This window comes from Amphibalanus amphitrite, unplaced genomic scaffold (assembly GCF_019059575.1).
Source record: "Amphibalanus amphitrite isolate SeventyFive unplaced genomic scaffold, NRLGWU_Aamphi_draft 001165F_arrow, whole genome shotgun sequence".
In the NCBI taxonomy this organism is placed as follows: Eukaryota; Metazoa; Arthropoda; class Thecostraca; order Balanomorpha; family Balanidae; genus Amphibalanus; species Amphibalanus amphitrite.
This window is the reverse complement of record NW_024882659.1, coordinates 149,286-218,370: the sequence shown is the minus strand read 5'-3', so window position 1 is coordinate 218,370 and position 69,085 is coordinate 149,286. Positions and strand designations below refer to the sequence as shown.

At 46.9% G+C, this 69,085-nt stretch overlaps 1 protein-coding gene across 1 annotated transcript; it reads right to left on the bottom strand.

Annotated features, from left to right (window-relative positions):
• Positions 1-26,137: 26,137 nt before the first annotated feature.
• Positions 26,138-68,286, bottom strand: LOC122370752. The gene is made up of 2 exons (XM_043346644.1): positions 68,125-68,286; positions 26,138-28,906 (listed from the first exon to the last, which is right to left on the bottom strand). Exons 1-2 carry the CDS (start codon positions 68,136-68,138, stop codon positions 28,288-28,290), a joined length of 633 nt encoding a protein of 210 aa, XP_043202579.1. The 5' UTR covers positions 68,139-68,286; the 3' UTR covers positions 26,138-28,287.
• Between the last annotated feature and the right edge of the window lie 799 nt (positions 68,287-69,085).

The window sequence follows — 69,085 nt, the reverse complement described above, 5'->3', positions numbered from 1 at the left end:
GGGCCGGAGGCGTTTACAGCCCGATTAGAAAGGCGCACATTAGGGAGACAGTGCAGACGTAATGACCCGTTCAACGGCCACCGTACGACGCCATTCAGACCATGAGAAAAGCGTGGAGAACAGTCGCCGGTGGAGGAGGAAAAGGATACGCTCAACTGGCCCCTAACCCTTTCCTCGGGACACTGTGTAGTGTGTAACGCTTGATGGGCGGCGTATAAGGAACTCAAAAGTACGATGGTAGTTAGAGGAGAAATTAAAAGCTCTATCATGTGTGATTAAGACGTTTAAATCAGTAATTATGTGTCGTTTATATGCGATAGTTGTTGGCTATTGCCCATGTGGTATCTTTTATTGCGCTCTTTATTTTTTACAAGTGAATCATGCCATATTATTATAGCGTGCTTTTTATAGGACGAGAAACGATGCGTAACTGCATAAGAATTGGATGATCAAAAGAAGACCGAGATCTAGGCATTGGTGCAATTTTTTTTTTGTCTTGCACAGTCACAAGGAAACGATGTCAAGTCTTCAGTTTTTGGTTTTCAGTTAAATCATTTTTTTAAGCATGGTAAAGGTTTTCAATAAAATCATATTTTTTGAAGCATGGTATTGCCTGAGTCGAGTGAGTGGGCAGGTGCGTTGATGTATCGGCTTATGAAGCATAAAGAATATGTAGGTATATGCCCAGCAAGGCAGCCGTTTGAGGCAGATCGACATACCGCCACTACAGGAGGCCAGCCATCACTTCGTCCCGCCCTGGCTCTTAGCCCAACATGTTGACACAGCACTTTGAGCCCGCTCACAATGCCGCGCCTAACCGTCCGTAAACGCTGTAAAGTGTGATCGATTCCCGGCCAGACGTAAGCGGCGCACTGCGACAAACGGCGATTTCACGCGGCGCGCGCCATTGTGGCGCGAGAGAGACGAGCGCGGCGATCGTGGCGCGCTGGTGCGGCGAACTGTGGCGCCGCTCCGTTACCGGCATCGGTCTTTTCTATAATTTATGTACCGTAACTTTGTTCCACAATCCGCATGTAGGTACAATGTACAATGTACTTACATAGATATTTCCATTGGAGAAAAGCTGTTTATGAGAGATGCCTCAATTGAAACACATATCGATGGATCAATTGAGATAGAGCTCGTTGCTCCGTTTCCCTGGTATATTCAGATATAAGTAATCGTGCGGAACCTCGACGATTTTACCGCTTCTTCATGTCTTGCGACCCTCCAATTTAGCTAATTGCCGACTTCTTTTGAATTACACACTCGCACGAGCATTCCCAGTAGACCCAACAATGCGGGGCGATACGCGCACACCTCGAGTACACCTATTCCTGGGTCAGCGACCCCCACACACCCTCTGCAGACTGGTCTCTCTCCCCCACGTGCGTGTGTGCGTAACGCACCTGTGTTTGCATACTTCGGTCGTGGGCCGGGCGTGGCACGGTGAACGGCCACCCACCTTTGAGCCAAGAGTGCCCGGCCGTCTAGTCGGTATACTGGGGAGCGTGGTGCCGACAGGCTCTCTTCTGTGGATGAGTGAGAGAGAGAGAGAGAGAGAGAGAGAGAGAGAGAGAGAGAGAGAGAGAGAGAGAGAGAGAGAGGAGAGAGAGAGAGAGAGAGAGAGAGAGAGAGGGAGAGAGAGAGAGAGAGGATGAAGATGGTGGAGGAGAGAGGGTGGGAAGAAAAGAGAGTGGGGAGAGATTTAGAGAAAGGTTGAAAAAGGAGAGAAATGGTGAAGCTTAGAACACAATAAAGAATTAAGACGTTTCATGGATCTTGGCTCTACCTTCACCGAACGATACAATGCACCATTTCGGTGTTGATATCGAGAGAATTACAATGGCTAAGAGAAATTGATTTCGCATCTGATTTCGTGGCGCGTTCCCCAGGTCACCTTATATAGTTTCAGCTGTATATTACAATAAGTGCGGTCTTCAAGGGCAGCAATTTTGGTTTCGTGATTGTGCTATGTAAATGATTCAGGGCTCAAGCTAATTGTCTTTTAATGTCTACATTGCTGATGCTTGAACATCTCATGGAAGAAAGCGACCGTATATTATTGCATCTATTGTCAGGATGAAGTTGGCCATGCACCTGCACCATGAAAACATTTCCATCTTGAATACACAAATAAAAGGTGCTAGTTAGCACAAATAAAATGTTAAAGATTGCTAGATTTAACCTGTGGGCACAGTGATAAACATTAGAAACATTGATGCAAAAAAAAAACTTGTTTATGCCTAGCCATTGCATCTTTGTAGTTATTTACCTATTTTGTGGGCTGGTCAGTTGTTCTTGTATCTCGAGATTTTGATTGGATCGCGCTATTCCTTTATACCGAGAAGGTATTGACAGCGAGAAGGTATTGACAATTCAAGCATCAGCGTAGAAGGACCCTTATTATGCTGGTCAATTCAGTGAATGTCTTTCACATTCTGCACTGATGTGATAAGCAGTCGTGAGCCCCCAAGCTCATCACCCACAACACAACTTACGGCACGTATACATTGATGTGCGTGTGAAGCGCCGCTAAACTAATTTCAGTAATAACCCAATGCAGCACAACCCCGCGAACTCTCCTTGCAAATGGTTGCGTGCGCTGCGAGCCTTGCATGCTAGGCTTGAGTTCATCGGAATTCACGTGGGTCCTCCACCGTGGTGGCTGGCGGGGATCATGCTATCGAGTGAAGAGGGAACTCTTTGGAATGTGTGCCCATGACGTCATCTTCGTGGTATGTGTGTGTGTCGTCATACTGCCACGAAGAAACGACTGCTGAAGGGCACGTGTTACTCTTAGTAAAACTGCGTCATAGAAGTAGTCGGAAGGTGAAGCAAATATAATGGAAAATTCGATATATTCATGGTATTAACGATATGGGATTATGCAAACCTCGACTCACAACTTCTTACCAGACTTTTACAAGACACTGACTGGGAACAAATTCTGGACAACGACATAGACACAGCAACCGAACTGTTTATAGAGGCTTTATCAAGTGCTGCCGACGCATCGATTCCAAAAAAAGACAGTTAGAGACAAATTTCAAAAGCCATGGACGACAAACGACCTAAAAACACAAATAAGGAAACGCGACAGACTGTTCAGACGAGCCAAACAAACTCAGACTGCCTACGACTGGGACCGATGGAAATATCAACGAAACAAAGTGACATCGATGAACAAAAGGCTGAAGCGACAACACATCCAACACCAAGTGGAGAAACTTTTGACACTTAAGCACGACCCACGCAAGTACCACCAAACACTACGCACAATGACAGGACGAACACGCGACTACACTATTCCACCGCTAGAGGGACATAACGGAGACATATTAACTGACGACTTCGAAAAAGCGACGCTATTAAACAATCATTTCGCCAGTCAAGCGACGGTCGACTTAACCGGCACACACAGACATCCACTAAATCATGACTCAGACAGAACGCCGGTGCCCACTCTGGGTGAACTGATGACATCCGAGAGAGAGGTTCTCCAAATACTAAATTCACTCGATCCTAACAAATCAACGGGCCCCGATGAAATTCCAGTAAAACTTATCAAGTTAACCGCTCTCATCATTGCAGAACCATTGTCCAAACTTTTTAACATGTCACTAAGTCAGGGAATTTATCCATCGAAATTTAAAGAAGCAAACATAAAACCAATTTTCAAAAACAAGGGATCACCTTCTGACTACACTTGTTACCGTCCCATCAGTATACTTTCATCGTTATCTAAAGTCTTCGAAAAAATTGTCTTCAAGGGTATATATTCCCATTTACTGAATCATTCTCTTTTGACCGACAAGCAGAGTGGGTACCGGCGTAGCCACAGTACAGAACAACAGCTTTTATACCTGACTCACAACTTGTACAAATCACTGGACATGGGACGAGACTTTACTGCTATCTACCTCGACATTTCTAAATACTTTGACAAGATCTGGCATGACGGACTGTTGTACAAGAGTAAGCACGACTTCGGAATTACTGACTCACTTTTCGACTGGTTAAAATCATATCTTTGTGACAGGACACACCGAGTACGGATCAACAGCACATTCTCGGCCACTAAAACAATAAATGCGGGCTGCCCGCAGGGATCCGTACTCGGGCCTTTGCTGGCACTTATGTATCTCGACGGACTTTCAAGACGAATAAAGAATGACATTCTCTTTTTCGCTGACGACACATCTATCTACGCCTCGCACACGACAGCAGACATTGACGCCGTACAGCTATCACTACAACAAGACCTCAACGAAATCCACAAATATGGTCGAGAATGGGCAATTACATTCAACGCTACGAAGACCATCCAACAAACATTTTCACACAGACATCAGTACACACCACCAAAGCTCACTTTCGAGGGCGCAAACGTACCCATTCATGAAACTCATACTCACCTTGGCTTGACACTTTCTAAGGACCTACGCTTCCACCAACACGTCAATGCAATATGCAACAAGGTACACAAATCACTCAGTCCACTCTACTCCATTGCACGTTACATACCAAGGCCCATTCTCGACCAAATTTACAAGACGTATATAAGACCTTACTTTGACTACTGTGACACAATATATGACGGACACATAACAATACAAGACGCTGCCCGACTTGACACGCTACAAAACAGAGCAGGGAGACTTGTGACGGGGGCTATGTTCAGGACGTCAACCGAAAAACTTCTACAAGACTTGGGCTGGGACAAACTGACTGTAAGACGACAAATACACAAACTCACTTTATATCATACATTCACTAATCCAAGACACCAAACGCCAAATTATATCACGATGATCATGCCAGAAACACGTGCAGAAAACACCGGCAGAACACTACGCAACTCAAACACACACACCATGCCTCCCAACCGAACCACATCCTTCCAGAAGTCCTTTTTCCCCTCAACAGGCAAATCCTGGAACCAGCTTCCCGAATCCATCCGATCCCTTCCTCCTCGTTCCTTTCAACGAGAGATCTCGAGGCGACTGGGGGTGCCTGGGCCTTCTCCCTTTTACAAAATTGGCACTAAAATGGGCAATATTTTCCATTCTAGGCTACGAATGCAAATGTCACAACTAAATTCACATTTATTTCAAATACAAAGGCACGATACACCTGAATGTGCTTGTGGCTTTGAAGCAGAAAATATTCATCATTTCATTCTCGCGTGTCCCAACTATAATTTGCAGAGAGAGGAACTTTACCGGGACATGTTGCAAATTTTTGGCGAAAATTTTGGTCAAATCTATACTACTATTTGAACAGGATCCATCTGTTTGTCTGTCTGTCCGCACTTGGTCTCCCCAATATATTACAGTTCGCACCGTCTGCAATATATCCAGGCGCATCATCCTGGATGGGTAGTGGGTTCAATTCCACTCGCCTACAGGGCAGACGGTATATCGTAGGGGGTTGAAATTTGCACACCTTATAGGTGACAGACCGGGTCAGCGCCTTTTCTAGGTTCCGACTCGCTGGGGTGCACGGTTCGCGCGTGGGGCGAGCTGGAAGAACGCCAATGAAATTTTGATCGGTTCGTAGATCTTCATTGAGAGCCAGGGTCGACAAACTTTGGGGACTAAATGCATGCCGATCGGCGGCGAGTACCTCGCATTGGCGGATGGGCAAGTTTTAATTTGAATAAATAGTGGCGAGAGATTGTGTAGATTTTTGTTGAATGGCAACAGTTTGTGATACGAGTTTACAAATGCACCGCGTTTGCCGCAATGCGCCACAATTATCTCAGGGCGTCATTTTCGCCGCAACTCGCACAGTTTTGTCAAATATAGTCCGATATGGGTGTAATTTGGTGTCAAGATGCATGCTCAAACAACAGGTACAGATGCGCCGCATTTGCCGCAATGCGCCACATTTGCCACAAAGCGCCATTTCCGACAAAATCGAGTAAGGGCAATGGAATGGCACGAATTATTCTGTGACCTGACATGACCCAGCGGTGTTGGTAGGAGTAGGGGTAGGGGTAGTGGTAGGGGTAGTGGTAGGGGTAGTGTAGTGGTAAGGGTAGTGGTAGGGGTAGTGGTAGGGGTAGTGGTAGGGGTAGTGGTAGGGGTAGTGGTAGGGGTAGTGGTATGGGTAGTAGTAGTGGTAGGGGTAGATGTAGTGGTAGGGGTAGGGGTAGTGGTAGGGGTAGTGGTAGGGGTAGTGGTAGGGGTAGTGGTAGGGGTAGTGGTAGGGGACAGGAGTAGGGGTAGTGGTAGGGTAGGGGTAGTGGTAGGGGTAGTGGTAGGGGTAGTGGTAGGGGTAGTGGTAGGGGTAGTGGTAGGGGTAGGGGTAGTGGTGGAGACAAAAGCAGAACAGTGGCCCGGGCTGATCCCAGCGGACGAGAGGTGACCTATGTGACCTGGCCTGACCCAAAGTGACCGGGGCTGACCCCTTTGACCCGTCTTGACCCCGTATCACCCAAATTTCATCCAACAACGCCCTCAGAACAGTTCTTTTTTAAATTCTCTTCACATTTCCGTCCATATCTATGCTTCTAGACGACACATCCACATGAATCAAACACCATTCGAAAGCAAATTGGCTGGTGCCGCAATTTTTTTCCTACCACGCAGCAAAGCAAGTGGCGCAGCCGCTTGTCTATCTTACTATTTGAACAGGATCCATCTGTCTGTTTGTTTGTCCGCCACGTCGTGTAGTGGGTTCAATTTAGCCGGCCTACAGGGCAGACGGTATATCGTAGGGGGTTGAAATTTGCACACCTTATAGGTGACAGAACGGGTCAGTGCCTTTTCTAGGTTTCGGCTCGCTGGGGTGCACGGTTCGCGCGTGGGGCGCGCCGGAAGAACGCCAATGAAATTTTGATCGGTTCGTAGATCTTCATTGAGAGCCGGGGTCGACAAACTTTGTGGACTAAATGCATGCCGATCGGCGGCGAGTGCCTCGCATTGGCGGATCGGCAAGTTATTAATTTGAATGAAAAGTGGCGAGAGAACGTGTTGATTTTCGTTCAATGGAAACAGTTTGTGATACGAGTATACAAATGCACCGCGTTTGTCGCAATGCGTCACATTTGTCCCAAGGCTCCATCTTCGTCGCAAATCGCACAGTTTTGTCAAATATAGTCCGATATGGGTGCAATTTGGTGCCAAGATACATGCTCAAACAACAGGTACAGATGCGCCGCATTTGCCGCAATGCGCCACATTTGCCACAAAGCGCCATTTCCGACAAAATCGAGTAAGGGCAATGGAATGGCACGAATTATTCTGTGACCTGACATGACCCAGCGGTGTTGGTAGGAGTAGGGGTAGGGGTAGTGGTAGGGGTAGTGGTAGGGGTAGTGTAGTGGTAAGGGTAGTGGTAGGGGTAGTGGTAGGGGTAGTGGTAGGGGTAGTGGTATGGGTAGTAGTAGTGGTAGGGGTAGATGTAGTGGTAGGGGTAGGGGTAGTGGTAGGGGTAGTGGTAGGGGTAGTGGTAGGGGACAGGGGTAGGGGTAGGGGTAGTGGTAGGGTAGGGGTAGTGGTAGGGGTAGTGGTAGGGGTAGGGGTAGTGGTGGAGACAAAAGCAAAACAGTGGCCCGGGCTGATCCCAGCGGACGAGAGGTGACCTATGTGACCTGGCCTGACCCAAAGTGACCGGGGCTGACCCCTTTGACCCGTCTTGACCCCGTATCACCCAAATTTCATCCAACAACGCCCTCAGAACAGTTCTTTTTTAAATTCTCTTCACATTTCCGTCCATATCTATGCTTCTAGACGACACATCGACATGAATCAAACACCATTCGAAAGCAAATTGGCTGGTGCCGCAATTTTTCCTACCACGCAGCAAAGCAAGTGGCGCAGCCGCTTGTCTAACTTACTATTCAAACAGAATCCGTCTGTCTGTGAGTCTGTGTGTCCGCACATCGTGTAGTGGGTTCAATTAACCTCACCTACACGGCAGATGGTACGGCGTAGGGGGTTGAAATTTGTACACCTTCTAGGTGACGTCACGGGTCAGCGCCTTTTCTAGGTTTCGACTCGCTGGGGTGCACGGTTGGCACGTGGCGGGCGCCGGAAGAACGCCAATGAAATTTTGATCGGTTCGTAGATCTTCATTGAGAGCCGGGGTCGACAAACTTTGTGGACTAAATGCATGCCGATCGGTGGCGGGTGCCTCGCATTGGCAGATGGGCAGGTTATTAATTTGAATGAAAAGTGGCGAGAGAATGTGGTGATTTTCATTCAATGGGAACAGTTGATGTTACAAGTTTAAAAATGCACCGCGTTTGCCGCAAGGCGTCACATTGGTCACAGGGCGTCATTTTTGCCCCGAATCGCACAGTTTTGTCAAATATGGTCCGATGTGGGTGCAATTTGGTGCAAAGATGCATGCTCATCCACCGGGTTAAAATGCGCCGCGTTTGCCGCAATGCGCCGCTTTTGTCACAAGGCGCCATTTCCGACAAACTCGACTAAGGCTAATGGAATGGCACGAATAGGAGCAGGGCTAGAAGCACTTTTAAAGTCTGATTTAAAAAAAAGTTAAATGGATCCAATTATTATGTGAGCTGACATGACCCAGTGGTAGGTAGTGGTAGGGGTAGGGGTAGTGGTAGTGGTAGGGGTAGGGGTAGTAGTAGTATTAGGGGTAGGGGTAGGGGTAGGGTAGTGGTAGGGATAGTGGTAGGGGTAGTAGTAGGGGTAGTGGTAGAGGTAGGAGTATGGGTAGTAGTAGGGGTAGGGGTAGTGGTAGTGGTAGATGTAGTGTTAGGGGTAGGGGTAGGGTAGGGGTAGTGGTAGGGGTAGTGGTAGGGGTAGTGGTAGGGGTAAGGGTAGGGGTAGTGGTAGGGGTAGTGGTAGGGGTAGTGGTGGAGGCAAAAGTTAAACAGTGGCCCGGGCTGATCCCATCGGACGAGAGGTGACCTAGGTGACCTGGCCTAACCCAAAGTGACCGGGGCTGACCCCTTTGACCCGTCTTGACCCCGTATCACCCCACTTTCATCCAACGAAGCCCTCAGAACAGTTTTTTTATTCTCTTCACGTTTCCGTCCATATCTATGCTTCTAGACGACACATCGATTTGAATCGAACACCATTCGAAAGCAAATTGGCCGGTGCCGCAATTTTTTCCTACCACGCAGCAAAGCAAGTGGCGCAGCCGCTTGTCTATATTACTATTTGAGGAGGGCGTAGTTTCTGTCTATTACGAAGGTCGCGACATGGTGCTACGTAGCGCGGGTTACAGGTCACACCGTTGCACCTACCGCGCTGAAGTTTGCGCAACTCATAGAACAAGGATGGACAACGTGCCTTTGATGGGTCTCAGCTCGATCGGATCGATAGCGAGCGCGTGGCGCGTGCCCAAAAAGTGCAAATTCGCGTCATAGACTTTACATGTATTAATCGGCTGGCAAAAACGGGCGAAAACAGCCAAATTTGCCCGACACGGGTCCGGTCCCGGTGCAATATCTCGGTAACCGTGGGCCCGACCGGTACGGGGAAAACAGCATCGTGTAGAGAATCGAACGGGCTATCGAATGGTGTGCGGTGCAGGGGTTGGCACGCGCCACGTGCACCGGGGAGGACACTTTCTTTTGAAAAATGGACGTTTTGGACGGATTTTGGAATTTATATTAATTTCAGGTGATCGTCAGACGGAATGAGTTGAAACAGCGCCCATTAGCAATAAAAATGTACCGTCTCTCATGGGAAAATAGTGAAAAGCTAATTGATCAAAAACAATGTGGAAAAAATCGCTGAATTAAATGGTATTTGTCCAAAATGTGCCACTAAATAATTACATGGATTTTGCTGTTTAACCTGATACGTTTGACAATTGAAAATGCTATCATTGAAAAGAGCATTCAATTCTCTCCAAGATCCAATCATCACGTTTGCATGACAAGCAACAGTATTCTTAAAAATATAAATGTTTCAAACCTCTGCAAAACGATTTTTAGTGAAAATTATCTACGCCTCTAATTTGTCATAAAACTACGCGCCTAAATTATGAAGCACATTTGACAGATTCTGAAGTGGAAAGCATGCTTATCAGACACGGGCACCTCGATCCGATGGATATTTTTTTTTCCAAACCAAAACGTTTAGCCATCAAAAAACAATCGACCGAAATGGATAGATAACCCAACCGACACAAGAACAACCAAACACCCGCCGATCGTAAATACCCCCTTTTCGCGTTGCGGAGCACGCGGGTCACCCTAGTCTATATTACTATTTGAGGAGGGCGTAGTTTCTGTCTATTACGAAGGTCGCGACATGGTGCTACGTAGCGCGGGTTACAGATCACACCGTTGCACCTACCGCGCTGAAATTTGCGCAAGTTATAGAACAAGGATGGACAACGTGCCTTTGAGCGGTCTCGGCTCGATCGGATCGATAGCGAGCGCGTGGCGCGTGCCCAAAAAGTGCAAATTCGCGTCATAGACTTTACATGTATAAATCGGCTGGCAAAAACGGGCGAAAATGGCTAAATTTGCCCGACACGGGTCCGTTCCCCGTGCAATATCTCGGTAGCCGTGCGCCCGATCGGCACGGGGAAAACAGCATCGTGTAGAGAATCGAACGGGCAATCGAATAGTGTGCGGTGCAGGGGTGGCACGCGCCACGTGCAAGTGTGAGGGCAATTTCATTTCAAAAAGTGCCATTTTAAACGGATTTTGGAATTTATATTAATTTCAGGTGATCGTCAGACGGAATGAGTTGAAACAGCGCCTATTAGCAATAAAAATGTACCGCCTCTCATGGAAAAATTGTGGACAGCTAATTGATCAAAAACAATGTGGAAAAAATCGCTGAATTAAATGGTATTTGTCCATAATGTGCCACTAAATAATTACACGGGATTTGCTGCTTAACCTGATACGCTTGACAATTGAAAATGCTATCATTAGAAAGAGCATTCAATTCTCTCCAAGATCCAATCATCACGTTTGCATGACAAGCAACAGTATTCTTAAAAATATAGATGTTTCGAACCTCTGCAAAACGATTTTTAGCAAAAATTATCTACGCCTTTCATTTGTCATAAAACTACGCACCTAAATTATCAAACACATTTGACAGATTCTGAAGTGGAAAGCATGCTTATCAGACACGGGCACCTCGATGCGGTGGATATTTTTTCCAAACCAAAACGTTTAGCCGTCTAAAAAGCAATCGACCGAAATGGATAGATAACCCAACCGACACAAGAACAACCAAACACCCGCCGATCGAAAATACCGCTTTTCGCGTTGCGGAGCACGCGGGTCACCCTAGTGTCAACTACACGGTTATTACGTGTTCTTTTGCATGGCGACGATCTTGGCGGTGGGGACTGTCGTGCGGTGGCTCAGCATTTCCAAAATTTCTTGCTTCGTTCGCACAGATTTACCTATTAATTTACCTACCTCATTCAGTTTTGTGGGCGGCGTCCCCGGTGGGCTGAGTGACGTCAGCGCGGGTTGGGTCGGTGGCCTGTCGTGGCGGCGGCAGTGGTAGTTTTGTTTTAATACGCTACGTTACCTTCGTTACGTTGTATGTTTATGTTATATTCGACGTTGATCTGAAGGCTATGTTCATGTTGTTTTATGTTTATGATGTCTATCTGATTATGTTACAAGAGGTGGTGCCTAGAGTCAAGCACAATGTGCTTTTGCACCACTCTTATATTATTTTGCTTTATCTCTGTTATTCATGTTCATTTTCCGATCGTTTTACTTATAGGTTGTCGATGCGCAATAAACATTCTGGAATGGAATGGAAAATGGTATATGCTGCAGTGAGTTACATTGAGCTACAGTGGTGTTATCAATTTTTAAACAACTGCTCCTGAAGCCCTGCGAGTGGACATAGCGGATGAAGGCAGCTGCAATTGATGGCCGCCTAAATGTTTCAATGAAGTGTAAATATAACAAGTGTTTAACACAGCTAGACGCTAAGTAAACCGATGTAGAGCGCTCGTAAAATCCACGTGATATCAATATAGCCTGGAAACTAGTATACATGTTTCCCCATTTATTATGCACTGATATATTACTGCATCACGATGAAGATCGTTCTTTAGTAATCTTGCAAGTCCATCAGCCATTCCAATATGATTTACAACCATAGACACGCAATAAACAATTACCATCGCGCCTATCTCTACCTACCAGACACGGGCCTCTGAAGCCAGTTAGTTCATTCCTCCACTCTGAATCACCTCTCCTGCTGAGCTGTTTCCAGTGCAGTGCATATCTCCCCCACCGCGGCCCGCGCCTCCCGTTATGCCCTGCGGCGCCGCCCGGGGCGATTTTCGGTCACACCGTTGACCTATTGAATCCGTCGCCCCAGGAGGTCACGGCACGGCTCCTGGCTCACGACCAGAAGCTTCACGGTCTGACCTGCCGTGACCTGAGTGACCTGGCGTGATCTTTGTTAGGTGGAGTGAGCGGGAGCATAGGCGGCGGAACGGGGGGGGCACCGGGGCACCGTGCCCCCCCTTGAATTCTGCAAGGGGGGCACCAATAGCAAGGTGCCCCCCCTTAAATTTGATGTATTAGTACCAGGAGCAGATTCGGGAAAACTCCAAGGGAAGGGTCATGAATCGAAGTGGTGCCCCTACCTATACCCAAAATGAAAACCTCAACGGATTTCGGACACTTAATTTTGGTGGTGCCCTATTTTCAGTTTTCTATTTTCTTTATTTTTGGTTAGTCGTGTGATGACTGGTGCCTCTGCTAGGCCGCTGGTGCCCCTGGAAAGATTGTGGTACCTACCTACCCTGCCCCCTGACAAGCCCACGGTGGGCCCTGGGTGCCATGGGTCCTAACAGGCCCGTGGTGCCCCTGACAGGCCTGTGGTGTCCTTGCTAGGCCTGTGGTGTCCCTGGGCCTTGGCAGGTCTGTGGTGCCCCTGGCGAGCCTGTGGTGCCCCTGATAGAACGCAGGTGCCCTTAACAGGTTTGTGGTGCCCCTGACAATCCTAAAGTGCCAACGACAGGCTTGTGGTGCCCTTGACAGGCCCATGGTGCCCTTGCGAGGCCGGTGGTTCCCCTGCGAAGCCGATAGTACCCCTGGCAGGCCTCTGGTGCCCCTGGCAGGTCTGTGGTGCCCCTGGAAGACCTGTAGTGCTTTTGCTAGGCCGATGGTGCTCCTGACAGGCCTGTGGTGCCACTGACAGGCCCGTGGTGCCCCTGCTAGGCCTGTGGTACCCCTGGCGGGCCTGTGGTGCCCCTGTCGGCTGTCAGGCCTGTGGTGCTCCTGGCAGGCATGTGGTGACCCCAGGCCCAAAGTCATGACCCATGTGACCTCCCCCCTGGGATTCGCCACTGATTAGTACTGCAATGGCTTCTTGGTAATTTGATACATGTAGGATTAACCCTCGCCAGGCGAGGGCCTTTTCCATAACACGGACGGCGAGGGGGGGAGGGTTGGTACGACCCCCTCGCGATTGGCTCCTATGGCACTTAGAAACGACAAATTTACAGGGTAGGTGGGTCCATGGGAGATCTCGTCCCTAGGAAAGTTTGGTGACTCTAAGTCAATATTTAGGGGGTTTTGGGGGTATGAATGCAAAAATTTTGCTTAACCCGCGCCGTGCTGGTGGCCTGAACTTTCCGCCGAGTGCTGGGGGGGGGGCGTTTTCACGCCCCCCCGTCTAACTCGGCTCCTGGGCCACGTAGCGACACGCGGTAAGCGGCAATGGAAAGAGCGTCAAAAATAAGGACGAAAACACTTCGGTCATTTTTTGGGTCAGGTCAAAGGTCAGGTCACCAGAGGTCACCAAAGGTAAAATGTTGACTATTTCAACATTTTGGAAACTGCCAACGGCTATCTCGGGAACCGATAGAGCTACAGCGCCGCAGAAAAGCGCATTCGATAGCCCTTTTACAGACCTTTCTGAGTAATGTTCTCAGATTTGACCTCAGGTCAACGGTTTAGCCTCCAGAGGGCAAAAACTCCAAAAATAGCCGTTTTTACGAAAAACGTTTTTTCGTCAATAACTTTTGACTCATAAGCGCCATGACATTACTTTTGCCAGCATCGTGTTCCTCTCGTCGAGACGCGTCGAATGAACTATTTGTTGACCTTGAAAGGTCATTTTAAAAATTTGACCTCAGGTCAAGGTCATGACCTGACCGAAAAGGGTCATGTTGCATATCAGTCGATCCGTATCGTCGAGCTGAACACATCTGACGTGTTTTCACCGCTCTAGCACGTCTCTATCAAAAGTTATAGCCAAAAAACTGCTGGCGACCGTTCATGACCTGAGATGACCTCAGGGGCACACAGAGGGGTCACAGGTGCATTTTTCCTATTCAGTGTGTCATGTTTACCTATGAACCGATGTTTGAGAGCGTTTTGAACGATATTCGTCCAAAAGAGGCGCATTTCAATTTTCTCCCATTGACTTATAATGGAGGGGTCGCAAAATTGACCTGACCTTAGGTCACAGATATCAAAAATCCGAGATATACATTTTATACATACTGTTACTCATATCAATCGCTGAAAGTTTCAAAGTGATCGTTCAGTCGGTGTAGCTACAGCGAGCCTTTGAACTTTTTCTGAGGTAAGGTCACTTGACGTGACCTGGTGACCTGACCTTGAACGGCCTAGGTCTGAAATTTTCACAACATGTGCGGAAATGATGTAGGAACACGTGTACCAAAAACGGCGGCGCTGCGCGCCGCCGTTTTTGAGATATTCGCGAAAAACCTGAGGGGGGGGCGTAAAAACGCCCCCCCCCAGCACGGCGCGGGTTAAACATGTTAAAAAATTTTCGCTTATAACTTTTTACCTAGCAAAGATAGAGCAAAAATAAAAGCACCAGTGAACTCAGGACGTCAGTGCGCATCGAATGGTATACTTTGTTACCAATTTTAGTGAACTTTGGAATTCAGTTGCCGCTAAGCTAGTCCAATTTTCCCCTGACCTTGTACCGGTTTTTGTGACCTGGTGACCTGACCTGAAATGACTGGGACTTCAAATTTTCAGGAAAGGTGCGAAAATGTTGCCCCAGAAGGTATGCCAAATTTGGCGGAGCTACGCGCCGCCGTTTTTACGTTATTTGCGAAAAACTTTGGGGGGGTTGCATCAACCCCCCTCGTCGGGCGAGGGTTAATGAAATTTATCAAACGAGAATAAGAAAGAGACAAACACATAGGTACTTGAGGATCAGCTTCAAGTTAACCACACATACGGGAGTGTTCTGCCATTTTCGTTTAGTAAAAAAAAAATAGAAAAAAATCATCGTGTCAGGGCTGTGACGAAAAATAAGTGGCCTAAATCCGATGAGAAAACAGGATTTGGGGGTACCCTAGGTTTGGCTCCTTGAGCTGGTGCCCCCCCTTGTCTCAAATCGTTCCGCCGCCTATGAGCGGGAGTGATTTGATCTAAGGTGATAAGGCATGATACTGTGTGAGATGACCTGCAGCATAGATAGCATGAATCATGTTATCTATGCCTGCAGTAATCTATTCGTATTCTTGCTTGCCTTGCACTAACATTGATAACTAGGTTTCACCTCAACGAAAACTGAGCAGACTTGAAAGCGCGGCTATCGTTCATTTATTTGACAACTATAAATATGATACGATTATATTTTCATATGCACTTTGCATCCATCATCACTCTTCTCGTTTTCTTTGCCAGAATATGATGAAATTACGAACATTGCAGTTTGCACCATGTGACGCATTTCGTTACCATAGAAATCTACTTCTTTATGTACGCCTAAGTGATCAGCAGCCGCTGCCGTATATCGAGCTGCACGCTGCACACAACACACTAGACGAAATGACATTTGCAGCCTAATGGACATTGCTCTTCGTCGATCAAGGGCTCCTACCGCAAACAAGGGCCTCACAGCTAGCTGATTGTTCGCTGAAAGTGACAACTGACAACTGCACCTGGTTAGCCATTCCATCACCCCCCTCCGTTCCCTCCCATCTGCCTGCCTTATCAACCACCTGTCGTGGCGGCGGGATAACCCATGCAGAAGGTCGGCATGTGCAGGGACTGGCTCGGAGGTCAGTGTCCTGCCGTGGCGAGAGCAGACGATGCCTGAGGCAAGGACGGCCGGCGGCGGCGTCACAGATGGCTGGTGCCGGCGACCGTCCCCTCGGCGTCTGATATATGATAATTATGGACATGGAGTGTCACCACAGGTGCGAAGGAATGACGGGGAGCTGCAAGGGAGGGAAAGAGAGAAAGAGAGAGAGAGAGAGAGAGAGAGAGAGAGAGAGAGAGAGAGAGAGAGCGAGAGAGAGAGATGAGGATAGAGAGAGAGAGAGATGAGGATAGAGAGAGAGGGGGAGAGAGGGAGAGAGAGAGAGAGAGAGAGAGAGAGAGAGAGAGAGAGAGAGAGAGAGAGAGAGAGAGAGAGAGAGAGAGAGAGAGAGAGAGAGAGAGAGAGAGAGAGAGAGAGAGAGAGCTGTGGGAAGTTGAAAGAGATGAGAAGAAGGGAGAGATCTGGAGCGAAAGAAACGAACGATAAATTAAAAGAGGGTTTGTTGGTCATTTTTTTTTTCTAGAGGAATAGCAGGTCAAGACTAGCTTACTCATTCATGCTAGTGAAGGAGGCGTTCTAAACGAAAAGCATAGGCCCCACTCTTCACCCTTGGTGTATCCTTAGTCCTTACGCACGCGGATTGGTTTTGACACATATTGTGCTATGAGTATTACATCTCCGAACACACGCTCGGGTCATTGTCGTAGCCCGATTAGCGGGGTAGCTCGTTAGTGTGTGACTGCTGCTCTCACTGTTCCACGACGACCCAGCCCGCTCTCTCAGGGGTCCGCACTCGGGGAACGGTAAAAACTCCCGGGTATAGACGCGGGACCCACGGTCCGCTCCGAAACAGTAATTATCCTCGTGATGACTCAATATATGCTTCTGGGATCGGTCATATAAAGCCTAATGACCGTTTGGTCGTGGTATGCGAGCGAACAAAACCTCGTGCTATGATGGGTCAGTAAAAGGGTCGTTTATGGCGCGGGAAGGTTTTCGGGCGTGTAGGGCCTGCGAGAGAAGCGTGCGGCCCGTCCGATGGGATGGATAAACTCTTCCTCATGACGCAAAAAGACAATCGGTGTATTGGTGGCGCATCTCAGAGAGAAAGCCACGGCGTTTGTGTGTTTTGTTGCAGTCACAAACCGCTGATTGACGGAGATATTTAATTGACCTATTATCATAATGAGGTAGCCTATAACTGCCTAACGCTAAAAGCTTTATCATATCAATAATCAAATCGTGCATAGTGCACACAGAGGCCTGCTGTGGACGAAGGTAATGCTCACTGTTCTTTTTATTGCTGTTTTATTTAAACAAAACGCTTTTCGTATTTTTCTTCTCGACTGCTGGTGGTTGGTGGTGAACCGTCATCACTGAAGCTCAGTCGTCGGTAAAGTCATGGCCCCGTAGGAGAGAGCCAACGTCATACAGATAAATATCTGTTTTGATTTCCACCAGAATGCATTCATAATAGCGGTGTAGGTTACCCATCAGCTGCGATCTGGTAAAGAAATTTCAACACACGTCAGAGAAAGCAAAGTGATAGAAGGCACATCAAGCAAGAACGTGCGTGCCGCCGAGATCATTTAATGCTTCACCGACCCTCATTTTATGCATGAACTGTTCAAGTCATGCGACATCAACATAGGTCAGAAAAAGTAAGATTTATGGTAGAAAGCTAAACAGCTGTGACTTTTGAGAGTTGACAGTCTAGAGCAGGTACCTGTTAACCTGCTTCTATTCCTAATTAGCAGCCATGCTTGAATAGGACGACCCACTTTGATAATCTACAGTGCTCAAGATCCGTTGTCCATACATCAAGAGAAAAGTACTCTTCGTAATGAATTTATCTCGGTGAAGCTGACGCAAACGTCCACAAATACACCTTTGTTTGCGTGACAAATAACTATACACGTAGCATAAGTGATTGATGATACAAAATCAATTTCGCCAATTATCTTCGATAAATATGAGCAAATAAATTACCAGTAATACGACATACGAGGACCCGAGCAACACATTAATTAAAGTAAGCCGTGCATTGTGCATTGAAATATAGACGCGACGCGAAACTTTCTGAAAGGAGCATTGCCAATGCACACCAAATAAAGTTATTACAAATCCTAAAAGCAAGGCAATTGTAACAAAGCAGCGGTGACGATTAGAAAGGCTCAGTTCCCACAAGCTTAAAGGGACACTCCCACCTTAACATTAGTTTTGAGTTGAGATAGCCAAATTAGTGGCCATGGCCTGCAAATACCGGTTTGGGCACTCACAACATCGACAAATGCTTTAATTCGGAGATATGGAATTTCAAACTTGCAGTTTTCGGATTCTAAGGGGCTAGTGCATTGGTATGCCCCCTTAGAATTTGTGACGTCAGCGGAGATCTAACTATTTTTAAATCTTTTACTAAAACGTTTGGTAGCACGCGGTGGTATATGCTGCTTTGCGCGCAACAAATGCCGCACTTTCAAATAAAGTCGCTAGGAACAGCGGAGATCCCAAAAAGTAAACAAAAGTAAAAGTCTAATATCTTGAAAACCGGCGAATATTTTTCGATGAAATTTGGTAGATATTCGTTTTCGCTCTTTCTGAACCGAGCGACATCACTTTCGTGCCAATTCATTAACTTTTTTGAAGGTGGGAGGGTCCCTTTAACAACTGATCAAATCATCTCTCCGCTTCTCACCGTTCTGCATGCATGCAATCCAGCAATCCATCTATTTTCAGCGACACAGCTATGGCAGAGGGAGTGCTAAATTGACGGCCGTCGATTCAGTGGTTAATGACTCGGTGTGGGTAATTTGGCATTATCCAACCCTCCCCTGCCTTGCTGGAGGGGGGGGGGGGGGGGATAACTGACTACTGAGTCTATACCGCCTGCCGTCGAGCCGGTGAACCTTCGGGACCATAGTGCCAGGATATATCCTGGGATTCCCGCCGTAGAGGAGAAGCCTCCTGTCGGGTTCACAGACCCAGTGTGTAGCCTCTATCTGGGCTCATGTGCCCCGTGCGCGATGACGCTGAGATCGTGCTCCTAGCGATCTTTGACATCGCGAGAGCACGTCCTGCTTCGTGCGTGCTTCAGGAACTCACGGACAGTTTCTGAACTGTCATGTTCCTTAGTCGTGTTATGCGTGGTAATTAAGGCGCCCTCGGACAGTCATTTCGCAATCAGGGACCACTGGGAAAATGAATTCTCGTACAATGACACTTTTTACGCACGCACGTTTTGATTTATTTGATGTGAACCAGATGCAATCAATGCTGCTAATTGGGGTCATTGTGTGCCTTCAATTCGCCTGTCATGTCTGCATGTCAGCGGCACTACCGAACTGCCCACGGACATATAATTGCCCCCATTATATACAGGGGCTAGACAAATGTACTGTAAGGCCAGAGTTCGTGCGGTTGGCTCGTTCTTAGACTGAATGATGTGCGAAAACAAGTGCAAGTGAATGATGTTTAACAATGCTGACATGCGAGGGTTTGACCAAGGGTTGTGTATGAAGAGACTTCTCATGTGTTCAAATCCAAATCGTGTTCCTTCTTCGCATGTCAATTTTTATGCCAGTCCGATCAGCTCTCTTACATGGCAATTGGCATTTACCCTCCTTGGAATATGTTGGATCTTGTGACACAGACATTCACATCTAATCCTACAAGCTACGTTCCTCTGAACCAACACGACCACGAACTCGAAAAGCAGCCCGACCAACATGACTCCAGCGGCGAGTCGCCAGACAAGCGTGGAAGCTGACACACAAACTTTTGTTCCAACCGCCGCGGTAACGGTCAGCGATTCTGTTCAGCTTCCGCGGATCGGCACTGTGGCGACGCGCCTCGTCGATCATGCGTCGATTTCGCCGCGTCACCGCCGCGTTCGCCGCAGAAACAATTACGGCGCGCTGAGCGGCGAGCATGGCGCGGCTGCGGCCGTCGTGACAAGGACGTTGAGTCGGGCGTCGAGAGGACGGCAGACGAGGGGTCAACACACGGGTCGTTTGGAGATGTCATGAAATTTTAGATGCCTTATTCATTCCTTGCCTGTCCATAATTTATGAAATTCTTTCGCTATCCGGTGCTGGTATGGCGTTTTTATATCATGTTTGCAGTTCTGGTGTTTTATGCTGAAAACAGTACCGTCGGAATGCAAAGAAAAGTGGGAAGTTGATCAAAACAACAGTGGGTGTATACTGTATTTGCCTTACAAATGTTTAAAATAATATCACTCATGATATGATCCATATTTACTCCAAATCAAAAACACAGCTAGAAACTAACTTGAAACGGGTTATGGTCACTCAGCATGAGCTGATGAAGGTAGGCCGGAGTAACGTACCCCGCTTGAGGACCGTATAAAAGAGCGTCTGCGGGCTAACTATGGGAAATTTTCCAGACATGATCTCTCGCCATATTTCAAACCGTGACCTTGCCAGATGACCAGGCGAAACTGATTTTCCACAAAATAAACAAAGCCTCAGACAGTGAAGGCTGTCAAAGTCTAGAAAGCTGTCTAAGTCGAAGTCTTTAGTCTAGTTTAGAATAAATGCGTTTTCAGATTCATCATCTAATGACAGTCATGATTGCTCTAACCACACTCTTCTCTACCCGCTCACCCTCTCCCCCCCCCCCCCACCTCCCAATGACCCGTGCGAGCCAATCACTGCCCCCGACACCTCCCAGCCATCCGCACTCTAGCAACAATGCCGCCAAACAATGGTTGCCGATCGTGGTGACCGCCGCCCAAATCGAGCACGGGCGCCTGACAATGGGGACCACAATGAAGCCCTGGCCACCCAGCGTCTGCCGCCTCCCGGACGGGGGGGGGGGGGTGCCGGCTGCTGCAAGGGTGCAAGATGCACAGGGTGGGGTGCAGTGGGGACCGGTGCAGGAGATGTGGAGAAGATTGGAGAGGAGAAGAGGTAAGGAGAGAAGAGTGAGGAGAATAGAAGTCGAGGCGTGGAAAATTAGTTGTCCGGCAGAGTTTGGAAGAAAAGAAATGAGCAGAATAAGGAATTATATTAACTATAATTATATTACGTTAATTGTAGATGTACATAGCTCACAGAAATGGTATACTAGGAAAATTCACTGCGTATTTCATAAGAATTTTACAAGGATAATATGAATAAGTAGCGAGCCTTGAATCGTTTCTAGCACAACATAGTGGCTCACCAGACACATGTAATTAAGTATGTCGAATAATTAAGATGTTGCATAAGAATGAGGAGGCTATTCCCACATTCCGGAGGCAATATACAGGTTCAGAGAAAGCTGAAAGCATGCAAACTTATCTAATTGCTGACAGTGATTTGCCCTTATTAGCCTGCGATGCTACCCTGCACACGCAAATTCAAATGAGTACTTTCTGCAGAGAATCATACTTCAGCATTAGGCCTTGGGAACCACGACTGGTCTAGACTACAAAGACTGTAGTCTACGTGATGAGACGTGAAGAGACTGACCATTCGGAGTGAAATATTTGTTGCGTTGTGTATGAATAAGACTCTATTTCGCTTCGAACGAATTATGTTTTAGCCGTTAGGCCTACATATAGGTATTCATGACAACTAAACTAGGAAAACCCGTCGCTCTATCAGCTTCGTATCTTTTTTCACACCACAACACAGCCATTTTACCCAGTCCTGTCGACAGCCGCTCGCTCTGATGCTAATATTCTCTCTATCACCTGCTAACGACCTCGCCATCTTAGGGAACTTTGATGATAGCGCCCCGGCGATCAAACTGGCTTTTAGGCGAACCGCTAGACGCCTGAGGGGATAATCCAGGATAATCTCAGCCACCTAATCAATCTCGTCTCCGCCTCCCGCAGGCTCCGTCATTATTCTATCGAGATTCGCGGCGCCCGCACGTGGGCACTCGCATAAGGCTCTCACGCCTCACGCATTTAGCGTGGACCAGGCGACGCAAACAATTATCTCCCGAAAGCCGGAGGGAAGATCACGTATCGCTTGAGCGAATGTTTGGCGGCAAATCAGCGTCTGCTACCGGCACCTCGCGGTCCACTTTGCACAGATACTAACTGCAATGTGCAGCAGCGCTCATTTTTGTCTGCTTCTCTGTCGTTGTCGCTGAAATAGAAAGCCGTGCAGAAGCCCTCTTTGGAAGGTAGCTGGGTTGATGTCCGAGCCCCGAGCTGCTGCAGCTCAGATGGTGCTCCAAACTGAACCGGTTTGAGCGACGAGTTGCAGCCCTAGCTCCGCTGAAAGGTCATTCGCCTGTCGGTTGGGGTTCCGAAGAGTCTGCTCCTGTAAAAATACTAGAACAAGTGCTCAAAAAATACTCCAGACAAAATATCAATATATGGTGCCAACATGTGTACGACGCATACAGACACAGCTAGGCGTAAATTCTCTCTGAGCGGCATGCAACAAGCCTTTCGTGTCAACTGTAATTCACGAGCCATGCGAACCCCTGCAATAAAAACTAGAAGGCCGTGTTCCGAGAGAGGGACAGAGGACAGAGAGGACATGATGTCATTTACTGCATCGTAAGTACATATCTGACGTCGTTGGTGAGCCCACTCTTCCTTCGTCAGCCATATTTTATTTGACGTCACCCAGCAGAGTACTGTCGTTTGAGAAGGCGCCATGAGATGTTTGTAGAGGTGATTTGCATGACCTTGAATCTAAATTCTGGCTACAGGTACCGTGAAAATTTGGAGGGGGGGGGGGCAGGAAAGTTTTGTTCCTTTTGTGATCCGTAATCGGGTGATTCGTACAAGCAGTTCAGTAGGTTTTCACACGACACTGATATATCGCCATTATAAAGAAATTGACGCTGAAAATTTAAAGATGAGGTTTCATAGAGACGTATTAAATTCCTTCCTCTCAACACTAATCCCTAATGTCATGAAACTCTCGTCAAATCCTACATCCATCCTCAGTCCCACCACCTTTCATGTCCATGACTGTCCTGTCCTCTCGGTCCCATTAGCGTTCCATCGCGACGACCTCACCACCACTGAAAAGCCGCGCGTCCCATCCAGGAGCGCTGGGCCTCCAGGCGGCGACGTCTCGTGCATACTGAATAGGCGGCAACTCTGAACTGGGAGCTCCCGGCTCGTGGCAGCGGGCAGCGGGCAGTCAGTGAACGCTAACATGTGAAACTGGACATTCTGAACACAGTGCTCCCGGACGGCGGTCAAGTCAATGGTCAGTGGCAGAAAAGGTATTGTTTCCTGTTCATCGATGAACAAGAAACAAGACTAAACGCACCGAGCAGGGACAACTCTGAACAGGTTGGCTGTGGTAGTGGCAATGAACACTGGAGACAGGGAACAGGACATAGTGAACAGGTAGCATTTCCTAACAGACGAGAGAGAGAGAGAGAGAGAGAGAGAGAGAGAGAGAGAGAGAGGGAGAGAGAGAGAGGGAGAGAGAGAGAGCGAGAGAGAGAGAGAGGGAGAAGAGAGAGAGAGAGAGAGAGAGAGAGAGAGAGAGAGAGAGAGAGAGAGAGAGAGAGAGAGAGAGAGAGGGGAAGAGTTTGTGTGCATGAACTCATTGAACTCGAGTCGCTTTAGTTTGAGCTGGCTCAAAGTTCACTCGCCAGGTGTGTTCACCGTTCAAGGTCTGTTGAGTGTTTACAAAGTGAAAACTTGAATATCATCGTGAATGTGCAAGGCAGTTTCAAATGTCCTAATAGAGAGACACCGGATGGCGTAAATATGCTCATACAGATTAAGAACCAGAAGCACTCACAAATGAATAGGTTTGTGCATCTAAATAAAATACATCTACCGTTAAAAATGATGCAGCTACCAAAATACAGGGTGGGGCAGCATAATCGGGAATAAATATCAAACGGGATTATTTGGTCATGAATTTAAAAATATAGCTCCAAGCACTATTTTAACAACATCCCATCAATCGGTCACCTTTTACCTATCCCTCATCCTATTTGACCGCCCTTCGCGTCGATGACCTTCTCAAGGCGGGTCCAAAAGCACGCGCATGCACGTGCAACCTCCTGCTTGTCCATGATCGCCCATCAGCTTCGTACCTTGCACTGAAGACCGTTTTTACTGATGATAAGTTGTTCATTAAACTTCTACCAAAAAACGCTCCATATAAAGAATTTGGTCGGATTTAAATCGGCGGAGTTGAAGGACCAGAAGTTTTTGGTTCATCTCAGGTGGAGGTGCCCTACACAATAACATGTCGTCCTCACTGCAGTACCAGCACGGACAGAGTCCTCGTAAGACGTGATCTGGACCGTCAGTGATCCTCTCTTCCGACGACTCCACGTGAGTCTGCCATAGTGTGGATGTATTTACCAGAGGTGCTCGTTTTATCCGGGCTCGATGAAGTAGGGTGCACCACGTGCACCTCCCTTGAAGACCACCCATAGGTCCATCACCTCAACAGGATGTTTACTTTGCATGACCGCTGCAATATTCTCGATACAATCCCCTATATGGCATGCCATTCTTTTTTATCGTATTCCAGTCGGTGATAAGATTTTTGGTCGCTGAAGTTTTGAACATTGTTTCTTTTTAATATGCTCAAGAGCTTCTTCCTTATATTCAAGTGAGTCATCTTGTATGTCCTCTGCTAAGAGTTATTTTACGACGATTACGTTAACTTTTTGTCCTAAGTATCCCCACACAATCCTTATCGTCCGTGATAACACGTTGATCTGTCCAGCAACCTTTACGTGGAATGGCATTGTTTTAAACAAAATGTTCTTGTTTTACTCGTTTAACATTAGTGTCTATGGGCGCGCGCAAAGCACTTGGAGCACCGTCGAACTATTTTGCTGCTCTTTTCCAGGAAGTTGCATGCTCATGGATGTAGTCATGTCAGATGATGCACAACTTTTGGGCGTTTCATTGCCATGATATAATTTATCAAAATAATGCCATGCCTACTCATGACCAGAGCCCAAAAAGCATTCCCGATTATGCTGCCCCACCCTGTAGTTCTCTCCTTTTGAGAATAATTTGATGGATTCTTTGATTTGAATAATTCCCACAGTCGAAACACCAGCGCACACTTAGTGTTGTATTGGCTCTCGGATTCCTGCAATAACCGTCAAATATATGGTTGCTGTGAAAATGTCTTTGAAGTGTTTTATAATGATTCCATATCTCATGACTGCGGTATCTTTAAACGGTCAAATTCATGCAGGTTTTATTTTCCATTTTTACTATTGCAAAAAGGCTAACGATTTTTCGTGTCAACTAGGCATCGTGACCGACCGAGGCACGCACTAGCACGAACTGACCTAATCCACTTCTGCTGCCTTGCTCCACCCGCGTCTGTTCACGATGGCACCGTGAAATCGCTTAGTGCGCGAGTGCCGTCCTGAAAACGTCACCAAACCCTCACCCAGCTGTCGCCTCCACCCGGCGCACGCTGCTCTCCAACGCCAGAGAGCTGCGCCGGCGATGTGGTGATTTCAAGAGTGTTCCACCGGGTGTTCCAGCTGGTGTTCCGGCGAGCACGTGCTCCGGAGAGATGGTATCACTGGAGGAGAGCTCGCACATTCTACCACGCTCCACGGTCGGCGCGTCGGTATTCGTCGGGATGTGATTGACTAGAATTTAGTAGCGTTATCTCTGGATTCGAACGGTTTTGTCAATGCTGGTCGAATAAATGCGGTGGATCTTCGTCCCTTAGCTGGCCTGAATCGGAATGAGGAAAGATTGATATCGGTTCTTGTGATATGCGACTGGACAGACGCGACGCATCTGAGCAGTAAGCGGCCTGAGTGACATGCAGTAGGAGTCGATTTTCCGATTGATATCAATCTTTTCTTTTGTTTTGTTAAGATGTTACAATTATAGCTTTCTCGTTCGGTAATTACGTAGCTTCAAGGAAGATGAGCTTGATAGTATGTGAAAGCACGCAGTGTTATGAAATTGAATTGTACAGAAAAACCCTAGTTTGTTTGTAACCTATATAGATAAAGAAATGATATTCCTGTGTGATTGTCTATATAAAGATAAAAGCAGCAAATTGCTTTTTGTTAATGAGATAAGAATTCGTTGATACCTATACATGCCTATACCATTGGACATCGAGCTATACCCGTGATTGACTAGCGTTGTTGATTCTTGTATGTACGTGCTGTTTATCTTAAGTACTCGCCCATTATCTCTAATTTGATATTATCTCAAACATTTCAAATTCACATGTCTAGGTAGGATAGGAATTTATTTACAAAACAATACATCCCTCACAACACAACAGCGACGTAGAGCAACAATTATGCACATTCACACACATTGGCACACGTGAATTTGTGTGATTCGTGTACAGCAGTGCACATTCTCGATGCAACATTCACTTTTATCAACAGTAGTATGCATAACAGCATGCACCATGCAACGCAAACGCCCCACAGAAGAAAAAAAACGATTACGCAGGCGATACCGTACTAATAACATACATATACAACATTATGATATGTGCATTCGCATGATCCCAATGCTTTCAATTACACTGAAGGTGCATATATACTTGCAAATGTATATCAATATAGGCCGTTGGTCATTAAAAAGTCGTGTCAATCATGTCAACATCACTTTGTTTCACACAGTTCCATCTACTGAAAAAGTGAGCCGAAGTGCAGCAAAGGCCACTAATAAGTTCATAGCTGCCTCTCAACGTTCTCCAAAGCTCGGAAAGTTCGAGCTGCAGGCACAAACAGCACACACTTCAACAAAGTATGCTCAGGATTCGCTCAATATAACTTACATATCAACATAGGCTCAAAATACACATCATTATGAACATTCAGACGCGAGAATACTGCCAAGAAAAGTCTACTTATAGTTAACCATCACATAAAAAGTCGAGAGACATCTATAACTTGTGAAATATGTAGGAAAATAGCATGACACTAGGGTTACCCGCGTGCTCTGCAACGCGAAGAAGGGTTATTTTTGACCCGTGGGTATTGGGTTGGTCTGTGTCGATTTGGTTGGTATCCATTTCGTTCGATTGCTTTTTGACGGCAAAACATTTTGTAGTGAAACGAAATAGATCCATCGCATCGAGGTGCCCGTGTCGTATTATCATGCGTTCTTCTATAGAATGATTGGAAAACTGACGTGAAGTCTTTTGAGGGCCATCGATGAATTTCGCTAAAAATGACAATGTAATGGTTCGGAACATTTACATTTTTAAAGAATACTGTTGCTCATCATGCAAAAATGAAGAGTGAATATTGGACAGAATTGAATGCTCTATCTAATGGTATCATATTTAATTGCCAAAGGTATCAGGTTATGCAGCAAAAGCCGTGTAATTAATAAAGTGACACATCATTGACAAACACCATTTTCTCCCGTGATTTGCACCGCCTTGATTTGGATCAACCAGCTTTTCTTAATTTTTATATGAGAGGCGGTACATTTCTCTTGCCAACAGGCGTTGTTCCAACTCGCTCCGTTTAACGGTCACCTAAAAATAAAATCAATTCCAAAATCCGTCTAAAACCGCAATTTTTCAACAAAAGTACCAACACAGGTGCACGTGGCGCGTGCCATCCCCTGCACCGCACACCATTCGACAGCCCGCTCAATTATCTACACGATGCTGTTTTCCCCGTGCCGGTCGGACCCCTGGTCACCAAGATATTGCACGGGGACTGGACCCGTGTCGGCCAAAATTAGCCGTTTTCGCCCGATTTCGCACGCCGATTTATACATGTAAAGTCTATGACGCGAATTTGCACTTTTTGAGCACACGCCACGCGCTCCCTATCAATCCGATCGAGCTGAGACCCCTCAAAGGCACGCCGCGCATCCTTGATCTATAAGTTGTGCAAATTTCACCGGGCTAGGTGCAACGGTCTGGCCTGTAGTCCACGCAAAGCACGACCAAGTCGGGACCTCGGTAACGGACAGACGCACCCTCCTCAAATAGTAATATAGATGTTGAGAAGGAAATACCGAGTGATGATAAAGGTAATTTGACTTTCACGTTCTATAGTTTGTTTTGCCATACTTGTCTCCATTATTTCACTTATCTCCAGCAAAAAATCATTCTACATAGCAAAGGGCAGTAGCATAATATCAACGAAATACATATGACAAATATTACATCATAAAACCATTGACGCGTGTTTAAAAGCCAGAGTGCCGGAATTCGCTCGCTCTTCTTGTCACTTCCATGTCACTTCCGTCTCAGCGGAAATGTTGGAAGACGACATTTTTCCAAATACGACCTTTCAAAAAGGCTAAAGATTGAAATATATCCGTTCAGCGAGCGATTAAGGATGATTCACTAGGTGAACATTATCGTCTAAAGCACAACAAACATCACAATCCCAAACGACACTCTGCTCACAAGAACCTCCTGTAGTAGATAGGCTTCCTGCTGCTATCTCCATGCATAACATAAAAGCTGGAAGGGCGACCGTTCGAAGCGTACTTGTATTTCTTCATGGCGGACCCAGATCGCGATCCCTTGTAATACTCAGCGTACTTCTGTCGCAGACGCTCCGCCGGGCTGAGCTTCAGCTTCGGCAACTGCGTCGTCGTCGTAGGGGGAGGAGTCGTGGTCGTGGTCGTCGTCGTCGTCGTTGTCGTTGTTGTGAACTCAGAAATCTCGTTGGATTCGACATCATCGACGTCAGGAGGCGCCAGTCCGAGGTTGTAGTGGTAAACCTGATCGGGCTTACCGTTGATGTTGAACTGAACCGGAACTCTCGCGAAGTTGGGTTTGGGCGTGCTGCGTCGGCCGTCCGTGCCGATCTCGTTCAGGTTATAGTAGTAGGGGCTCGGTGGCAGGCGGATGAAGAACATGGGTGAGTTGCCGGGCGTTTTCACGCTGCTGATACGAGGTGAGGAGTCGCCGTCGGCGGTGCGACCCAGTCCGAGTCGCTCGAAAAGTCGCATGTTCTCGAAGTTGGCAGGCAAGCCGCTACTCAGGGCGGTGCAGAGCGCGACAACGGCAGCGAACCTGAGAAAGAAGAGACGGAGATATGTTAGAAATGCACCAAGTGGAATTATATTTTCGACTTTTGTCGAAAATAAGCGTGGAAATAAGCGTGGAAGGTAAATAACAGACAAAGTTGATCCTGAAAACCAAGAGGAGCTGTTACAACAATTATGCGATTACATTCTGCTCGCCAGTTTGGGATGAGGATAATTTTGTAAAAAGTCCCAAATGGACTGACTTATGGTTTGAGCTGATGGGGGTATAGATTGAAAAAGATAGAGCTAAGAATCTAGTTAGCGTTTCGATGAAATTGAGGTGCTAATGGATGAACGATGGATGAATGGATGAGAAAGAAAGGCCATATCGATATGCCGGAGCACTTAACCCGCGCACCGACGGGGGGGCGGATATCCGCCCCCCCCCTGAGGTTTTTCGCGAATAGCGGGAAAACCGCGGCGCGTAGCGCCGCGAAATTTGGTATGACTATTCCCTTATCAATTTTACACATGGTGTGCAAGTTTGAACCTCCTACCTTTCAAGGTCAGGTCACCAGGTCACTTTGAATGACCCAACCTCAAGTCACTTTTTTGCAACTTTGTCACCGTACCAGAGCTACAGTAGATGTCGGAGGCCTTTGAAAGTCGCAGGATGTTATTAGGTCATTAGTAGCTACAATTTGTATATCTCGGAATTTTGATATCGGTGACCTAAGGTCAGGTCAATTTCGCGACCTCCCCATTATAAGTCAATGGGGGAAAAATCAACTCCCTGTTTTTACCACTAAAACGGGTCGGAATGGCCCCATATACCATACATGACTTCATATACGATCAACCTTCACTACCTTGAGGTCTGTTTTGCTGTTGGGCAGCTGTGAGGTCATGTGACGTCATCAAAGGTCACCAAAGGTTTTTGGCCAATAACTCCGTACAGGAACAAGATACAGACGCGTGGATGGTCTCATTGTGTTCAGCTCGTCAAGACGCATCGAATGATATACATGATGACCTCGAGGTCACGTGACCTGAGGTCAACCTTTGACCTTGACCTTTCGAGGTCAACATATATATCATTCGATGCGGATTGACGAGAGGATCACGATGATGCCCTTAGTTTGTTCCTATCTTGACTAATTCGAAAGTTATTCGAGAAAAACTCTCTCCATATTTAGCGCCGCCATTTTGACTTTTCCGACCCCTGTGACGTCATCTTTGACCTGACCTGAAAATGACCTTAGTAAAAATTGTAGATCTTGACCGTGCGTATCCGATGCCGTTTACCGCTTGTCGCTATCTTGCTTCGTTCTCGAGATCTCAGGGGGGGGGGCGGTCATCCGCCCCCCCCCCCCCCGTCGGTACTAAGTTGGCGCAGACCCCCGTCGGTGCGCGGGTTAAAATGATACAATCAATTTTTTACGTTCATGATAACGGTAAAGAATATAGCCGAATCCTGTTCGTGTGTTGGGCTTTCAAGGAGGATATTCATCCATGCAACTTCAACTTTTGTGACGGATCACCAGTAACACCGTATTTCGGCAAACGGGCAGGAATGGGAACTTTACCGATTGAAGGCCGAGGCAGACAGCGCCTTCGAATAAATTCAGGGTTCGTCAGAATAAGACAAGATACAATAAAAATACGCGTATGGTCCAATTAAATCCCAGGATTTCCTTTTGTAGTTGACACCACTGCAAGTGAAACATTTCTTTTCTTCCGAGGAAAATCACAACATCCGGTATGACAGTAGGAGCTGTGTCAAACGGTGCACTGACTCTCGAATGTAGGTTGTATAGGAGTGACAGCAACGGGTGTTTTGATGTTAAGTGAACGATTCAGACCAATAAATGTCGTTAGGGAAATACACGTCAGGCAGTGGGTTTCCCACAAGTTGTAGGAAAATGCCACGCTTTGTAACTTGTCCGAGTGGGATGTTTGTGTCATAGACTTATTGCTGTCATTCACATTTATTCGCCTCTGGACATGTGTTCAATTTTTACATTGTTGACTTGCGATAATAACCGATTCACCGCTTGTCTCCACATCAAATTTTATCATATCCACTACCGTGCCACCACATCCAATACCCACCCAGCCTACTGACTCAATTAGTCCCCAAACCGCTACATCATTTGGTTCATCTCATTCACACCACGATAGTAGTCTTTTCACACGGCTCCAAAGGCCGCCGTGCTACCTCGGCCGTTACAGTGAGTCGGATCAGCCCCACTCCCAGCGGCCATTGTCGGCGAGATCATTCAATTACTAGCCGCGTCCCACCGCTCCCGTTATATGTTCATGTTCACCGGCCGCTGCCCGGTAGCTTCAGATACAGGCCACGCTAATCCCACACACCTCCCAGTCTCTCGTCATTGGTCCACACAAATACCACACTAATCCTAATCTCTCATCCGCAGCCCCGCCTGAATCTCACGCAAACCTCAGCTTATCAATTTCCGAACCCACCAGCCTCAGTTTGGTGCTCTGCGCCGGCATCAAAGCTGACTGCGTCACGATCGTCACCAAAACACCAAACGGTGACCGAGTGACCGTCTGACCAAGCGGTGCGTCACAATCGAGTCCACTGCGCCGCATTGGTCTCTGATGCGCCGTGACGTCTCCGACAATCTCACAGCCTCCTGTGGTGGTGATGGAGGGTCCCAGAGAGAAGATATTCCCACAGAACCGACCGAGTTTCCGTGGGACTAACGGCACGGAGAGGAGAGAGCTGTCGCACAGCCTTGCTCCATCCTGCACCCTCACAGTTTACACTAATTGAAACCTTGCAAAATCCTATTCGCCACGCTCATCGTGTGACGGACGGGCGGCCCGGCCCGCACGCATGTACAATAATAAAGTTGATTGACGCTGCGCTTTGCAGTGCCCAGCCGGCCGCCCTGCGTCCTACATTCACGCGTGTCGGTCAGCGTCCCAGTTTCGTACACGTGTGTGTCATCATATATAAAGTCCTGTATCTGACGCCAATACAATCCAGTTCACCAGCAGACGTCTTTGCTGAAGGTAAGGGCTAAAGGCCCCGCTGACATTTGGTGGCAGCGGTGGCTGGGGTATCTATTACCCCCCCCCCCCCAACCCGGACCCATGTCCCGTTGTGTATAGTTATTTTTTTTTTTTAGGTAGAAAGGTTTTCAACTCTGTTCAATTTTGATATAGGATCCTCTCTTCTCATAGTTGGTTTCATACTTAAAAGATATCTCTCTCTGGTCTTACCATGCCGGTCGATCATACCCAACCAGTTTCTAGCCTTAACATTCACCAAATTTCGACATTCATACCAATTTATGACGGTTCATTCCCGATTCAAGATTTTTTGCAAGAAGTCCGTGACGCTAAAACCATGGGTTCCTGGCCCGACAGCGTCACCCTCAAAGTAGCTAAAACAAAACTGGACAGTAAAGTGGCCGAACTGGTCCGAAACCGTCATGACTTGAATCATGCTCCCACCTTTGAAGAATTCGCTACTCGCCTGACATCCGCGATCAACTCTGATCGCCCCGTATCATCCCGTTTACAAGATCTAATGACTTGCACACAACATCCGCAAGAGTCAGTCGATGCGTATGCATTCCGACTCAGAAACAAAACCAAATGTTTGACCGAATGGGACGCTACCCCCGAAACCAAACAGCTAAAAAACCGAACCGCAGCAGCAGCTTTCGTCAAAGGCTTAAAACCAAGCCTACGTCAGCTGGTCTTGCCACAAAACCCATCCGATTTTGATGCCGCCATAGCTTTGGCAAGAACCCAAGAATTAAATTGTGTGTTCCTTCCATCTTCGGACACATCTGCTACACATTCTGTGTCGGCCGCGGAGTTAAACTCGGACGTGGTTCAGCAGTTGCAGCACCGTGTGGCCAGCCTCGAGCTCGCCGCCTCCCAAACCCCTCAGCGTGGGAGAGGACGACAGCCCTTCCGGCGAAACTTTCGCCAGCGTGGGTCGTTTCCCAATCGTGGTCGTGGCTATTCAACGCCACCGTCATATACTCACCAGCGAAACGCATACCCAGCTCGCCAAAGTCATTCTTCCTATCGTCCTCCCTCGTATTCACAGCACCAACAATGCTGTTCAGATCACTGTCACTCATCGAGGGACCGCTATGATCGTTATCGCCGCTCATCAAGGTCTCACTCTCGGGACCGACGGCACCGATCTTATTCAAGGTCGCAATCCCGATCTCCGGATCGGAGGGGATCGAGTCACTCCCGACGGAGTCCATCCCCAAACGGCAACCGCTCGCGACGCTAAATGGGACTACAGCGTTCGCGAGCGTGGCAGCTGATGACTCAGGCACGCGCCCTCGTCCTCCAATCTTGGAAATCTCTGTGACGGACCAAACAGGTTCAGCCTTATATGACACCGGATCCAGTATCTGCCTCATTAGCAACAAGTTCTTTCAATCGTGCAGTATTTCGAGTCCACTTGAAAAGTCATCACTATCTATTTTAGGAGTTACCGGTACCCCAATTCAGATTTTAGGTCATTGTCAAATACCCATCCACGTGTCTGACCGTACTATTCAGCATACTGTTTATGTGACCGATAAGTCACTTTCCTTTGGTTGCGACATCATTCTCGGCATAGATTTCATCATCCGCCACCAGCTACTGTTCAATCCGGACACAAAAAGTGTGTCCTTCCTGCAGCCTAGCGCCGCAACATCCACCCAGCGACAGACGCCGCAACGGCTCAGCCCGAGGCGACGAAAACGTGTCCGCTTCTTACTTGGCACCACTGACTCACCGCGCGACATTGATAACCCGTTGATCTCTTACGACGAAAACGATGCTTTCACTATCGATGAAGGGAAAAATCACCCTTTATTTTTGTACAGATCAGTCGAAATTCCAGCCTTTTCAGAAATGTTCGTTCAAATGAAATTACCGCGCTACTTGGTACCCTCTGAGGCCCCATACTTCATCCAGGGTCACGTCGATCAATCAACGGCAGGTATACAGGTCGCTCGCTCAATAGCGTTCTTGACCAAGTCGTACGTTTTAGTTCGTGTAGCAAACGTTACGGCTCGTCCAATTCTACTTCGGAAGAACTTGCGCATAGCGCAGCTCAACCCTGCTGCTCCCAAATCAGAAACTGACAGGAACGATGAAAACTCGTCAGGACAAACTTATTCAGCATCCACTCAACCTGACAAAGGTGACAAAGTGTCTCCAAACGACTTTCAGCTCGATCACATCCCAGAGCCATACCGATCGCAACTGCGCGATATGCTCATGAAACATGTCGGTACGTTTGGTAATACGTTAGATGATATCAAAATCACAAATGTGTATGAACATCACATTGAACTCTCAGATCCAACCCCTGCGTACAAAAACCCGTATCGACTCCCGTTTGCCCATCGCGATATAGTTAAGTCTGAAATCGACAAACTACTTGCTAGTGGTATCATAGAACCCGCTGTTTCACCGTACAATGCACCCATCATTTTAGTCAAAAAGTCATCAGGTGGTTACCGCCTTGTTTCTGATCTCCGTGTTCTCAACGAAAAGATCAAAGATGATAGGTATCCCAACTCATTTGCTTCGGATGCGATTGATCAACTTTCTGGTTGTACTGTTTTCTCGACATTGGATTTGCTCAGCTCATTTCATCAAGTCCCTCTCTCGAAGTCGTCGAGACCATATACCGCATTCACAGCCAACAACCAGCATTTCCAATATGCCTCTGTACCTTTTGGATTGAAATCAGCTTCCGCCGCACTGAATCGTGCGTTGCAAATTGCTCTCTCTGGTTTACAAGGTATCGATGCATTTCTTTACGTCGATGACATTCTGATTGCTAGTAGAAATTACGATGACCATTTAGAAAAGCTTGATAGAGTTCTCACCCGACTAGAAGAAACTAGATTCGTCCTACGTCCATCTAAGTGTTCGTTCATGCAACGTCAGATTAAATATCTAGGTCACATTGTGGATGAGCATGGCGTACGTCCAGACCCATCCAAAATTCAAGCGATTCGAGACTTCCCCAGACCAAGTTCAGTCAAAGAAATTCGTTCATTTATAGGATTCGCGAACTACTACCGCCGTCACATCCCGCGAATGTCTCAATTAGCTGCGCCCCTGATCGCTCTGACAAAGAAAGATGTTGAATTTATATGGTCTGAAGAATGTGAAAATGGATTCCAATCCATCAAAGATGCGTTAGTTCATTACCCAGTTCTTAGGTTTCCAGACTTTACAAAAGATTTCTACTTGTCTACTGATGCTAGTGATTTTGCGATCTCTGCTGTCTTGGAACAACAACACGGTGAAGAACTTCACCCTGTAGCCTTCATCAGCAGACAGCTCAACAAAGCGGAACGAAATTATTCAACTACTGAAAAAGAATGTTTAGCCATCTATTGGGCATTTGACAGCCTTCGTTGTTACCTTGTAGGTCATTTTACACATGTCATCACCGACCACCTCCCTCTACGAGGTGTGTTCAAAGCTACCAATCCAGGTGGCCGTCTGACCAGATGGTCACTCAAACTTTCCGGTTATGACTTTGATGTTACTTACTTACCTGGTCGTCTGAACGTAAAACCTGACGTTCTGTCTCGCGTTAAAGTTGATTTCCAGTCAAAGGATACTTTCCTAGGGTTTGTTTCTGCCACTTCGTTTGAACATGAAGGTTGGACAAGAGAAAAGATAAAAGCCGAGCAACGAAAAGACCCCAACCTCATTCCCATTATCAACCAGTTATCTGGCCATTCAACTGCTCGCATGGATTTACAGCTTCATGAGCCATTGTCAAATTACTTCCTCAGCTCAGACGGCTTGCTTTATCATGTCTCATCTCAAAATAGCAAGACCCGTCCTTTTGTCGATCAACTTGTAGTACCAGAACCAATGAAAAAGACAATCGTACAACAATATCATGATACTCTTTGGTCTGGTCACCTCAAGTTAGACAAAACTGTTCAAAAAATTCGTTTGTTGTTCTTCTGGAAACACATGTACACAGACGTACAGAAATACGTCAACTCATGTCAGCAGTGTATGGAACGCAACGCTCACAAAACCATCAAAAAAGCACCACTACAACGAACGCTCACACCAGCATATCCAATGCATATTTCGTCTTTTGACATTGTAGGTCCCCTCAAAACTTCGTATCGTGGAAACACCCATTACCTTAGCTGGATTGATCATTTTAGTCGATTTCCGGAAGCCATTCCTTTAACCGAAACCACGACCGAAGCTGTCGCAAAAGCATTTGTTGAAAACATCATTTCAAGGTACGGCATCAGTAAAATTCTTCTTAGTGATCGTGGATCCAATTTCACTTCAAAACTCATGCAATCCATTTGTAAGCTTCTGGGTGTCAAACGCATCCTTTCATCTCCTCGTCATCCACAGGCCAACGGCCGTGTGGAACGACTGCATGCTACTATAGCAAATATCTTATCTCATTTCGTCGATCCATCCCAAAAGAATTGGGACGAAGTTCTGCCCATGGCTCTTTTAGCCATTCGGTCTTCCATCAACCGTTCTACCGGTGAAACTCCCGCTCAGATATTCACTGGTCGTGATGTACTTCTTCCATTGGACGTCGATGCTCAACTGCCCTTTGATCCTTTTGCCTCCATTGATTCCTACCGTGACTTGCTCCATAAACATTTGTCGGCACTTCATGACGTGGTGCGCGACAACAATGAGGCCGCCATCTTGGCGCAAGAACGATCCCATCCAACCCAATCCAATCCTCCGTCCATCCATGAAGGCATGCTGGTGTACCTTCACAATCCTCAATTCAAACCTGGACTCACCCGCAAGCTTCAAAAGTTAAACAAAGGTCCATACAGAGTGCTGCATTTGACTAGTCCCGTCAATGCACGTATCCAGCATCTGGAAAATCCCGGTGACGTGCAACTCGTGCACGTCAACCGATTAAAAAAATTCACCGAGGACAACCCCTTCAAAGCTTAGAAACCTCCTGTGGCTCACAGTGGTGAAACTGCTACACGTTCCGTAGGCGAAGCTACCCCAGACAGCAATACTGGCGAGAACCCTCCCATTACGCTGCTGGCCGACCCAGGGACCCATGCAGACCCTCAACCCGAAAGACCGCAGGAACAGAGAGAGGTCCGAGATAGAATGCCGCCGCAGCGACGGTTTGAATTGGCAGAAATGGAGGAAATTCACAATGCCCAAGGACCAGCGATGGAACAAGCTCCACCGCATTATAATTTAAGGCCAAGAGCCAACTTACGGGCACCTCCAAGATATGGTCAGTAACGTAACTGCCAGTTAAATAAAAAAAAAAAGCTCTCGTCCTTGTGCTGAAAAAAGTGAGAATTGAGAAAGAATATATTATAGAGCTCCGGTACCGTAAAAGAAAAGAGAGAAAGGATTAGATAGAGCTCAAGAATAGCCAAGGACAAAGATTGTTGTAGGTACCTGTACATATGGAAGCGCTTCCCTTTTGTATATATCCCTTTAGTTATAAGTATAGTTAAGAATTGCAATGCAAAGACATGCAATGAAATGAGATGAAATGACATGAAATGACATGCAATGTCTTGAATATGGTGTTTTGTGTGACAATGTTCTTCGCATTTTTTGTGACATCATTTTGACATTTGGAAATCTAGCTCCTTATGGCGTTATTTGACACTTCAGCCTTGTTATGTCCACAGATACCAATCTTCGAGATTGCGGGTACAATTATGCACCTCGTCTGATTTTGGATCAATGAACATACATAAAACCAAACAACTACCTACCGGACTCCGCCAAAAGCACAAGCCTTGATATTATACTTAACTGCTTCATACCCGAACAATAACGATAATGGCTCGGTAGGAAACGTTATATTCCCCCTCTCGCCCAATTCATACTTTTGATCACAAATACGTGCTGCTCATTCTTGTGGCACCAAAGAGAACGACATCGGACGCTGCCTCTGATTGTACCCGCCAACAGAAAGGTAACCGAGTAAGTAAATCAAAATTATTTGCATAGCGCTCCTTTCATCACCAACGATGCGTAACTATCCCTCTCCACATCCAAAATATGTCCTAGGATAGAATCCGTAGTATCGGTCGACGGATGTCACTCATGTCCGTTGGCTGCAAAAATCGTCCTACGTGCCAAATCCCTTTGTTCGTCAGGACCCGCATCCGTTTCCTTCAACGCTATCCCGCTGTCCACTAGAGCCGTTTCACTCACTACTGAAGACTCCCTCATTACCATCGAATTTATTACTTCCCAACAATGCCACAAAGAGAGAATTTGTCTATCTCATCGATCAATAAAAAGCTGTGAACCCATTTCTTTTTGTTTAGATGCTCCCATCTTGAACCTTACGCAACGTAATGAAACCTCTGTTCAACACACAGCTCTTACACACTCCCGTGGTCTTTTCGACTCTATTTCTATGACCACAACCTCCATTGGCACATCTATAAAAAACTACGTTATCTCGTTTTTAGCCATTCTGGCTGGTATTTTTACCCTCTCTTTCGTAATCACTCTTTTTAAACGATAATTTTTCAAACTTCCCCGTTATCATGTTTCGCTTCCGCCAGGCTCTTCAAGCCTGATTATATACAATGTACCACAGTGCGACCGTGCCACGCCCGGCCGGCGCCCCGATACATCTACCACTTCGAGGATCTTCACATTATCATGTAAGCGGAAGTGCAACATGGTGAGGCCAAAATTTTGCTCCCTTCTAAGCCTCACGTTTTTGATTGTACATTTTGGTTGCTTGTGTCACATGATGCTTATTGTCACTTGAACGTCACACACCATGGTTCATAAAGAAGACACGGCCAAGTGCCGTCCACATACCTATATGCAAATATGATGGTATGTACTTGTCTTACTTGTCAAATGTGTATCCTTGTATTACTTGTAAATCATGTGTGCTTGTATCGCTGGCCAATTGTTCTTGTATATTTTGCTTCACTATAGTTTGTAGATTTGTCCAAACGTAAAAAGTCGGATACAGGCATTACCACTTCTTCCAAGTTCCCAACATCTCACTACCTAACCATTTATCTCAACACCCCTCGAGTCACAATAGGTATAGGTTGTCAGCCGCTTTGCACAACGATGTGTCAGTTATGGTCACAGGTTTCCATCTTCGCGTATCCATCTGGACAAGGGCCCAGTCCAGCCGCGAAGACCTGCACTGGTCGACATCCGTCTGTTCCTGCCATCGAGATTCCCCTGTTGGTTCTCCAGCCACATCAAGCAGCAGTCTTCTAACGCCGACGCCGTCTACACACCCGCCTCATCAACACGGCACGGTGTACCGGTGGACCGAACTCTCTACGCCACGTCACCACACTCGTGGCAGCGCCTTCCTGCAGGCATCCGGCTACAACATCACCTGACGTCGCCGTCACCTCTCTGGTGACCTCACTATCACCATCTCGGGCGATATCAGGATACCAGCCGGCCGCCGCTGTACTCCAGCACCAAGCGCTGGCCACTCCAGAGGCGCACATACGAGTACCTACGGTCCATCTACATTCTACGGCGTCCGAGAATATTTCTGCTGCTCACCATGATGCCTGGCGAACCGATGGGATCTCTACCTGATGCTGCTTTCGATGTCGATCTCCAACAATGCATACCTGTGCATCATACTATCATGTCTTGTTGCAAGTGTTCATTGACGCCTCCTATTGTCGGCTCCCGGGGAGGGTGAGATAATGTCGCACAGCCTTGCTCCATCCTGCACCCTCACAGTTTACACTAATTGAAACCTTGCAAAATCCTATTCGCCACGCTCATCGTGTGACGGACGGGCGGCCCGGCCCGCACGCATGTACAATAATAAAGTTGATTGACGCTGCGCTTTGCAGTGCCCAGCCGGCCGCCCTGCGTCCTACATTCACGCGTGTCGGTCAGCGTCCCAGTTTCGTACACGTGTGTGTCATCATATATAAAGTCCTGTATCTGACGCCAATACAATCCAGTTCACCAGCAGACGTCTTTGCTGAAGGTAAGGGCTAAAGGCCCCGCTGACAGAGCGACCTTGTCAGGAACGTGAGGTTGGGGAGAGTGGCGTAGAATTTGTAGAGAAACTGGGAGGATATAGGCGGGGAGCGTTGATGAGAGATGGAGGGCAGAAACAAACTGGCAATGATCTGGTAAAGATTATTCAAAGCACCAGCTTAGGCAGTACCCTGTCATGCTAATTGACGTATTTTGTATCAAGCACATTGCATGAGAGTTTGAGACTTGTTACAATGGCATGTATGGTGTGAAAACCAAGCCGACAATTATGGCCATGTTTAGATGAAACTTCGCGCACTACATTTCAGTGCGTGAGGTCCCAAAGGTATTCGCATCCCATAATCACACTCATTCAAGGAATCCTCCTTTGACCCACAGCACTTCCGGCTCGCGGTACAGCTCGCCACTCCAGTTGACGAATAGTTCTCATTTCACAGGACTGAGCCATTTGACGGACACAGTCCTGCGTTCCCAGTCATTTACCGGGAGAGGTCACCACTCTGGCCATGGTAATGACACACCAGACCGAGAAACAGACCCCCGACTAAAGGAGTGATGGACGACTTCCAGGGCGACACGGGGTTGTTGGCGCACGGTATAAATTACCGACGGGTTATATTAGGATGTGTAACTCATGCGCAGCTCTTCAGCCAATGAGCCGTCTGCTCTGATTCATATTCCCGTGCTATTAGATAAATGACTGGTGCCTGAATAACTGACATGTCAGGTCAACTAACAATTGATTTCCATTTAACGGGAGATAACGTATTTATTTATGCTAGGAATCCTGAGCCTTTTAGATGCTGTGAATAGCTCTTTTTAAACTCATAGCGTCTCCTTCGGACTTGAGGGGGAAATTTGGCCTACCTTGGAAGCCAGCTAAAATCTTTCACAATCCAGTCCTTTGAATACAATGATAGAGTCCATATTGTAGGAGAGAAATATGCATAATAACAGTCCCCCAATCTATCGGAGTCTCCTAATCTATCGGCTCCGGTACGGTATAACGGCCCGTGGATGGAGGTGGCATATCGATTCAGTCCTATAGGTCAGCCGTTCTATGGGGCCATTCTGTTGGCCGTGGGAAAGTATTGGGCGGGTCCCAGGCGGCTGGAAAAGGCATGCGGAATATGTTTGTGATCCGGCGTGATAAATGGCGATTTAAATATGATTAATTAGATATGCAGCCAATGCAGCCGAGACAAGCTCGTCGGATATCATGGAATGCTATTGGATTATTGGCGGAAGCGTCCTGGCGACGACGACCTAACATCAGCAACAGTCAGTCCACCCACAGAGCAGGCTTCCACGTGAGTGTGTCATTCTCACGCTCCGCCGCGCGGTGTCAGTTCGGGTCTTCTCTCGCCAAACTGGGTTAGAGCTCGTCCACGGGAGTCAGGTCATTTGGACTGGTTTGGCCACTGGCCAGTCTGGTTGGATGAGTCAGTCGGATTGGAGTAGTGTGCTCCAGAGCAGGGCTTGAGTACTGGACGAGTAGTGCTGATAGGATGAGGGCTGAACCGGCCTAGATAAAAGAAACCTGTCGGAAATGACAAAAGGTTCATACCTTGCAAGACATGGAAGCTTACTTGGAAGCCAAATGGGATACCGTGCATTACTTCCGACAAAAACCAACCCAAAACATTACTGAAGCTCGGTCAGAATAAAATGTTCTGTAGCACGGCCCACTTTACACAGGATGTCAATGGCATCTCTATCTTCCAAAGGCATCCGTCACCGCGGCAAAGCTCCCCCCTCTCTCTCTCTCTCTCTCTCTCTCTCTCTCTCTCTCTCTCTCTCTCTCTCTCTCTCTCTCTTTCTTTCTTTCTCCAGCGTTCTCGCTCCATTCATCCAAAGTTCCAAACCCCAATATGCCGAGATCGTATCTCGCCCCCCCCCCGCTGTTCCAGCCCCGGGTCGAACCGCAGCTGTTTGACCGTTTCCGTCACCAGGGAATAGGGCGGCACAGCTGCTCGCTCTCTTCCCCAAATCACGCCGGTTAGCACGACCTTGGAGGCCTCCGTGACCGGGGCGTCATGTCACGAGTGTCCGTATCATCGGGGAGAGGTGGTCAGGCGTTAGTGTACTTGTGACAGTTGGTGCGGCGTGTTGGGGTTAGGTTGAGGTGTACAGACTACAGAGCTGGCTATGTGTGTTCATTGTAGCATTTTCATCAACATCAATTTTTAATGAGGAACTTCCGTGGCACTTCGTTACAGTCCACTGGAGTTTCAAAGCAAATCTTGTTGAATTCCCGAGTATTTTCCCTTCTGTGGATGACATGGGCGAACACCGATAAAGGCCAAGGACCCGGACCTGAAAGACATGCATGACTGCAGGTGACAAGTCAGACATTTTTATCTGTGTCTTTTCGAAGAGCGTCCAGTGTAGCCCAAGTTTCAGATAAATTTATGTCGCGGTCGACAAAGATTAACACCAGTACAGGACCGGAATAGCGCTACGACAGATATCAACGTCAACCGGTTGTCCAGAACAGCTAGACATCGCCGTATCACCTGGTTGACGAGTAAGACAGATGTTCCCACAGAAGTTTGATCCTGTCACCCCGTCTCTCCGACATGACAGCCGGCCCTGTCTGCACTCTGCTGTCACGAGGATGTCTTGCTAGTGTGTCACTGCGGATACGCTTCTGGACTTCTGGACTGGACGCTTCTGGACTCTGGACAAGGCTCTGCCGGGCGGCGGGGCGGTGGAATATGAACGGCCCAGCCATGCGGCAATATTTCACACACTGATTTGTGTCATGGGAGTGTATCGCATTGAACTTTCGAGGGCGGAGACGTTACGGTCTGTCTCGCTACTGTTGAGAAGTTATCGGTGTCGGCCTCGGGTCACTGGGCTGGGAGGCGGATCTTTGTCGCCAGAGGTGCACAAAAAGCCCAGCCTGTCTCCTACACGGTCTCCGATGGCTCCGATTTGTCTCACCGATCATCTTTAGGTATATCCAGGCATATCTATGCTTTCAAGTAAAGCTGGTTATATTGCATTACAGTTATTCATATTTACAGAACGTAAACGCTATTCCTGAATTGTGTTTCTTTCTGAAGCTATCCGCAGATATATGGTCATTTTTTAAGAAGCCGACAGACATACGGTTATGCACTGCTTTGGGCAAAGTGCGAGGCAGGACTTAGTACACCTCCACCTGAAATGCATACTGGTGGTGTATAAATAGACTAGAGTGAGGCAGTCTAGTTGTTGACTGTGTCTGGAAACACTTGGAAAGTCAAGAACTACCCTCATAACTCCATAGGGACGCCCAATTAATTCCTCTCATCCAATGAGGGTTCAGTTCCACATGGACCAGACGGGCGTCCATCTGCCGTCCCATAGCGTCCCTCTCCCGTTTAGTGGGGCAGTTACTACTTGGCGGGCTGAAGGTGAAGTGACCTAACGCTGCAGTGTGCAGTGCACATCAGTGTTTCTGTTTAGGAATCTGAAACTTTAAGGAGTGTGTAACAAGTTTTTTCCTGGGTCAACATTACTTAATTTAGGTAAGAAAACATGTGAGGACGATTTTGCAATATTTGCTAATGGAACGAAGCCCATTAAATTGCGATGGAATACCTATCATATTGAGAAGGACCACAAACTTTCAGAAAACGTTTTGACTGTAGGCTTTAAGAAGCATCCTTTTATAATCCATCGCTGACTACATAAATAGTGCAATGTATATGTTGCAGGCACTTTAGAAAATCAGTCATTTTGTAAAATGCCTATTGCCTAGGCATTTTACAAAAAGACGGCTGTTTAAAAATGACTGAACGCAACCAGGCTTTTTTCAAAATGGCTAGCCATTTTACAAAATGACTATAATAGGCATTTTGCAAAATGCCTGACCAGCATGGAACGTAGATCCCACTACAGATACTATGGCCAACAGTTTTTGGACGTCTTCCTATACCCTATAGGTACGTGTTCAGCCTGTAGCTGATCGATTTGAAGCTTTGTGATGACGACAATGCAGAGTAACGACCCTCCTCAGTTGACTGGACAGCGCTCATTGGCTCTAAGGAACTTCAACAAATCTACCCTAGGCCTAGTCCACGCAATTGCTTACAGTATTATTGTTTAGGTTTTCTTCCTAACTTTTCTTTGGAATAAAAAAGCTCTCTGATCACAATGAATATTAAAGCAATAATTAACAAAACACGATTAATTTTGTTCTGTGGCAACAGCTTTGAGTACCTACTTGCATGGTCCCAGTTAAAAATATCAAGCTCCACATCGGGAGAACCATCAGGTCGCTTGGCGTAGGACGAGAGCGTTGGTTTCAGAAGACACTAACGCCTAAGTGTGTGGGATCGAATCCTCGCGACCTCTAATAGTTTTACAGATACAGGCCGGCATAGGGCCAGTCGTTTGTTGACGCTCCAGATCGATCATTTTAAATCCAGCAGCGTCGCTGACGTGGGGGTTGGAAATGTCGCGGGCCTGCACTTCTCAAAATAGAGGTAGGTATGGACTTCCCACTGCTGGACTCCTCTGGTCATAATGCTGGACTCCTCGGTCCACCTACACGCTACCAAAACGTATATAATTAGGTACTCGTATCTACAACACGCTGCTCAGTCATTTTGTAAAATGGCTAGATATTTTGTAAAATGCCTAGGCATTTTGCAAAACGACTGGAGAGTCAGTCATTTTGTAAAATGCCTAGGCTTTTTGCAAAAAGCCTGGAAAATCAGGCATTTTGCAAAATGCCTAGGCATTTTACAAAATGACTGATTTTCTAAAGTGCCTGCAACATATACACATTTCACGTGCATCGCTAATCTCTTCGCTAATACAGATCCTGGTATAATTTTTTTACTTAGCAAACCTCAGCTGTCATGTAAAATTTTCACGACGCATTCATACATTACAGTTTAGAGGCAGATAAATCCGATATTGCTGTTTTCTGCGCGGATCTGTGAGGTCGGTCCCTGCCATGGATGGTGTGAGACCATCCATGCTGCCGATCGTTCGACGCGCTAGTTTTATTAGGGGTTATATGACCGAAGGACATCGACGGCCGACGGAAATGCCTCGCCTGGCGGGGACACCAATGTGGAACACGCTGCCGGTTTTTCCGAAGTAAAACTGGAGATTTGCTAGACAAAGTTAGACTGAGTGAAATTAATGTACTTAGCCATATGAAAGCAAATGTTTGACAGAAAGTAAGCGGCCATTTTGTCGCTGCTGGAGACAACTGCCGGAAAGCTAACTGCATTCCCGCAACATCCAATTTCTCATCGATACGTATCAAATGAAGCAGGGCAGATGGCCATATTATTTTTCTTAGGATGTCGGAATATAGCAACATGTTAAAATACCAAAAAAAGGTGCATTGCCCTTGTTCATAACACAGCCTTTGTTCTGGGTCTGTGCCTTTGGATAGATCTTATAAAGTGCTTAAAATCTTTAGAAAAATGCACTAAGTATCCATTGGAATTATTACTTATGCCAACATGAATGGTAGAATTTGTTGTCAAGTCTAGATGTGTTTCCTCCACTCTCAATGACTGATAAATGTTTTGCTGAGTAATGTTTTGTAATATATTAATTTCTATGCCAGTGGTGGCTCAAATATCCTGTTATAGCTATGATATGTCTAATCTTATATTGTTTAAATAAGTTAGGCAAATTCAACTGAAATTATGACTGTAATATTTGAAATATGTCATCTGATTGACCTTCATCCTACATATAATTAGCCTGGGCAAGGATTATGTCAAAAATGGCAAGGCAAGAGGAAAATAGAACAACTCAGATTGTATTGCCACTCCTTTAGTCAGAGAATGAGGACAAGTTATAAGCAAAAAGCACCTATTTGTCTTATCTTGAAATCAATGTCAAAGCCTAACTGACAACTTAGTATGGTCTCCCTCATTTTAAAATAATGCAATGCATTAGGTACTGGTACATTGCTCTGTGTGAAATTTATGGAGAACTTCACAAACCCATTACAAATCAGTTTTATAAGCTTGTGCTTCAAATTGCTGCTTCCCACACTAACTGAAAGGCCTTTGAGCAAACTCATGAGCAAACTCCATGCCATCATATCTTGATATTGAGTAAACATGTTGACTACTTAACTGACCATTTACCTTTTTCTATAATCATATCATTCACAATTCTACACAGACCTGTAGACAATTCATGACACATTTTCCACCCACAAAATTATTATATACACAACTGAACACAAAGCATATGCTGAAAATAATCACATATCTCTGTTGCCTTTTTGCTATATAGGTACCTGTCTATAAAACATGAATAATTTGATGTTGTGAGCCTTGTGCCTAGATGAATGTTTGTGGTATTGGTGTTACATCAAGGAAATTGAAAATTTTTCATGCAGCTTAGGGAAGTTATACCTAGGTAATGTTCAAAATGAAGTGAGATGCCTTCAATTACTAAAACTCCAGTACATTGAAGAGCCAATATTCTTTTGAAGGAAATTATTACCTATTTACATTAAAGCTAGATAGGTAGTTACCTGCATGCTAGCATCTTTCAATGTTGTCCTTTATCATCAAAATGAATGGAAACTTAAAAAAAAAAGTTGAAGTGATCAGATAGGATAGGTAAAGCAATTTCACAATTCAGTCTATCATCCTTCACACCTTTGTAGTTGTTTCTGAAAGCCACTTCAATTGCTTGTCACACCATTTTTTTTCCAATATAACCGCAGATAAATGAACCAATTGGCTTATCTAATATCTACAGGAATATGTGACATAAGGACACACGATTTTTAGCATGGGTACCCAGTTTTCAGTTCTTAGCATGGATACCCAGTTTCAGTTCTCACCAAGCCAATTAGGTTGGGTACCTACCTACTTACCAGCACCTCCACATAATCGCTCCCCAAAATGCCCCCTGCCACGAACCTCTTATGAAGAGTTTAGAAGTGCAGGCTGCAGATTTCCGGCCCATGCAGAGTTTTCATTTCTTTGGCAATTCTTTAACTCCACTTGGAGCTCACAGCCTTATATTACCACACAATCACAAAATATAATGTGAAGTCCTTTCACTTTGCTTACACTCCTTACACTGCACAAGACACACATCCACAGCACAGTACAAGCAACTGAAGCGAGCTGTTCACTGTTACAATTATCTTTCAAATTCAACTGACACCGATAGCTGGTTACCACGCAACGCGCTAGCAAATGGCGTCAGCTTGTCCCACGAATGGCGGTTGCTATGGAAACCAGCTGACGAAACTTAACAGAACCCATTTTCGAACAGGAGTTTTGTTTTAACTGATAGGCGCCCAAAGAATTTGTGCGCCGTTTTTCGAAACATGCCCACCACTTTCGCAGTTTTTTCTTCCTACATTTTACCTACACGGTGTCTCATGAGACACAATGTTAATCCAATGGGAACTGTCTCGTGGGTGTCTCATGGAGGAGATTTGTAGGAACTGTTTTTGAAGACACGTTAAGAAATGTAATGACTAAATCCCGTTGATAGCTGATTGTACCGACCAATTGCTACCAGTTAGCTGTTTTTTATAGTCATTTTTGTACAGAAAACACAAACTGAAATCTGTCTCGCGGCTACCCTCTTCGGCTCTTTCCTGTCTCCTACATTGTAGGCAAGTAGGAAGGTTTGTGCACCTCTGTTTGTCGCGCTTATTCAGTGAGGTGGTTTTGTGATACAGGCATACTTTGGTGCTTTCATGCTGCTCTGATGATCAGCAAGGTGGCTAACAGCAGCTGGCGAAGTCCATGTCCATGTCGACATAGCTAAGTCGACTTTAATCACAGCTGCAAAAAAGCTCCCACATCGACTCCTGCTTCCGTTCGCCAACCGATCACAACTCTTTGCAATCTGCAGCCGCACCATACTGCCGTCCCTTCCCCTCCCCGGTCCGGCACATCCCTCCCCACCGAGCGGCGCCTCTGAGCTCCTCCCCATCCCGCCCGGGTCAGTCGGTCCGCCCCAGCCGGCCTCCCTCCTCCCCTCCGCCAGTTCATCGCTCTCCGTCCGACGTCACCGACAATTAGGCCAGGTTTATGGCATTTTTATGAATCAGCCGCAGGCAAGGACGCTTCGTGAGACGACTAGATGACGGACCTGCGCCGGCCGGGCGTCAGGTCAGAGCACGAGGTCGTCGTGTGATGTGGCATTAGGCAGCATACAAACAGGGGATTAGATTGAAGAAAATGTGACAATAGGCGGGATTGCCCACGTGATAAAATAAGAAAAACCGCGAATCTCAGCTCAGTGCGAATGGAGAAGCAACGGGATTATCCATGCTAAAGAAAAACGGTAGCACGTGGTTTTTGCAGTTCCGCTCCGCCCATCTTCCAATCGTTGGCGCATATTTCACCGGATCAACCTGTACGGCTGAGTCCAAACAAAAAATCCGAACAATACGACGCATGTCACGCCTGGATTGGTGTGGCGATTCGCGTTAGTGTGTGTCAGGAGCCAGGCTCTTCGCCGGCCCTCGTGAAGACGCGCCGCGCCTAAATTGGAGAGAGCCCCGCCAGCCTTGAGCGGCCGGCCTCAGTCGTAAACAGTTTGGTTTCCTTTTATTGTCGACAACGGCGTCTGACAAAGTCATTTTGCCCTCTGAACTAGGTGATAAGTCTGCCCGGTCAGACAATGGCCCTCGCCGGACGGCCCGTGGCACTTAGCGCTGGTTACCCACTCGTTTTTGTCGGTCCGATCCAATTTGTTGTCACGTGTTGGGGTTGGGTTGGGTACTCCTCTGGTGGGCGGGTCGACACCCATGTAACCGAGAGACGCCACACCGGCGAGGACAAATGCCAACGGGGTGACAAAACCGGCACAGACCAGCGTGCCGGACCGCATACAACAGGCGAAAGTGGACTAAAAGGAAGATAGGAATGAAAGGGCAATAAACAAATAACGATTGATGGATGGCACTGAACAGGTTACATTGGAAAGTTGAAACCAATTATTGTCGTACTCATGTCGTACTTAAATGTGCTGACGCTCGAAGAATTCGGTCAGGTAATGAGTCTTGAATTACAATATCGCGTTGTACTGTTTGTACTTTTGCTTCACAGTTCAATTATCTACATTTAGTCCAATTACGTTAACAACATGGTACACATCAAAAGAAACCGACAGTGTAATTATACAGCGAGTACTTGACCGTGTTAAATCATTTACCACTAGCACAAATTGCGTGCAGTTAACCAAAGAACTACAGAAACCTGGTGTGGGCGAGCAATGCCTCAGGGCAATGGCGCATGAGTTAAACTCTACATTTTCTGTTTGTAATTTCACCACCATAGTACGAGTACAAAGTAATATGAGGTCGCTTGATGTCAGTCAGTCAATGACGCATCCCATCTTATGTGGTAGGTAATAATTTCGTCTGATTAATAGCCCTCAATATCAGGTATCAAGGTGGCTGTTTGATGTATCACAGCCGTCCAAATTGGCCCACTACGGGAATAAGTCATCAGGGCAGAGCTGTGTACCAGTTCACACACATCGGTCAAACTGTTATTGGTTCTAGGTTCAGAGTCAGATACAATAATGAATCGGCTTTTGAGTGCTGAACAGCTCACGCCGCCGGAAACTAGATCGGAGCGCAGCATCTGAGGTAATATTCTGCTCGATGGTCTAATTGTTTGGCGTCTTAGTCAACTTGTTTGGTGTCTTAGTCAAGAAATAATCTAAAGGACCGTGGTCTATGGAATGTAGACGGTGGACTGTGGACGGTAGCCCATGGACTGTGAACGGCAGACCGTGGACGGACACGGTAGACCGCGGGTGGTGGGTGACGGGCGGTGAACGGCGAGTGGCAGTAGCGGGCTCCGCGGCAGGTCAGACCGGGTCAGCCGGCGCCGCGCACTCCTGGGAAACTCGGCCGACCCGGTGACCACCGGTGCCGCGCCGGCACACTGAGCTAACGGTAAGGGTCACCAGACAGCTTCCTGTCCAGCGGCGTGACGGACGCAGGGTGCACCGGCTACTGACGGCCGACCAAAGTCGAGCACGAAAAGCAGCTACCACGGACGGTCGCCAAAACATAGAGATTATTCAGTCACACACCGACCGCTAAAACCGATGATTGTGGCAAGGAAATGATCGGCTATGCTTGACGAAAAATTCGGAGTAATGAGCACTTGCGCATAGAGGTTACTTAGGTACTGACTTACAGCACACCAGCACTGATATGCTTCATTATTGGTTGGGACTTTCGGAAAGGAAAGCCAGGTCAAAGACCGCAAAAGCAGGATACCGTTGGAGCCAAATAAGAATGAAGTCTCGTGCAATGGGATGTGCAAATTGCGGCCATTCGAATCAAGTATTAGTGCTTAGCGGGCTGGAACGGAAAGCCGATTAGTTCAAAACACTAACGATAGCTTGTCCCAGTAAAACTTGTTTCCAATTCCCTGCTCTGGTTTCAGGGTGACCCAAAATATTTCCAGCTGCCAGCTGGTGCGAGGATCAGATCATGTAGTAAAACCGGCTCCCACAAAACAAGAAGACATGCATCTTAGCTGCATTCAACTCACTTGGTACGCGTTCATGGGTGTAGGAGCGCCAAAAATATTGGTGAAGGATGCCACCTGAACCTTATGAAAAGGGACAGGACCGTGCCAACTAACACGCTCAGTGCAAGCGGGGGGGGGGGGGGCGAATTTCGCCAACCCCTTGTTTTTCGCAGATATCTTACGCCCTTATCATCCCATTAACGTCAAATTTTCAATGCCTGTCTAAAATTGAATTGTGCATCTTGCCATGACAGCAAGATGTAAATCAGGGCCTCGGCTAAGGAATTTTGACTACTGGGGAAAATGATCAAAGTGTGTTGACCCGCGCCCTGCTGGGAGGGGGGGGGGGAGGTTTTTGAACACCCACCCACCCCCCTGCGGTTTTTCGCGGATATCTGAAAAACGGCGGCACCTTATCATCTATCAATGTTATACATTTTGTGAAAATTTCAGACCAGGGTCCTTCAAGGTCAGGTCACCAGGTCGCTACAAGTGACCTCACCTCATAAACACATCATAAAATGTTTCAATGTATGCCATAGCTACACCAAGTGACGGATCGCTTTGAAGCTTTCAGCAATTGATAAGTGCAACAGTATGTACAAAATTCGGAATTTCATATCGGTGACCTAAGGTCGGGTCAATTTTGCGACCTCTCTAGGTATTATAAGTCAATGGGAGAAAATTCAAAACCGTCTTTTTTCGGACGAAAGTCATTCTAAACACTCTCAAACACTAAATTACAAGTAACTTTGACACACTGAACATGAAAACGGTACCCGTGACCCCTGTTTATGCCCCTGAGGTCATCTCGGGTCACGAATGGTATCTAACAGTTTTTTGCGACTAACTTTTGAAAGAGGCATGCTAGAGCGATGAAAACGCCTTATATATGTTCAGCTCGACGATACAGATCCACTAATATGCAACATGGCAATGTCCGGTCAAATCATGACCTTGACCAGAGGTCAAATTTTTAAGTTGAACTTTCAATGTCAAATTATAGTTCATTCGATGCGTCTTGACAAGAAGAACACGATGTCGGTAAAAGAAAGCTCGTGCAAGGCTTGAGTCAAAAGTTATTGCAGAAAAACTGTTCCCGAAAAAATCGCCTATTTTGGCAGTTTTTGCCCCCTGCAGGCAAAACCGTTGACGTTAGGCCAAATCTGAGCGAATTACTCAGAAAGGGCGTTAATAGGGCTATCGAATGCGCTTTTCCGTGGCGCTGTAGCTCTATTGGTTCCCGAGCTATGCGTTGGCTTCTTGGAAATTGTCGACATTCGACCTGGAAATCGGCGAAATTTTGCCTTCAATGACCTCTGGTGACCTGACCTTTGACCTGACCAAAAAAGTGACCGAAGTGATTTCGTCATTATTTTTGGCGCTCTTTCGAACGCCGCCTTCCGCGTATCGCTACGTGGCCCAGGAGCCGAGTTAGAAGGGGGGGTGTTCAAATACCCCCCCCCCCCCCAGCAGGGCGTGGAAATCCAGGACCCCCAGCCGGGCGCGGGTTAAAAAACAGACATTTGATCATCCGTCGAATCCAGTTGTTCTAAGCATAGGTAGGTGAAGACCCTCCCTTGCATTGTCCAAGATTGGTGAAGGATCCTTCACCAATCTGAAACTTTGGTGAAAGGTATCCTTCACCAAAGATATACGTTGCTACACCTATGTACGCGTTATACACCATTCTTCAAACTATCCTCCAAATCAATGCTATTTTGAATCAAGCGGATTGCAACTCAATCAGCACTGCTCCGAGGAAGTCGATCACATGACTCGAAAAAAACATCACTTCATGGCTGATCAAGCCTTTCCAGCACTGTGTGGAAACCACACCCTCCTGCTGAGCAAGTGATGAGAACCTGCAACTACCCCGCCATTTTCAGTCGGGATTCCGTGAGCACCTCTCTGGAGTCTGAGCCTTGGACCTCACGAGTCACGGAGACCACTCACGGCTCGTCTGATGGAGCCGTTGGGCGCTGATCAGACAGACACGAGTTCCGTGATTGGCCCGAGTCGAACAGTGACGGGATAGACCGTGAGAACTCACGGTGAATGGGTCCGAAAATCACGGTTCCGTGGTCTGAACGTGCTTCGAGTAGGAGCTTACTGGCATGTGATGGCTGGTTTAAGGCTTAGTCGGTGCTAGTTAGCTCGGATTTTCAATTGCCATCCTACAGTTTCTGTTTTTTTTTTTACATCTGTCAGCTGAATTTCCTTTCACACATATTCCAAACATGACCCTGTTCGTTTTTGTAGCTGGCAGGCCTGAACAAACTTTTCACCGCCTTTTTCTGAGCGCGAGATGGCATGAATGACAGATGAAGTATTCAGTAATTTCTCAATTAAGCTGTAAAAATTTCTCTCTCAAATAACAACCAATCCATTTAGTGATTGGGTTGTAATTCCCCTTCTAGGCTTACCCCAAGGCAGCCTCACCTCTAATTGACATAACCAGCTTCCTGTTTGGTCACGACAGCGCGCGCGCGGCGGGGCGCTGGGAAGGGACACCTCAGCCGGAGCACCTCGGCTCAGTTTTTCTCCTCTGCAGGGGCGAACGCAGACGGCCAAACCTCTCATTCATCCAGTCTCGAATTACACTTAATCACTAGCCGCTCGGTTCTGGCGGCGCACGGCAATCCGAGGCGTATTAGCTCTCCTAACGGTCTCTGGGCTTTGTTGGCCCGAACTGCGCATTGTTTGGTCTGCTCGTAAAGAACACTGCCGGTGGAAAATATCAACAGCGCGCCTGCGCCGAGCGGGAGGCAGAAGCGGCGCAGAGTGGTGTGGAGCGGCGCGGCGCGCCATATGTCGCCGCGTATCATTTGTCACGGCTGCGCCGCGTCTGTCACGGTGTCTGAAAGGGATCGGGCGGTGTCTGATGGGTGTGTGGTGGCGCCGTGGGTGTTCAAAGGACAGAGCTGGGATGTGTGGGTGGAAAGCAAACGACCGTGTCCAGGATTTAGAATTTGCGCTGCTGAGTGATGGATGGCAACGGAGAATTCGGAATAATAAGTGAACGGGGCAGAAAGGAGCCAACCATGGAGAGAATAGGGATAATAAATGAGGTGATGAGCTGAAAGAAGATATGCCATTATAAAATATGGCCAGGCGGTGCTCTAGAAAGATGAGAAGTGTATAATAGTGATTGATTGACCCTCTGCGAAATCCCTCTCCCTAACCAACACTCCGTGATAAAGTGATTAAGCCATATTCACATCATCATCTATAACGTCTCCCAGTCCATAAACCACGGCGCCGATCGCAGCTGGACTATTTGTTCGGCTCAGTGTCTGGTGACGTCACAGGATTGCTGAGCTGTGACGTCACTGGTGGCACGCCGGCTGCCACTCACTGAGGTTACCAAATATCAAATCGGACCGGCGTGATTTTTACGGGGTTTGTCAATAATACTGCAAGATGTGCACTTTAAACAACTCAACATGGTATCTTCATATGCATTCTTGCAGTTTCTTTGGTGCTAGCGCAGTGCTCTCCGTTGCAGTCTTTTTGGTGCTCGTGACACACGCCCTGTTGACGTCTCTAGGGCAGCCGCGACTCCTCGGTGCTAGCTACTCAGTCTCCGTCGCAGTCTCTGCACAATGTACCTACAGCTCCAGCCCAAAACTATACTTTCTTAGCTGAGAGCATGATCTTGCTTGGATGAATGAACCCACTCAGGTTCTAATACTGGGTAACCGTGTAACACAAATGGTTTACGATACGTTTAGGTGGTAATATTCTAACACCGCGAGGATGTAGATAGCCCGTGACCAAAGTATCTTTCACGGGTCACCGGGGAAGTAAGTCAAATGCCATCATAAACGATCCCAAAGTACGGGTCATAAGTGAAGACCCTGCCAATGTATGACCGTCTACGGATAAATAGATTCTCTCAGAGGAATGTGTAATTAAGCGTGCACCACAAACGACCATTTGTGGCTGTTTTGGCTTATTTGAATAATGCGAGAATTCATCAGCCGTTTGGGCCGAGTGGAGTACCGTTGGCATTATAGACGGCGACACAGACGGACGCCTTTTATGGGGTGGCAAGTGCTCATTTCCATACGTTTTCCACAAATGGATGGATCAAACTGTGTCATGGACGGCTTTGTGATCACTTTAGGTCAGTTCAGTTAGCTCCAAGCTGGAGCTATCCAGCCGAGTTTTACGATATATGTAGATCATTGGAAACAGGAAAAATGCATGTTTAAGCAGCCACTGAGTTATTTTAAAGCTTTTCTAAAAAAAATTGTATCATTTGAAATGACAAGGTCCGTTGACCTTGCATATAACTAATTACTTTCTCTGATCTGTAATCATCAATACTAACTGTGCTTCCAAAAAATGTATACGCAAAGTGAAAAGAGCAGCAGAAGATACCACGCGTCGGTCTTTGCGCTTCCCTTTCATACAACCTCCTTGAGCCATGAGATCATCCGGCTCCTCTCTGGCCATTGTTTGCCAACTGTCTGTCCCCGCGAGCAAAGACCGTGACCGACGGAAGGCCTTCTCCGCAACGGCGTCCAGCGTACCAAACAATGGCACGAGGAGGCTGCTTAGGGATGGGTCGACCTCCACTGACGAGAGAATTACTATTCAGAATCAGAGCGGCGTGTATATGGTCCTTGGGCGAAGGACTAGCAAGGCTCAAGGCTGAAGACAAGCTGGTATTTGACCATGATGCTTTGCAAGTTGTGGGGAGATTTGGTGGAAAGCGGGGCTCTGACAGCTAGTGGTAAGAGTTGGGGTATTATAGCTGTGAATACAATTATAAGCCATGAAAGCTGTGGCAAGAGCTCGCGCTAATCTCACCACAAGCGTAGACAGAAGGGCTTAGGTAGTGTCAAAAGTAGCACGAAGGACCTCAGACCGATATTACAGAGGAATTAGGCAGCATTGTTTGATGACAGCTCGACCACTGCCAGCTGGCAGCTGTCATCCGCGCGGATATGCGGATAATAAGCCGGGAAAATCCGCATAATGAGGCTGGAAAGCTCTGAAAAAGCTCTCATGACAAGAGGATTCAGCAAAAGCGGATTCAGATACAATAAGCAGGACCAGGGAGGGCAATGGCGTTACTTTTTGACAGCTTTGTAAGGAAAATCCAAAGGGCGTAGCAGACAATGGATGGGGAGCGAGTGGGGCGAGGCTGGATTTCGGTAACACCTAAAAATCGTTTACGCGAGTAAAAGTAAAACAATCGAGTGAAGCAGAATTATCGGCGGCTGTTTCCGGGACACAAAATCTTTTGATGTTACATTAGCTTCGCATAACACCTATGTCCTATGTATTTGGAGATTGAAGTAATTGCACCCAATGGTCACTTTCCTTACATAATTATCGTAGTCTGAATCATAAACATCTTCTTTTGCAGGGGACAGTTTCCTAAATGGCAATACCTGTAATAACAAGCATTGCCTTCACCCGAATTCGATCTTTTCTTGTCCCTCCGCAGACACACCGCCGCACGGTTTCCTCTACAAGCCCCGTTCACCGCGACGCGCCAACCCCGTCAGGTCAGACCAGCCTGTCGGCCTTCTGCCTCACCCTCCGTAACCTGTCTGGACTTCCCACAGCCCGTGGCGCATTAGTGCGGGGCGCCATGACACGGGCTCTGGCACTCTGGGAACGGGTACCGGTTGGCGGTGACGGCGTCATTCCTCCCCAGGGCGACGGCGGTGGGTATCGCGGCAGAGTGAGATCAAAGGGGAATCAGAGAGGTGCTACAGGGTATATAGAGGTATACAGGGTACAGGGTTTATAGGTACAAAAACATGAATTGTAGCAACATCTAGCAAAGAGAGTACGTGGTGGCACGACGAAGCTTACCATACATGCGACAGTTGAGACCATCCTGAGATCTTCTCGATCTAACTATATGTCTTTCCGAGCCATCATATTTTTAGCGTTCCTTCTCTCTGTCCATCTGTCCGTCTTCCCGTCTGTCCGTCTATCCGTCTGTCAGTCTGTTTGTCCTTCCGTCTGTCCGTCTGTCCATCCGCCTGCCTGTCTGTCTGTCTGTCCGTCTGACCGTCTGTCCGTCTCTCCGGCCGTCTGTCTGTCTGTCTGTCTGTCTGTCTGTCTGTCTGTCTGTCTGTCTGTCTGTCTGTCTGTCTGTCTGTCTGTCTGTCTGTCTGTCTGTCTGTCTGTCTGTCTGTCTGTCTGTCTGTCCGTCTGTCCATCCGCCTGCCTGTCTGTCTGTCTGTCTGTGTGTCTGTCCGTCTGTCCGTCTCGCCCTCCCCAGTCTTCCAGCTACGTGGCTAATTGGGGTCCTCACTTATTCAAATGCGCCGTTGCCTTATCTGACGATCGGGCGCGCTAGTGTAAGGAAGACCGGTGACGCCATATTATGAAAACACAGAGGACGAATGTGACCCGCAGTTGCCCGCAGAACGAAACACTGACTGTAAGTTTTACGGATTAGGTGCTGTCGAAAGTGGTACAAGTGGTCTATGTTAATTTCTACATACACTGTTGCTGAATCTGAACAAAAGTTGCTCAAGAGTAAGGAATGAAGCAATGGGTATAATAAGATTGCATTTTAGAGGAAGGTTTTTACAAACTTTCTCATAAAAAGAAGCGACAGACCTGGCAACACCTAAACCGCAACTAGAGATGCTCTTTGGTTTCAACATCCACCTTTGCTCATCAGTCTCCACTGCTCAAGGGTCTGTGTATGTCAGAGTTCCACATGGACAGGCAGTTGCCGGCTGCAGCTGGAATTGTGGGCCACATCGCTCCCACCCTGTGAGGCTCCGCCCGCACTGCATGTGAGCTCTGGTGACCCGTGACCGCACCGGGCGTCTTCACAGAACACCTGTGACCCAGTGCAGTGGTGGGCCAACAGGAGCGGCCACTGACTGGCGACGAGCTGAACTGGAGCCATCTAAACCAACACCGCACTTGATCTCAAAAGGAAAATTGGTCTTGAACTGAGCGCTTGGCCATCAAATTGGTGCTGTCGTGATAAAAACGCGTTTTTTTCTAGTTTGTCGCTCCCAGTGCTGCTTATCAAATGTTTAACAATATATTTGCTACCAATGAGCCTTCAAAACACATTTCAGGTGAAGCAGAATCCAGTTTCTGAAGTCGTTACATGAAAGATTATCAAGGAAATGCGATAAAAATGACTATAGTTCGTTTTTTTTTTTTTTCAAAAGGACGCTGGCTCAAAGTTCAATATCGAATCTCTCACGTGAGTTTTGGCAGCTTCAGTGTTTGGCCAAGAATTTCTTACCGAAAAAATAATCGATTTCAAATTGTGCACGGTAAGTAGCTGAAATTGTTTCTTAAAAATGAACATACTATGATGACGTTACTGGTGGCAGCAGGCACCCAAATGTCCGTGCAATGGGACAAGTGTCAACGAATTTGGGTGAAACTTAGTTTTTCACTGTTGCTGAGCTTATAATCGAGTAAGCGGTTCCGTCCATGATAGTTATAAGTTACATTGCAATGCATGCTCGACAGCATGACGTCACGACTGTTCTCATATCTGGTTTCAAAACGCACATATGGAAATTATCGGGAAGAAATCATATGTTAAAATTAGTCGACGTTCGACTTTCTCAGGTTCAGTTTTTGCTCGTTTTGCTCGCTAGAACACGTGCTTGTTCGAAAAACATACTTGGAGCCAGCGTCCTTTTGAAAAAAAAAACGAACTATACAAAACCGTTATAAGACCTGGCAGACCGAAATCTGTAACTCACGCATCTGAATCCACTTCCGCACCATCGCATTACCTCAGAAAATAAGGGCGCAATTCGCACCGTTAATAGATTTTCAGAATTGATGATGCGTATTTGGGCAATGACCACTTCTCCAGCGCATTGAAATGCGCCCTCGGACCATTAGCGCAGTACCTGCCTCAATGTGGCTTTTCTGTCGGCTGGATTAGCGTCTTACGGAGGAGCTGTAGAGTCCGATCTCCACAGTGTGAGGAACGGTCGGGCCGGCGAGTGGGGACTTATTGCTCGCGTCGCCACCCAGCACGCTCTGAGGCGGTCAATGGTAGAAATGGGGCGGAACGGCGGGAGGTCGCCGCTGGGCTCCGAGACAGTCAGACAGAGATGGAGGGTACTGGCACTCAGTACCGTCCGGACCATTTCCAACACCATCACTCTCTTGTCCTGCTGTCGGCTTTGTTGTGGGGGATTGAAAAATAGTTCAGTTTAGGAACAAATGCGTTTTAAGTGAAACAATCTGCATTCATTGGTGAAATAAATTATGGGTCAGCGATGGGATGGTGGTTCTAAGTTTAAATTCATTTAGTTTTACAGGTAACTAGCTTAAAATTCGTTAACTCTACATTGCCGACCAAAATTGATGGTTATGTTTAATCACTTCAAACTTCGCTCCACTTTTAACTCGTAGTAACCACTCATTAAAGCTACAATGCAAATTGAACCTATGTGTGTAGCACCTCACACTGACGTTTCACCAAACTATCGTCAATTTGCAGACCATCTGTTGACCCGATTTACTCGTCCCAGATCTTCCCGCTGCAAAACCGACATTTCCCTGCAACTGTTCAACAGCGAAACTGAACGGAGCATCTGTTAACCACTCATTGTAATACCCTGCCCGCATGCAAGAAGGACTTCGCCCCACGAGCCTGTTTGTCGATCAGGAAGTGAACGATTTCCGGTTACTAATTGGACCCACCACCGGGACGCATAGTTCGGTCGGCATCTCAGCAATCCGCCCCCGTACCGTTACGATACAAGCCGCGCATTGCGGGGGAGTCGGGACGTGAGGAAGGTATGCTGAGTGCGCCTGCCAGCCGGCGAGGCTGTCCACAGATACTCTAATGGGCTAATTGGTGCCGCCCTGGCGGGGAATGTGGCTGATAGCTCGCACGTAGGGTGGGCGAATACTCAGGTCTCGGTCGTGGGAACTGAACGGGCCCCGTTTAGATGACCGGTGACTCCATTACGAGCTGAGCCGAGCGGTTAACCAAAGGGAGAGAAAACCAACTTCTGCCATTTTTTACGCGGGGAGGCTAGACACACCGCTAAAGCACGACGCACATGTTGCCTGCCGTTTGGCGCGACTATTGATTCGCCGGCCGCCATCTGATGGCCTTGCATACTGTTTGAAGACTGACGAAATATTGACTCGGCTGGCAGAGCCGGAAGCGACGCCGTGACCATGTCTTTTGCTGCCAAGGACGGCAGTATATTTGTGCATTCAAAACGGTCTCAGATACACGGAAATCATCCATCGCAATGTTGTCTCGGTCAGTGTAACACTTGATTCACTGTGTGCCTTTACCTCAGCAACTACATGAAGGCTCAGGAAATTGAAAGAGGATGTTGTCCCTTCCGGTACGAAACGGTGAAACGGTGTCACGCTTCTCTGATATCGCCGCAAAGTCACCGATCCAATGTATCGGTAATTTTTTTTTCTTTTTGCTTATCCCAATCATAACTTATTCGAGAAAAATATGCTTCTTCCCCACACTAAATCACAAGCTATTGACCGTCGTTGCAGTTAAAAAAAAACTTTTTCAACCACTACGATTTTTTATGCTCCGCCAATGTCACGATCGTCCTTCATCTCATGGCGAGCTGCCTTTGTAGCTAAAAGACAGGGCCTTTGGTTTGAGCGTCTACATCAATCATTCGACGAGAAATGGAAACAAACGAACCGTTTTCAAATCAATCTACTCCAGTTTATTCTAGGTAGATAAGTCAAACTCCTTCGACGAATTCTGACTCGGAAGAAAACTTTTCAGAATACCGTTTCAAACACGAAAGAATGCATCCGGAAACAGAAGAAAACTCGTGTGCGTTCAAGTTTTGGCATGCTTCTTCTTAGAAAATCTACTTTTCTATCTTCCCTCAAGTCTCTTCGACTATCCCCATTGTGGCGCCTTTGTGGCCCTTGCGGCGCGGCGCCTCAACTACGCCATAAACGGCTCAGGCGCGGCACTCTCGTCTCTGGCCGGGGGCAATGTCGGCGATAGGATCCCTCGGGTGCCACCGACATTCCTCAGAAAGGTCCAATAAACTGAGAGGCGACACGGCGCGTCTGCCGCCCGAGGAACGACCAAAGTACGGGTCGTACTGGGGGAGGCAGAGGGAGAGGGAGGGAGGGGAGGGGAGAGGAGAAGGAGAGGAAGGGGAAGAGAGAGAGAGAGAGAGAGAGAGAGAGAGAGAGAGAGAGAGAGAGGAGAGAGGAAAGGAGAGATGAAAGGGAAGGGAGGTGGCATGGAAGCTGCTCAAGAGTTCTCGGACCTGAGTTCCTGTGGTCGGAAATGTTCGTTTCTTTTGGATCGTCTTCGTTTGAAAAATGTTCATGGAAGCGTGATAAATAGAGAAGGCCATCAGGTAAATCACAGTCTGCAGGAAGCTGGTATGCAGAACCAGCCTTCAGCTATGGGTCGGATGAATGCAGAGGTGTCTGCAACCACGCACGAGAAATTCCATGCAGCTTGCGAGGAATGCCTTGCAGAATGGTCAGATTACTAAGAGTTACCTATCCGTAAAACTGGAATGCAGCCTCTGACACTCTTCTGGTAATCCCGTAATTGTAACTAACCACCCAGTGCTCCAGAAAGACTGAATCTGCTGATCGCCGCGCCATATGTATATTGTCCGAACCAATCTTCCTCTGACCACTCGGGGTTCTGCCGATATAAGTCGGACTAGTATTGATACGAGGAGTGGCGCATCAGACTGGTCGGAACGGACCTCACCGGGTGACCAACACCACGTGATCTCCAGTGAATGATGGCGGTGATGACACGTGATCGAGCCTGAGTGGATTATCGCATGTGTATGGATGGTGTGCTTTGGCCCGAATCTTAGCACAGTCCAGTGAGCACTGAAAACATGCAGAAGCTGCCGATCCCCCACTCTATGTCGAAGTGAAATATAAGTTACTTGTTCAATCTCTAATTTCCATGCGATTTAAAATCCAGTGTATTTATTTAAAGGAAAAAGAACTTGCAGCCGGTCAATGTTTGCTATTGCTGTCTCTCATGAAATATTAAATTTGGCTTTGCTCTACCTCGTCCAACCGAAGCATGCAATCCATTGCACTCAAGGACACCCGGGGTACTTGGCGTGTAAGTCATGGCAGAAACATATACTTATCCGGCATGAATCTTCACTCTCTAGTGAGATTTAACTATCATTTCCGCCGATTTTATGTTATTCAACGAAACGACCCCAACAACTCAACGACAGGCATCAATCACAATCAGCACGATCAGCTCAACCACCACTAAATCCGAGGGTCGTTGTCTTTGATACTGCCTTTCCGTCCCCGTATTTGTCTCTCAGTATCAGTGTCTGTCTCTGTCTCAGTCTTCGTCTCAATCTCTATCTCCGCCAACGTGTCTCCTATCTATCTCCGTCTCCAACACCACTGTTATCTATGCTTTAGTAATCAGCATCGTATTCGTCAAGACGTCTCAACCATCGGACGCTGTTTACATCACCACCACAATCTCAATCCCAATCTTCATCACCGCCACCGCTGCCACCGCCTACCATCGTCGCTACCGTCCCCGTCACCGCCGCTACCATCACCGCTCCTCCACGCGGCGGTAGCGTTGGCTAATGCGCCATGCGGCGTGGCTAATCGGGCTGCTGCCTTGACCCCGACCGCGAGAGGTCACTGGATGGCGCTAGAGGCCACAGAACGGCAGTCCACTGGCCGGGCGGTGAGCTCGGCCGCCGCGCCTCGCCGTGCCATGACTGCAATGGTGGCAAGATGGGACTGACGATGGGTATAGCGGTGGAAAGCGATGAAGGTGCTGGAAAAATTGTAGCTGTGTAGTTGATTGTGACTGTAGCAGTGGCAGTGGTGGTTTTGAGGTTACCTATACCAACGCTGGTTCCTATTCCTATTCCTGGCGGGCTCCGCCGGGACAAGAAACTGGCGGGGGGGGGGGGCCGATTCGGCCCCCCCCCCTTCAGATCTCAAAAAATACACATCGCAGCGACAAACGGTAAACGGCATCGGATACGCACGGTCAAGATCTACAATTTTTACTAAGGTCATTTTCAGGTCAGGTCAAAGATGACGTCACAGGGGTCGAAAAAGTCAAAATGGCGGCGCTAGATATGGAGAGAGTTTTTCTCGAATAACTTTCGAATTAGTCAAGATAGGAACAAACTAAGGGCATCATCGTGATCCTCTCGTCAATCCGCATCGAATGATATATATGTTGACCTCGAAAGGTCAAGGTCAAAGGTTGACCTCAGGTCACGTGACCTCGAGGTCATCATGTATATCATTCGATGCGTCTTGACGAGCTGAACACAATGAGACCATCCACACGTCTGTATCTTGTTCCTGTACGGAGTTATTGGCCAAAAACCTTTGGTGACCTTTGATGACGTCACATGACCTCACAGCTGCCCAACAGCAAAACAGACCTCAAGGTAGTGAAGGTTGATCGTATATGAAGTCATGTATGGTATATGGGGCCATTCCGACCCATTGTAGTGGTAAAAACAGGGAGTTGATTTTTCCCCCATTGACTTATAATGGGGAGGTCGCGAAACTGACCTGACCTTAGGTCACCGATATCAAAATTCCGAGATATACAAATTGCACATACTGGTACCCTTACTAAAGCCTGAAGAGAAGAAATTGATCGGTCAAAAACTCTAGCTCTGGCGTGATTGCAAACTTTTCTGAGGTAGGGTCACCAAACCGCCTCTGGTGACCTGACCTGAGGTCAGATCAACTCAAAATTTTCAGACATGTTGCGTAGAAGCCTTTTAGGAAAAGTCAGAAAATTTGAGCTTCCTAGCTCAACGCGTTTCGGAGAAATAACCAAAAAACCTCAGGGGGGGGCTCCTGAGGCCCCCCCCCCCGCCAGGAATAGGGCTAGGGAGGCGGAGGAGGTTTTAGAGCTAAGAATGTGCATTGTGCAATTGCATAGTAGGCTGGACGATCTATCCTAATCGACTTATAGTTCCTCGACTTATAGTCATGTGTCGCTGAATTGTCACATCACCAATGGTTTCTTCATTAACCATTGCCTACGGTGTCGGACGGGAGCGAGTGGAGACGGCATCTATCAATGCCCCTGTGAGCGACAAGAATTAGGTACTGGATTTCTTTCTAATATCATGGTTTTGATATTGGTTTAGATAACTGCTTGTCGATGGCGATGACTTTCAGTTGCTATTGTGTATTCGAAGTCAATAGAATGAAGTGGACAGATCTTGTCTCTTCAAGATTGTTAGCATTTGAACAAAATCAGACAAGCATATCATGTTGACATATATGCCCGTCATGCTTCTTTGATCAGTGAACGCCAAAGAAATAAAGGTATCATTTGAATTATTAGTGAGTCGTTAATCAATCATTTTATTTTAATAACTGACCGCTAAATTAAGCGCGTGTCATGGCTGAGATATCATTTAAATTTACAAATGTCAGCCATGGAAACATTAGTAAAACAGAATATCATCTCAGCACGAAGGTTGGCTCGAGGCTGACTTGTTAACCTCCTGCAGTTTGACCCATCCTTGGTCTTGTCCCGATCCAAGTGTGTGGACTAACCTAATTCAGTAACCTGAAGCGTAGAACGCTATTCTGCTCGTTTAGCAGGTCAACAGGTTGTCAGGACAACTAGAAAACTGATAGGGCCTTGGAAAACTGGTCAAATCAGCTTCGATTCCGCTTTCGTTCCGATCCAAGGCCTACAACAAAGTCATCTCCTCGAGCGTCTCGAGCTGAATAAAGACTCGCTCGTGACACTTTAAGAGGAAATCCTCTAATGAGTCCAGCCTATTATGGTATCGCCTGCGTTCAATCATCTCCGAAGCCCGAGGGACTGGTCCACTAACACGAATATCTCTTCTAACTCCGGGACTGTTTGTCATGATACATGTCGGTGAGAGGCTGGGCAATTGTTATTTATGAGCCGGCACACTCGCCGAGGCATGAGACCACCTCTCGGAAAGATATTATCTTGGCCGCCTGACCGACCATCTAAGGTATCACTTTACCGTATGTGATGACAGAGCGTCCTGATTTCGGGAAAATTAATTTCATGATAATACACTGCTGAATTATTTGTTATCTCGAGGTCGTTTGAAATCATCAAGGCGTCATTCAGCTAAGACAGAAGACAACAAGACGTCAAAGGAAACTGGGTCGGTGACGGTGAAATGTTTTCGTTCGGTATGTTGCTGATATCATTTACCGATGTTAAGGGTACTTACAAGCGATGTTACGATACAAATATGCGTAAAGATTCCTCATCATACCACTTCACCATGCCCACAAGTCAGTGGCCTCTCACACCACCTTAAAGGAAATAGTTCACTTTTAACATGGGGTTTTGAGCTGGAATGGCAGTTTCGTAGCTTGAGCTGAGACTAGCACAAATCAGGAGCTTTTACGGCTCAACGATCACCCTAGACGAAGATATTCCATTTCTCGTTCCGAAAAGAGTGCCTTGTAGAGGAATGCGTGCCTTGCACAGGAATGCAGCCACGTCATCGTCAGCCAATCAGCGTGCTGCTTACAGCCAATGCAGTATGGGTAGGTTTGAGCTACGCAATATGATTGGTCAATGCGTAATAAGCTTCCGCGTCAAACATTATTTTACATAGAGTATAGTTCGTCCTATATTAAAATATAGAAAATAATTGTTTTTACAAAAAGGTTTTATTTTATTTCATGATTATATTGAGCATAAAAAATCATAAATCAATAGCAAAATACTGATTTCAGGAAAGTGGACTGTTTCCTTTAACTCCACAACCTCCAGCCGTTACAACCGAGGTAGACGTATCAAATTCCGATCAGCATCCAAGCTAGGCTATAGACCCCACTGTGGTCTAAAGAGATCAGTGCGATCGACATCCACTCCCGTCCGTTTTGACAGATATGATGGGACGCCAGGGTGCTGGGGTTTGGCCACAATGCGCGGACACTTAGGGCTAGAAGGGACATGGAGGGAGGGGAGAGGAGAAGAAGGAGAGACAGAAGGGAACGGAGGGGACCGGGACAGGAGGAGACAGAGGGAACTAGGGAAGTGTTGATGGTAACTTACAGGATAATAGAGAAAACTGATGCGCTACCGATGAAACTAATTGGTTGGATCAACTGATCATTAAGTTCTAGCTCATCTCTCACTAACCTGACCATATTTCAAAAGTAAATTGTCAATGATTTACGAGAACACATGTAAAGCCACTCGAACAAGAAATATAAACAACTAAATCATTCTAAAAACAGGCTCCTGCTAGCTCCGTGCAACATCCTTCTTCTACAACTCACTTCACGCGCAACGAATCGCCCATTATACTCCAGAAAAACTCCGGGGCGGCTTCTAATAGAGCTACGCCGGAGCCGAAAGATGACGAATTGCTTTGAGTAGCGATGCTAATCACGACTATAAATACTAAGCCACTGTGTTTGTAAGCACTGTCGGGTGGCTGGGTATCGCTCGGACAGGCTACGACCCCTGCATACTGATCACCGTCTAACGGTGCAGTCTGGTCGAGCGTCACCCCCCCCCCCCCCCCCCCACGAGGATTGGACGCACGGGGCATTCCACGTCAAATCAAACACCGAAATCCGTCATCCCCTTCGATTTTTCTGAAAATTTGTAGGCAGACTGGGCATGGTTCAAAACTGAGTTACGTATAATATTTTCGAAATTTGATAACGTATCGCTGAGATATAGGTCATCGAATATAGCGAAAAATGTCACACATCAATTTTTTAAATGGCTATAACTCTGGTTCCTTTTCTGGTATCAAAATGATATTAACAGGGTCTTATAGGCAATTGATAAGGCTTTGATTTTTAATTATAAAATTAAATTGAAGTGACCTTGAAATGCATTTGACCTTGAATTAAAACAGAAAAATTTAAATAGCAAAAAACACGTCACCTTCGATTTGGGTAATTTTTACATATTATGTCCGTCACAATGTTCCTAACCATCTGTGAAAAAATTGGAGTGGGCCATTCATAACTTTCGCGGCAAACGCCGTTTTCATGCATCAACATCACGCAACCGCGCGTGACCTTGAAAGACAGAGTCAAGACATGCTTGCTTGTGTAGTGTGTACACTTTCTGAAATGAATGATTGCTGATTAGTGATATCCCAAACTCTGCGAGAATGGAAATGCATAGTCATCGTAGTCAAGCATTCACGTTCCATAGTAAAAGTGTCTCAGGCAAACGGTATTTTGCGGTTAATTTTGAGCCGTGTGGAAATGCATCATGAAGTAAATTCAACGAAAACATTATCACGCAATCTTCACGTCTTTTGATCTTCACTGACTTCACTATACGAAGGAACATACATTTTTTAGTATGTATGGGGAATTTCTAGTTAATCCAAATATAAATATGGCAGTTAGAGGCCTGCTAAGAGTAACATGTCGCCGGCTGAGGCGGGCTCGGCCGATGCGGGAAACGCAGCAATCACAATTTTGTGTTTACACGTTCATATTTCAATTGTTTACCAACCGATTTTCAAAATTCTTTCACCATAAGATTGCCTGTATATTTCTTAGTCTTCTCACAAAATTTGACGCGAATCGAACGTAATCAGCGGTAGGGAGCGAGCGCGATGTAAAGACGGAACCGTTCCGTTCCGTCCCGGCACAGTCTACAATTCAGGCGGCGCGTAGCGGTCGGCGCCGGCTGCCGAGTCGCCGCGTCGCTGCGGCGACAGGATATTCACTTAACACCGCTATTACTAGAACAGTTGTGAACCGATTTTCTTATTGCTTGCACGATGAGATGTCCAATTCAATTCTTGACAGGTAGCCATAATTAATTTCGCATTAATCTTATGAGATATTGGCGAAAAACAGGAGGGGTGGGCGAAATTCGCTATTCCCCCTCCACTGCGCGTGCTAACATACGTTTGCATACTCGTATGTGCAATTTTCTTCCAAACTTATGAATGGCCCACTCTAATTTTTTCACAGGTTGTTAAGAATATGGTAGGCAATAAAATATATGAAAATGAGCCAAATCGAAGGTGACGTGTTTTTTGCTATTTCAATATTTGTGCTTAAGAACAGAGTTAAGCAAATTTCAAGGTCATATATTTATATAGGTGCAATTCTAAACAAATGCTTAAGAAATAACCTAAACAGTAAGGTTTATTTCATTCAAATCAAACAAGTACAACCGAAGTTATGGTCGTTCAAAAATATAAAGATGCAACATTTTGTAAAAATTTGATGCCCTATATTTAGAAGACCTGTGGTCAGAATGTGCAAAAAACATCAATCTAATGTCCGGGGCCACACAGGAACTCGCTCACAAATTTATAATGAAATCGCTGATGGTAAGGTGCAAAACAGCCGATTTTTGTTCGATTTGACGTGGAATGCCCCGCACGTGCTAAGGATGGCCAATGAGATCGTTATTAGAGAGCTTGTATGGTTGCGTGGCTCAATTTGGTCTCTCACAATAGGCATTGAAATGAGAATATTAATTAGGTCTTTTGGTCTTCGTCGAAGCGTCTTCGGTGTTCTTTTTAGGAACAAACTGGCTGGCTGTTGCATAAATGGTGCATTTGCAAAGACAATGCAGTTCTCCAACCACGTGGACTTCCGGTATAGAACAATAAAATTTTGCGTCAAGGACGACCCAAAAAGACTTGATGAAAATAATTTAATGTTAATAAGCTGCTGCTATAGAAAAAAAGTTCGATCCCAGGGTAAGTTTCTTTGCGCCGAACTTTTTATGGCGATAAAAAATAAAAATACAGTTAGAAAAATATAAGCGCAGAAATCTCACCTGTTGATAAACATGATGACAGTTGCTATATCAGGCAGCGTCAGCAGTGGCAGTGTCTGACAGCAGCAGCAGCAGCAGCAGCACCTGACTGTCCGACAGCCGAGCGTGTGTGACCGACGCGGAGCACCACGGCGCACGTCCTCACCCCCCGAGCGTTGAACACCGACTGGTGTGGGACCGACCGGTCTGCCCGGGCTGACCGACGGAGCGACGGGGCGACGGACGGCGGACGGCGCTCGTGGGAGAGAGGGAGAAAGAGGGAGGGAGGGAGGGAGATGCAGATGGGGGATGACAAGGATGAGGATTAGAAGGATGAGGATGAGAAGGATGAGGATGAGAAGGATGAGGATGATTCAAGGGCAGGTAGTAGGTACATAGATACGAGATGAGAGTATAGAGGAAAAGGAAGAGGTTTGGGGAATGAAAATTAGAAAAAAATTGATTGTGCTCTAGACGATTGTTTTCAATCACAGAGAAGAAAAATGGAGTAGTAAGCGGAGACTTACAAGTGCATTGAAAATTTGACAGGACTTACACCAAGTCGAAACTCAATGTCTCAGTGGGTAGGAATGTAGGTAGTTAAAAGGGTTGGGGGCAAAATGAACAACAGGATAAGCAGGGTTGATGAGGCTCTGAAGAGGTCACTCGTAAGCTAGAGGACAGGAGTAGGAAAATATCACAAAAGCATACCGGGGCTTGAAGGCCGCACAATGTTGTAGCTCGGCAATGTCACCTCACCGGCATCCGGTCAACACTCAGTCCACAGGCATGGTCGTGAAGGTTCGATTTGTTGATAAAACTGTCTCATTGTCTGTGTCATTGTCATTACATTGTTTACGGTGCACGTTCATGCATGTCCTTCACGCTAATGAAGCCACAATGATTTTCCCATTGAAATGACAACGAAGCGCCCTTCAGTTGGTGACAACTATGTAGATGTGAGTTGTGACTAAGCAAGGTA